This window comes from Lactuca virosa, chromosome 9 (assembly GCF_052849685.1).
Source record: "Lactuca virosa cultivar CGN04683 chromosome 9, Lactuca_virosa_CGN04683_v6, whole genome shotgun sequence".
Lineage (NCBI taxonomy): Eukaryota > Viridiplantae > Streptophyta > Magnoliopsida > Asterales > Asteraceae > Lactuca > Lactuca virosa.
Genome location: NC_136434.1, coordinates 53762911 through 53834999, shown reverse-complemented (window position 1 = coordinate 53834999; position 72089 = coordinate 53762911). Strand labels below are relative to the sequence as shown.

General features: G+C 35.6%; 3 protein-coding genes and 1 long non-coding RNA gene across 4 annotated transcripts; 2 read left to right on the top strand and 2 right to left on the bottom strand.

The window, feature by feature from the left end:
* Positions 1-52180: 52180 nt before the first annotated feature.
* LOC145136923 (cysteine protease XCP1-like) lies at positions 52181-53657 on the top strand. Its single transcript, XM_079071029.1, has 4 exons — positions 52181-52658; positions 52757-52992; positions 53070-53210; positions 53340-53657. Exons 1-4 carry the CDS (start codon positions 52196-52198, stop codon positions 53556-53558), a joined length of 1059 nt encoding a protein of 352 aa, XP_078927155.1. The 5' UTR covers positions 52181-52195; the 3' UTR covers positions 53559-53657.
* A 3-nt stretch (positions 53658-53660) lies between these two features.
* On the bottom strand, positions 53661-55661 carry LOC145136924 (uncharacterized). Its single transcript, XR_013720782.1, has 3 exons — positions 55509-55661; positions 54090-54242; positions 53661-54003 (listed from the first exon to the last, which is right to left on the bottom strand). It is a non-coding gene; the product is annotated as an uncharacterized LOC145136924 (long non-coding RNA).
* A 3679-nt stretch (positions 55662-59340) lies between these two features.
* LOC145139239 (uncharacterized) lies at positions 59341-61636 on the top strand. Its single transcript, XM_079073136.1, has 7 exons — positions 59341-59474; positions 59607-59702; positions 59831-59970; positions 60074-60249; positions 60327-60796; positions 60876-61315; positions 61401-61636. Exons 1-7 carry the CDS (start codon positions 59341-59343, stop codon positions 61634-61636), a joined length of 1692 nt encoding a protein of 563 aa, XP_078929262.1.
* Positions 61637-64281: 2645 nt separating this feature from the next.
* Positions 64282-65214, bottom strand: LOC145139238 (uncharacterized). Its single transcript, XM_079073135.1, has 2 exons — positions 65046-65214; positions 64282-64586 (listed from the first exon to the last, which is right to left on the bottom strand). The coding sequence occupies exons 1-2, from the start codon at positions 65212-65214 to the stop codon at positions 64282-64284; spliced, it is 474 nt and encodes a 157-aa protein (XP_078929261.1).
* Positions 65215-72089: the final 6875 nt, after the last annotated feature.

Sequence of the window (72089 nt, the reverse complement as noted above, 5' to 3'; positions counted from 1 at the left end):
TTCCGTTGTAGGCTCGATCATGTATGCTATGACTTGTACTCGTCCTGATGTGGCCTTCGTTTTGAGTATGGTCAACAGGTATCAGGGGAACCCTGGCAAGGCTCACTGGACTGCGGTAAAGAACATTCTCAAGTACCTGCGGAGGACTAAGGACTGGGTCCTTACCCTCAGTGGGAGTGATTACTTGAGAGTATTAGGGTATAGTGATGCTAGCTTCCAGACTGATAGGGATAATTTCCGCTCTCAGTCAGACTGGGTCTTTACCTTAAACGGAGGAGCAATTTCTTGGAAAAGTTCCAAGCAGGAGACAATGGCTGATTCAACTTGCAAATCAGAGTATATAGCGGCAAGCGAGGCAGCAAAGGAGGCTATATGGCTAAAGAACTTCATTGGAGACCTTGGAGTTGTACCAACTATAAAGGAGCCTATAGAGATTTTCTGTGATAATGAAAGCGCAGTTGCCTTAGCCAAGGAACCAAAGGATCACGGGAGATCCAGACACATCGACAGAAAATACCATTTCATCAGACATCGAATAGAAGAAGGACTCCTCGTGGCAAAGAGGGTATCATCGGATGAGAACCCAGCAGATCCCCTCACGAAGGGATTGAGTAGGGTTAAGCATCTCCAGCATGCGAGGCGCATAGCGCTGAAGGATGATATTAGTTTTAGTAATTAGTTAGCTTTGAAATGTGTAAAGTGTATTTGACATTTGATGATGAATAAAAGTTATTGTTTATTTATGAGTAAAGTGTTGCTATCTTTTGTCAATCATTTACTATCATTTCATTTTGCATGTTTTGACTTCCAGAATAATTATGTTATGGTATCTCATATTATTCAAATTCTCCACAGTCGGTCATATGTTGGAAGTAGATATAAATCAAGATTGTCATGAGTTGGTTGTACTTGTCTAAGATGTTGGACATAGCAAAGTGTTGCTACAACACTCATGAGTGCTCATAAGTTCTGAGTATTGGATTCAACCCACGCTCACTTGTATCATTTCATGGAATTTATCTCGAGTGATCGTGAGAAGGAAATATCATATAAGTCTTCAAACCTAGAGATATGAGTTGTTGCCTGTGAGTTGGTTATACATTGATTGTACGAAAACGCATTGGTAACTCGATGTTATAAAACGTGCCTTTGTATATAATTCAACAAGTAGTAGAACAAGCATATGAGTCGAAGTTTATCTGTTCCTTCTTGGATTAGAAGCAATATTTGGGCCCCTCGATGATTTTGTGTTGACCCATGTACCGGGCCCGGTCATAACTAAATTGATGTGTTCGCTTAAGTTCTATGTCAAACAAATCGGAAATCGGGAAACAAACTGCTGGACAATAAGTAAGACATTGTTCCATGTATTTGTCCGGCTGATATCTAGAACAGAGGATTATGTGATCACTTATCTTAAATGGCGTATCATAATCATCTCAGTTCCGTGAGACCTTGAAAGAGATACGATTGTTGATCGGTTCCTGAAGTCATACTTGCAGTTATAGTTATTAGACTTATCCAAGTGGGAGACTGTTGGATAGGGTGTCTAAGTCCATAAGTATTTCTGGTATGTACTTGACCCGGTTGGCATGGTCCATTTGGGTTGCATGACATTGCAATACTTGGATAGACCAAATGAGAGAAAGGACACTTAATGTTTATTAATATATTATAAGTTCTAATATATTAATAATATTATTTAATTAGTATTGATCAAGAATTAATTTGGAATTAATTAAGTGATCAAAAAGAGACTAATTAAATATATGTGGTTAATTGTGTAAATCATCTATTCTTGTATAGTGGGCTAATGATCCATGGTTTGTGTGGATTGGGCTAAAACCCATAAGGTGCTCCATGGATAGTCCATGGAGGTTACAAACCCATGGATCATGGAATATGGAAAGCCATGACAATTAGGTTTTACATGGTGTAACCCTACTTGTGTCACAACTATATAAAGACCCCTTGTCTAGCAAAATTGGCACTACTACAAGCAAGTAAAGAGGGCAAGCCGATTTTGAGGTGTTAGTGAACTTCTCTCAAGGTTATTCCAAGTATTGTGGTGTTGTGTGAGAAATTTGAGGCATCACACTTGAGGTGCTAGGCTCACAGGGTTCTTAAGGAATCCAAACAACAAAAGGTATGTTCTTCTTCTAGCATTTATGTTTAAAAGTTCCCCATGCTATGCTAGACAGGTGAAGAACCTTGTAAAAGCAAATTTTCATGTATCTTAGTAAAACATAGATCCAAGGTTTCTAGGGTTGCATGTACACCTTAGGAGTGTTAGAATGCTCAAAACCCTTCACCCTGGAGACTATCAGCGGTCCTAGTGGGCAAACAACATGCCCGGTGGATTAACAACACACCTCACGGGTTATTAGCAACCCTGGGGACTACCAACAGTCCCATAGACTCACATCAGTCTAGGAGTTATCACCAACTCGGTTTACATTTAGCACCATGCCAAAAAGTCAATACTCAATGTCAAAATCAACAACCAATAACTTCAACCATTGAGCCTCACGTCGTGACCAACCCTTGGTCATGTCGTGAGAACTCACTCAACCCGATTCCAACTCAACTCGTTCCAACTCAACCAACTCGGTCATGGACAACCCGCTTAGTACGCATCACAACGTAAACCCTCCTTGGTCACGTTGTGAGCATAACAAAACAACCCATATGTGAATTCCTTCCTTGGTCACGTCGTGACACCCTCTGTGTCACGTCGTGACTTCAGTCTGAAACCTACACTTAATGATTTGAGTCCTTAATCCATTAAGTCTCCAACTCCAACTTTTCCAGGAGCTTAAAGGGACACCAAAGGTCCATAAAAATAATTACTTTATGGACATGCATGCTCCATGCATGCCCTCTATCCATTCTAGGCCAAAAGTGAAGACATAACACCAAAACTCACAAGCATGGATCCAAAACCCAACCAACTTCTATATCTGAACCTTATAATACTGAAGGGGCCCTTAGAATCCATAAAGTTGCTAACTTTATGGATGCCTTACAATCAAGTTTGCTCAAACAGGAAGAAAATGGGACAAAACCTAGATCTAGAAATATAGAAGCATAAAGGTTGAAACTTGGACACTTACAAAGGTCCAGAATAAGAACATGATGATGATGATGTTTCCTTGCTACATCCACAACTAGAACACCTTCTTCTCATTCTTCGTCTCCTTCTTCAAGCTCCCAAATGCACCAAAAGGCCAAGAACCACCAAAAGAGATTAGTGTAAGGGTTTTATTGACATTTGAGGGTAATGGAGGCTGATAATGAACCCTAGCAACATCCCACTCGACACTTTCTAAAATACAGGAGCCCTACAATTCAGAAACACGCACTCTTCCACTGTCGAACTGCCACTGACACCACGATAGATGAAACATGAATGCACATACTCATGAAATTAAATATTAATCCAAGAACCTTCTCCAACTTGCAACCCAACATGACACACTCCCCAAGAGAGAACACAACACCCCTCAGACCAACTGTGTTTCTTCTAAAACATTACCTTACCCACAAGGTGACGTACCAACAATTCGAACAAAGCGATGAACGCCAAACGCTATTAGACACATTCTTATATTGACCACAATCAAGATCCCACGCGTTTAATAAACTGAACATATCCAACTTATGTGCAAAAGATCAATAAAACCTTTAATTTTCGGAAGAAATTCCAAAATGAACCAGAATTGGTTCCAAAATCCTGTTTGAATCACTCCCACTACCAACCCAAATGATGCGACTTGCTAAACTGAATCTTGTGCAACAACGATCATGCCTGAAAACTGAATACATTGCCCTGATGTCCGATCTTCCAATAACTAAGACCAACCGTCATCTCAAGCCACATGAAGCACTAGTTACACCACCAAGAAATTGAGAGGAAACCTCCACAGGGACTAAGATGCAAACTTTACTGAACTTGACTAAGGGTTGACTGATCAGTTGCACCCTTAGCTAATACAGCTTGAATCCTTTTAATAACCTCAACTTCTACTGATAAACGAAACAACGAACGATAAAAAATGAGTCGGGAACTAAACCCGATGACTCCACATATACTGAAAAATACCTCCGCGAAAATACTCTTATCGAACTCCGAAGCTACCCAACACATTAATAACTACTCATTCTTGGCCATAAACTCGAACAAAATCTAGCTCACATGAGCTGCAGATTCCTCTGACCCATCGCAACAAAACCATGAAATCGAAACGACCAATGATCCTCCAATCAGAATACCCAGTTCTCCCCCAATTAGGGTTTGAACCATCATCGGCTGACATCTACAACACCCAAGCCTCAGACCTATTTATCATGAACATACACAACTTGACTCTCTGAATGCATGAAACAACACAAGATGATCCTTCGGACAAGAAAACTCCGAATCTCAGATGGAGACATCAGAGATCTTTCCCCCACCATTGACAACTAAACTTAGCGAAAACGATCAGAACACCATTGGACAAACTAAGAACTTTCTGCATAAAGAACCTTACACTTAAAAAGTTGATCCACCACCTCATCTGTAACACCCAGGATTAGAAAGACCAAGAAAGGAAAGGAAAACCCTAAGTTAAAGGGGGGTCAACTCGTCGAGTCCATGAAGGAACTCGACGAGTCCGAGCGGGATCCGGGTCGAAGAGTAAGTGACCGACTCGACAAGTCGGAGAGTGGACTCGGCGAGTCCGGTCTGGATTGGGAAACCCTAAGTCCGGGGTTTTGTGCACTATATAAACATCTCATTCTCTCCCTTAGGGTTCTATATAGCCCCTCTCACCCAGAACACCAAACCCTAGCCACCATATCCGTTTTTGGAGCAAGATCTAGCCTTGGAGAAGTAATTTGTAAGCTTTGAAGAAGAAGAAGAAGGAGAAGGAGTTGGAAGGTCCAAGGAGAAGCGTCTTGGTCCATGATTAGCTTCTCAACCTCATCATTTTATCGTAATAAAGCTCTCACCTTGGCTATTGTACTCCTAGATCTAGTTTGCCCCCAAATGGATGGTTTTGAGCTCAAAAACCATAAATTCGTAATGATGAAGCAGTTGTATCGGTTCATATTGTAGATCTAGACATCCTTGAGCTCCGGGAGCTCAAGAAAGACATCTTTTGGTAGCCATGACCTTGTTCTAGCCCAATTAGTCTCCTTAATAGTTGAGTTGTAGTGTTTTGGCTTCATTGCATCATAGACACACATAAAGTTAGCAACTTTATGTGTTCAGATAGTCTTAGAAAACCAGATCTATTGTTTGGAGCAAAGGAGAAGCTCTGTGACTCGAAATTATGGGAATGTACGTATGGACTCGGCGAGTCTGGGAGATGACTCGGCGAGTCAGGCTAGAAATCAGACTTGAGTCGTGTAGTAACTCGGCGAGTCACATGGGTAGACTCGACGAGTTGTATGAAGATGGGCAGGAACTCGACGAGTTGGAAGAACAACTCGGCGAGTCTGTTGAAGATTGCCTTAGACTCGGCGAGTCTGTTCTTGGACTCGGCGAGTCTGGTCGCAGAACCTCAAACCTTTTCTGGTTAAGCCTCAAATCAAGTGAGTCAGGAGGTGACTTGGTGAGTTGAGCAGGATGAGACTCAGAGATCGTTGAACTCGACGAGTATTGGGGTGACTCGGCGAGTTGAGTCGCATTATGAGAGTTTCAGAATATAAGGACTCGACGAGTCAACGGGCTGACTCGGCGAGTAGAGTCAGTCTGGAGGGTTGACTTTGACCAGGACTTTGACTTTGACCAGAGTTGACTTAGTTTGACTGTTGAAGGGCAGTTTGGGACTAAGTGTTATACTTGGTATTAGTAGATTGGGGAGTCATTGGAGTAGCAGTGCGGGAGTTGTCAGATAGAAGTCAGCAGCGTATCAGCAAGAACTCCAGCAGTGCAGGTGAGTTTCCTTCAGTAGGAACGGGTCTACGGCCACAATGCCGGTCCGTTTAGTTAGCAGTAGTTCCGGACTTCGGTCCGATGCAGTAGGTAGTATGTTTGATGCCTTCGTGGCTCAGACATGATTTATGTGTTATGTGTTCCGGGCTACGGCCCGATGCAGTATGCAGTATATGTGTTCATGCTAGTTGATATGTTTATTCTATGCTATGTTGAGTTAGTTCCGGACTTCGGTCCGATGCAGGGGGCAAGGCCCCAGTTAGTTCGGACTTCGGTCCGATGCAGGGGACAAGGTCCCAGTCAGTTCCGGACTTCGGTCCGATGCAGGGGGCAAGGCCCCAGTTAGTCCGGACTTCGGTCCGATGCAGGGGACTAGGTCCCAGTCAGTTCCAGACTTCGGTCCGATGCAGGGGGCAAGGCCCCAGTTAGTCCGGACTTCAGTCCGATGCAGGGGACAAGGTCCCAGTCAGTTCCGGACTTCGGTCTGATGCAGGGGGCAAGGCCCCAGTTAGTCCGGACCTCGGTCCGATGCAGTGGGCAAGGCCCAGTATGTGCTTTATATGTTTGTATGGTATGTGGTAGTTTGGGGGAGCTCACTAAGCTTCGTGCTTACGGTTTCAGTTTTTGGTTTCAGGTACTCAGTTTTCAAAGGAGGAGCTCAGAGAGGTTGCAGTGCACACACCATAGTCAGTTAGCCTGGGATGTTTTACTCTGATAATAAGTTTATGATTTGAATTAATACTATGAAATTATGTTACGACTTATGAAACGGTTTTTATAAATATGGTTTTAGTAATGTTTTAAAAGAAATTTTTAGTCGTGAAAATTGGGTCGTTACATCATCCCCCTCTTGAAACTTCAAGAATCCCTTACAGATGCTCTAAACACGGCCCTGAAAAGCTCAAAATATCTATAGATCCCTCTCCTGTCCTAAAACAAGAACCACTCAATGCCCCCGGATACGACTGGCCTTTTAGAATCTGCGATACATATTCCACTAATGATATGGCCTTCACCCTTGCCATCAAACCACAAGAACAATTAAGTCTCGAACACCCCTTTGATACGACATAGAGATGATTTACCATGAATCAAACTTCACCTTCTTACAACAGAACCGATGAGGAGATCACCACCTCCTATCTTAGCCATCGACTGATCCACATTCGATCTCTCCTCTCTCGAGCATAGGAGGCATGAAAAACATAACCCTGATACAAAAACTGACATCCCTTTCCATCGGCTGACCACCCAGCCTCAGGCTACAATCCTCGAGTCGATCATCACATTGGCTTCCTTTTTGAGTCCCACAAATTAGACTCGCACTACTTCGAGCAAGGACCTCGAGGTCTTTCAATCATCTAACTCTCACAAGTCTGCACCAACTAGACCCACACTTCCACGGATACTAAGGCCCATACTATTACCAACATCATTCTGAACAATCATAGTCGAGAGGCCGACGGTGACGGGAACAACTCCAATTACGCTAGTGCTATACCACACTATCTACCCTCCCTTAGCTCCTTAGAAACCTTTTTGACCCCTCCGGATTCCCGTACGGATCATGTGCTTTCAGTAGTATGTGCCCTACTACCTTCCACACGTATCCGTACGAGTCTTGAGAATTTCCACAAAGTCCCTAAGTCTCTAAACCAGACCAATATCAATATCAGATACCTGTTTGTACTCAAATAGTACAAAACAGTTTGAAAACCATTTTATATTAATATAAATAATATATATATATATATATATATATATATATATATATATATATATATGTGTGTGTGTATATATATATATATATATATATATATATATATATATATATATATATAATTGTGATTAATTAGACCTTCGAATAAATAACTTTACCCCAAGCCCACAACCAAACAAGGAACATGAAATGGGGTCAAATTACATATTCTAAATCTTCTGAATCCTAATTATATAATTTATGCATATATAAATATATATAATTTTAATAATGATAACAATTTAAATACATTAAAAACATTTTTAGATAATAACACAAATTTTATTGTGTTTCACTTGTATTCTCCCCCTAAAACAGTTAAAAATCATAAAAATGTAGGGGTATGAACTCACCTTTTGTGAGTGATTCGATTGAAAGTTCGATTTAGGATGTTATTTCCACGAGTGAAGTCCCGTAGCAAAACCGAATCCTAATTAGCATTTTATGCAATATATATGTATACAATTAGTATATATACACATAGGAATGATAAGGAATTGGACTAATTTGTAAGTTTAACGTACAAATAAGAGTGTTAGAAGCAAAATGGAAGGCTGCAAGGGATTTATGGTTGAGTGTTCTTGATGAATGAAGGAGATTCAAGGGTTTAAGGTTGGTGTTCTTGAGTTTACGGCTGGTGTTCTTGATGAAATGAAGAACACTTGGTGATTTAAGCAAGGTCCTATGAAGATTCAAGTGGTTTTTGTATGTTCTTGAGAGGGGAGGCTTCGCATGCTCTTGAGGAGAGAGGATGGAGTTTTCGGCTGAAGTTGAGAGAAAAAGGGTAGTTTTCGGCTGATATGTGAAGAAATGAGAGAAATTTTTGGTGTTCATTAATATATAGGTGCGAGTTCTCGGCTGTAAACACAGCCCGAGGCGAGGATTCACGGCTGTGAACTCTTTCCGAGGAGATAAGCCTTCTAGAAACCGCCTCACAGTTTACGGTTCGGATGGTTTGCGGCCGTAAGCCGTTTGCGGATCCTTCGGTTTGCGGTCTGAAAAAAATAAAGGAGATGCGAGGGTTTTCAGCTGATGCGAGAATCCTTGATTCTTCTTGGTTTTTCACTTCTTATTTATATAACACTTTACCAAGTGTTTAAATGTATCAAATTTATAAATTTTAACGTTGTTAAAATAACAAATCACTAAGTTTGACTTTTATTTGAAGGGTTTGACTTGAGTTGACTTTTTTTGACTTTTACAAAGTAGAAAATAATGGGATGTTACAGTATGGTGAGAAAACTCACCTCTGTCTGCTGAATCCGAAAGCCGCTCTCCTAACAGTCTGTAACCACCCGTGCTGAACAATAATATCATTAACCCAAAGTTAGGGTTGAATATATTCCAGTTAAAGAACCCAAGCCCAAGTCCTTTCATAATGGCCCAAAACTCTCCCATTGCTAATGGGCCCAAAGTCCATGTCCAAAATCACTAATAGACCTCATGGCCCAATAAAGCCCAACCAAAGCAACCATGGCCCAAAACATATAAATTGGCCCACTAATTCAAAACATGACCAGGCCCAACGGGCTTACAAGACCAAAACAAGTCCAAGCCCATCTGAGTATGTACGCCCTGCGTACCTGTAACACCCTCAAAAATCATGCCAATTTGAAACTTTTTAAAACATTTAAAAACCGATAATTATTATAATTTTTTTTTTCAAAATAGTTTCGTGTCAGACTATCCCAGAATCAAATCATAAAAATATGAGGAGGTGCACGATCACGACTTTGCCTTCCCGCGATCATTAGAAGTACCTGAAACAAAATCAACAACTGTAAGCCCGAAGCTTAGTGAGTTCCCCCAAAATACCAATACCAGACAAACCATAATCATATGATAACAAACAACATGCATAATGAGCCATCAGTCTGAATGGACCGCCTCACAGGCCATCAGTCTATCTGGACCGCTCTACGAGCCATCGGCACGTCTGGACCACCTCTCAGGGCCTTCAGCCTATGCGGACCGCTCGCCGGGCCTTCGGCCTGACTAGTACGCCCTAACCGGGTCTGCAGTCAATTCGGTCCTCCCTGGATATCTTGGAACAAGCACGAAGCATGACCGCGTCAACCCAAACCCCAATCAAACAATCATGTGCACATAAATATCATACGCTAGCTAGCATGTACAGATAGTCATACAGATCTAACAGATCACTAACATAACATAATTCTATAACCAAGATACCTATCTAACAGATCACTAACATAGCAACCATCTTATAACCAGGATACTGATCTAACAGGTCACTAACATAACAACCATCCTATAACCAGGATACAAATTATAAAGGGCCAGGCTTGGTGCCCTAGACCCTATTGATATAGTGAGAAGAACTCACCTCACGAGTAGCTCGGGATGATAATGTTAACTCTCCAAATACAGCTCCAAACTCAATCACCTACACCCACCAGTGATCCACTTCCATAAATTTCCAATTTACTAAAACACCCCCAGAAGTCAAACTGGTCAACCCTTGGTCAAAGTCAAAGTCAATTGGTCAAGGTCAACAGTCCACGTTGACCCAACTCGTCAGGTGTAGCCCACTGACTCGTCGATTTCTTCCAGAACTCGAGAAATCGTGAAAACCCTATTTGACTCGCAGAGTTTCCAGACAACTCGTCGAGTCCATGCAGTGTCCAAATATCAGGAAAACCCTAACTAACTTGTCGAGTCATCTCACTGACTCGCCGAGTCCATGCAGAAACCAAAAACGGCCAATCTTCATCTGACTCGTCGAGTTGACCATGCAACTCGTCGAGTCCCTTCAGTCTATTTCTCATTCAGACATTTTTAAGCTACCCCAAAGCTCCAAATTGTAGATCTAGCCTCCTAGGGCATAGTTATCACGTAAAGTTGCAAACTTTACGTGCATGCAAGGTCTTAAAGGCCAAACCGAACCTAAGGAAGAAGTTTTTGGTAAGGAGAAGGCCATAACTTGCTAAATACTAGAACTTTATGACTACAAGGGGCTAGAGGAGTCCAGATCTGAAGTTACAACTTCAGATCATGCCCAAAACCAGAGATAACTCTATAACCAACAAGAAATAGCCCTAAACCTTTGCATAAAGAGATCTAGCTAGAGAGAAGTCAAGGTAACGACTTGTTACCTTCAAGATGATGCTAAGATGAAGTAGAAATCAGATCCACAAGCTACTCCTTGCTTCAAACTCCTTAGACTTCAAGCTTTCTTCACAAAATCCACCTTCCAAGCTTCTTAACACACAAAAATAGAGAGTAGGCGCGATTAGGGTTTTCTGAGCTCAAGGGGGGCGGTAAGGGAGGCTAATGACCCTATAAAAAGGGTGTAAAACCCTGGAAATTAGGGTTTCATTTTCCAGCTCCTACTCGTTGAGTTGGGGTCCTGCAACTTGTCGAGTAGACCTCTTAAATCATGCGGCCTGAACCACTTCTACAAGACGAGTTGGGGCATCCAACTCGTAGAGTAGGTCTATGAATGTGAATATAAGCTTTAATTTTTATGCCTGGGAGTCAGGGTGTTACAATTCTCCCCCACTTGAACTAGACTTATTCCTCGAAGTGCGCTGCGGTGAACAACTCCGAATAATTCTCCCGCGTCTCTGCCTCTGACTCCCAAGTCCACTCGGATCCCCTCCGATGCTCCCATTGTACTTTTACCAAAGGTACTTCCTTGTTTCGTAGAACCTTCACTTTCCTCTCCAGAATAGCCACTGGTCTCTCCACGTAATTCAGGCGCTCATCGACCTGAATATCATCTAACGACACCACTGCCTCCTCATCCAGAATGCACTTCTGTAACTGTGAAACATGGAAAGTGCTATGAATCTGACTAAGTTCCTCCGGGAGATCCAGCCTATATGTCACTTTGCCTACCCTGGAAATGATCCTGAATGGCCCTATGTATCGGGGACCCAACTTCCCCCTCTTCCTGAAGCGAATCACACCCTTCCAGTGTGAGACCTTCAGGAGTACCATGTCACCGACCTGAAACTCCAACTTAGAACGACATCGGTCGGTGTAACTCTTTTGCCGACTCTTGGCGGTTTGTCTGATCTATTGAATCATCTCGGTGGTCTGTAGGACTACCTCGGTCCGAATCATCACCTTGTGACCAACCTCGCCCCAACATACTGGGGTGCGACATCTCCGTCCACACAATAACTCATATGGTGGAGTACCAATACTAGAATGAAAGTTGTTGTTGTAGGAGAAATCTGCAAGGGGTAGGTAGGAGTCCCAGCTCCCACCGAAGTCAATAACATAGGCTCTCAGCATATAATCGAGAGTGTGTATGGTCCGTTCACTCCGGCCGTCTGTCTGCGGATGGTAGGATGTACTGAAATGCAATCGCGTGCCCAGTTCCTCGTGGAACTTCTGCCAGAAACGGGAAGTGAAACGAACATCACAGTATGAAACGATAGATACCAGAACCCCATGGCGAGTGACAATCTCGCGTATATACACATAGGCCAGCTTCTCGGCCGATGAGCTCTCCCGAATGGGCAGAACTAGTTGTCAGAACTAGACATCTATAAGGGAGAAATTCAAATTGAATTTCTATAAAGGAGAACTAGACATCTATAAGGAAGACCATAGTTGTCAGAACTAGACATCTATAAGGGAGAAGTTCAAGTTAGTTGATTTAAGTCCTTAACATAACACCCAAATGAAATATTAAGGCTGGGACCCAACATAATATTTTACAATTCGGAAGAGGGATGCCGTAATCCAATTGTAAAATATTTGAAGGTAGATAAATGATGATTTACCAATTTTCACCATGAAAAACGAAAATGAACTTTAGGTTTTAAAAGAATTGAAATTCCTAGAACCTTTGAGATTCATTGAACTTTTCAATGGCGTGTTTAATCTTGATTGTGCCCTTCAGGTTTGTGACTGGGATAGCGAGGATCAAAAACAAGGTGTGAATAACCATTCAAATTAGCTTGGTACTCTCGATGTCATTTATCACCTAGTCAATGTGTCGGTTAACCACACATGCTCCATTGATCTATGAAAAACATCGAGCTACCCTTTTCCACCCATGTTAGTCCAAGTTAGTGTGCCGCTTAACCACACACACTCCACTAATGACTTGGCAAGGTGCAAAGTGCAATTTCATGGATTAGCACCAAATTCACATTTTTCCTCAGTAACTAAGATTGGGAATTTATAAGTGTTTAGTTACTTGGTATTTTCATTATACTTTTGATGAGAATTAATGTCCTATCCTACCCGTTCGGCTAACGACCCTCCACCAGTCAAGGAAGCGGTAGGTGAGAGTGGACACCCATTAAACCACCATTTTATAGGCAGTAACCTTATACGCCCCTTATAGACCGGCTACATGAATGAGACCTACTAACGGGAAGAATGACTTGTCGTATACATATATTAAACTTTTAATATTATAATTATATAAGGGTGTATTTTAAACTTTTAAAATACTAGATGGTTTAATCTATTAATAAATTATACTCTTAATTTAATTAAACTTAAACCATGTCATTATGCAATTATTAATCTCTTTTAATTAAACACTTTAATTAATTTAATAAAGTCCATAAGGTGCAATTTGAACTACTCAAATACTTCAAGGTTCTAAATATAAATTAAAAACTATTTAATTAATTTTTTAATTTATGAACCCAAGAGTTACACTTTTTAATTACAAGAGTTTCATAATTTGAGACTTTTCAAATACCAAAACTTGAGGGCAAGTTTTGTAACTCTTGAAAAACCTTTGATTTCCACAACTTATGAGTTAATGTGCTTTTTAAGAAAAACTTTTCATGTTCCATAACTTGAGGACAAGTTATGGAGGACTTTAAAACCATTTAAGATCAATTTTACCAAGCTAATTTATCATATAATTTTTATGACCTAGTTAAACTCATAAGTCAAGACAATTTATATCAACAATTTACAAGAAATTAGCCTATTATATAAACTAATACAAATCTTGAAATTTTGACAATTATCTTTTGATTGGATGAGTATAATCATTACCATACCAACAAAATCAAATCTTATGAACTAAAACATTTTGTGGTAATCATCCTAATCCAAAACAGGCCAAAAATCCCAAAAAACTGTTGACTGATCATCCAACTCGCCGAGCCCAACTATGGACTCGTCGAGTTCAAGGCAAAAAAACAACCTACTCGTCGAGTCCAATCATGTACTCGTCGAGTAGGTGTTGTCAAAAGAGTTTTCCAACTTTGAAAAATAAGCCATGCATCAAATATAATAGAAAACAACCCATGGCTCTGATACCACTGTTGGGTTTTGGTATACTACAACATCCTATGGTGCACATACAAGCCTAAATGCTTTGGATCTATGTTTTCTCTAATTATAAATGCAATATTGTTTCCAAAGCATTAAGCCTACAACTAGCATACAATTGACATAAACAACATAGAATTGAGTTATGGAATTATCTCTTTTTTGTAGCTTGTAGTTTTGGCCTTTAAGAACTTAGCACCTCAAATGTGATGCCTCAAATGGTTCACAAACACCATGAACAAAGGAGGACTTGAGAGAGAGGCTACTTAGCACACAAAATCGTTTATCACTCTTCTTAGAATGCATGGGGCCCATTTTGGGGACTATGGGTTCCTTTTATAGTGTGGCAAAGTCTAGGGTTACATCCATGCAAACCCTAATTCACATGACCCTTCATATTACTTAGGCTCCATGGGTTAAACCTCCATGGACTATCCATGGACTATCATATTGGTTTAGCCCATCCTAAATAACCATGGATCATTGGCCCACACTATGAGAATCACTGATTTACTTAATCAGTCCTCGTATATTTAATTAGTCTCTTTTGATCACTAAATTAATTCCAAATTAGTTCTTGATCAATACTAATTAAATAATATGATTTCATATTAATATATTAGAACTTATAATATATTAATAAATCACAAATAACATCTTCTCAAAAGTCCATCCTATCAAATTGCTTTGGTGAAGGAAACCCAAATGGACCATGCTAGTCTCGGGTCAAGTACATATCAATTATAGTTATGGGCTTAGACACCTAATCTAACACTTACTGCGTGAGTAGATAAGTATGTCATCTATGAATACTATCACGAATTTATCTAAGTAAGGACGGCACACCCTGTTAATTAAGTCCATAAACATTGCGGGCGCATTAGTTAATCCGAAGGGCATCACTACAAACTCGTAGTGACCATAACGAGTTCGGAAGGCTGTTTTAGGAACATCTTCCTCTAGAACTCGTAACTGATGATACCCGGATCTTAAATCAATCTTTTAAAAGTAGCTTTCTCCTTGAAGTTGGTCGAATAAGTCGTCTATCCATGGTAGAGGGTATCGGTTCTTAATGGTTAGTGTGTTTAGCTCGCGGTAGTCGATGCACATACGGAACGATCCATCCTTCTTCTTCACGAACAAGATCAGTGCTCCCCAGGGTGAGAAGCTCTGCCTGATGAATCCCTTGCTAGACGGTAAGGCGATTTGCCTACTGGGGTAGCTCCAGGAATTAAGTCGATTCTGAACTAGACTTGGCGTTCTGGTGGTACTCTAGGGAGATATTCGGGAAAGATTTCGGGAAAATCATGGACTTCATGAATGCTCTTTATGTCTTTCACTTCCCGACTCCTTTCTACCACGTGGGCTAAGAACGCATGGTATTCCTTTTGTAAGCACTTCTGGGCTTGGATGCACGAGATGAATCGAAGGTTCGCGCCTGGTTTATCGCCATAGACGACTTGGGTTTCACTATTAGGTAGACTAACACGAATGAATTTCTTATAGCATAGAATGTCAGCACGATGGGAACTCAACCAATCCATGCCGATGATAACGTCGAAATTTTTATCGACACCGGCATAAGGTCGATTTGGAAAGAATAGCTATCTAAAGTGAGGGTGCATCCTATATATATATCGCTAGCACTCTCGGTCTTGTCGTTAGCCATTTCTACGATACATTTTTCTTTTAGTGTTTGTGGTTGTTGATTGAGTAAGTGTTTAAATTTGTGGCTCACAAAACTCATCTCCGCTCCACTATCAAATAGTATGCATGCATAAGACTTATTGAGAAGAAACGTACCCGTGACCACCGTGGGATCAGCCATAGCTTCTTCATGACCTATAGCCAAGACTCTCCCTACTCCACCAGCATTCCCTTCTTTCGGGCAGTTCCTCTTGAAGTGCCTAATTTCGCCGCACCCGTAGCAGGTCTGGCTTACTCCAATACCAGGAACCTGGGTGATTGGTTTTGCTGGTGCTTTACAGAAACGGACAGTGTGCCCCTTCCTATTGCAGTTAACACAGTGCATCTCCCGGAAGGGTCCGTGCTGATGGAAATTGCACTTGCTGCATTTCGGCAGATTTCCAGCATACTTCTTTGTTGGCGTAGGGGCATCAGGGGTTTTTGCAGAATGAACAACCACGATCTATTGTTTCTTGGCGGAGTCTTGTACCGGTTGTTTCTTCTTTTTGTCCCAAAACTTCCTTTTGTTGTCGTTCACTTTGGCTTGTTCGGGGATATGGGTTGCTACTTGTGGACGGACTCCATGGTCAATGAGTCTGTGTGCCAAGCGTTTGGCACTATCGAATGTAGTGGGGTTTGAAGACAATATATTCCCCTGGAAAGGAGGTAACAGTCCCCAAATATACCTTTCAATCTTCTTACTTTCCGTGGGAACCATCCCAGGACATAGAGCTGCCAGGTTACTAAACCTAGTAGTGTAGGCGACTATGTTAGAACCTATCATGGTAAGGCTCCAAATTTCATGCTCTGGTTTATGTACTTCGCCTCTCGGGCAGTACTCTCCCAACATCAGTTCTTTTAGTTTTTCCCAGCCCAGTGAGTTAGCCATTAAGAGTGTAAGTGACTTGACATGGCTATTTCACCATGTGAGAGCCCTATCAAAGAAAGTGCAGGCAACAAACTTCACTTTGCTTTATTCATGGCAGGAGCAGATCTCGAAGATTGACTCCGTTTTCTCGAACCATTGCGATAGAGCAATGATTCCTCCACTCCCATTAAAGGTCCTGGGTTTGCAGTTACTGAAGTCCTTGTATGAACACTCCCTAGGGTGTCCATGGCTATCCCCGTGATGTGAGTTGGTACCAGTTCCACCACCACCTGTGCCACTAGCGTTGATTTGGTTCAGGGCTGATGCCACAGCAGCGCTTACTACAACTTGGAAAACTACAGGGTCGAATTGCAGTGGCGGTGTCGGAGTTTGAATTATTGGAGGATTGTTGTTGCCACTCCTAATTGATTTCCGTGGAGGCATCTTTTAGCTATAAAGTTTTTAAAGATAAAAATGATGGTAAGAATTCAATAGCGGTTAAAAATCAGAAGACCTTGAACCAAATTCACACTGGTTCAATACATATTCTGCAAAGAGTTTGAGATAGAGTCTAACTCAAGTAATAACCTGTAAAGTAACATCAAGAATTTGATAGTGATTTTTTCTCCAAAGAAAAGAGGATGCTTGTCAATTTCATTGGTATATTAGATGTATAGAGTTCGGAAAATTTGACCTTGAAGTAGGTCTACAACATACCAACTTAACGAGAAAACTTTGACAGCATACCGACCTACCGAAAATGAACTTTCGAGGTCTAACTATAAACATGAAAAATAGCACTAGTGTATGTACATAGACTTAATCTATATCCAAAAGAGTGAGTAAAGTATTCCCTACTCACGAGGAGTGTTGGTGTTCTTCATACTAGTTTCAGCCCTGGATTCAGCCAACTGGCGTTCTGTTTCAAACACATGCCTTTATAATGTTACTTGGCGTTCTCAAAGTTTTCTAACCTCGGCTCTATTTGCTGTTAGTTCCCTCTGCAGGATCTCAGTGTGATTCTGAGTTATCTCTTGGTCTTCGTTCAGGTGGCGGAGGCGGACAGTGTTGACTACCATGGTGGCACCAACCTCTACAACTTGGTGGATGGCTGCTCTTGCTTGCTTATCACTATGAGCTACTCGACGCGCTAGCACAGGGAGGGCTCTGTCAGCTGAGCCTCCTTCATCAAGGTTGTAGAAGCTTCGGTCCCCATTATAGGTAAGGTGTTGACCTTGTTCATGACTCCACCTCTCTAAGTTTACTGCCCACTGAGGTGTCGGGCCTTGGAAGTTCTGTCGGGGATTGGTATTTTGGTCAACTTAAGGTGGATCATAGACTTCCGGTTCCGAGTCAGAGTCTTCCTAAATATCCTCTTTATCTTCTTCCTCGAAGTCTTCTTCTATTGGAGCCACAGGTTCGTCTTCTGGTTCCTCTTCGAACCATCCTCCGTTTCCCTGATTGGGAAAGTACAGTTGTCTCAGTAGATTAAATCTAGCCATGATATTTATGCGAGAATAGAGGTGTAAGAGGTATTAATAAATATATAATTGGTGTTATCGTGCTATAAATACTCCTATAGTATTTAAATTTATGTTAAGTTCTAGTGCTCCTTTGTAGTGAGAGTTGGTAAGTTTTTAGACTTGTTACAACACCACAACCATTCCTAGGCATATGCTAATCACCTCTCGAATAGATATAGTTGATAAGGCTATATCAATCTCAGACCTGATTATATATATCCCAATGTCTACTCATGTTGTTCAACAATCATAATACTTTTGTTTTGTTCTAGCTATAATACTGATCTAGTATGTATGCATGTATGTTAGTATACTTTTTTTATAAAATACTTAGATTTTAAAAGCAAACTTTTAGTCAGAGCGCTTCAGCCCCATAGAATTTATAGTTGTATATCTTTTTATGGTTTGATATACTTGGTTCACTATACACAATGCTCTGATACCAATCTGTCACACCCCCAAACCGGAACGGCGGAAACGTTCGGGGCGGAGGACGTCATGTATAGTATCATAACAATTGCATAATAGTAAAACAAGCTACAACATCCATTGCATTTAAAATAGTTAATACATGTGTGTTCTGTGTGTTGTTTACAAAACACCAAAAATGTATAGAAAAATAAAAGCAGAGTCTTGAATAAGCTTCGTATTCTAAAAAACCGGGATGCGTGTACCTGACTACTGGTTTCCTGAGAATACAATTTATTTTGAAAAGAGAGTATCAACATTTAAGTTGGTGAGTTCATAATATTTTAATATTTGAAGATGCATTTGTTCCCTGAAAATGTTAGTATGTTCTCCAGAAAATCCCATATTTTCTACAATAAATGAAAAGTAGTCTTAGGCCTTAAGACCAAAATGTTTTTGTACTCTGAAATAGTGTAAGTGTATGTTGTCCATAAATGTATATTTCCTTTGATAGAAAATAGTTTACTGCACTTTTATGAACTCTATAGTGTATTAGTACTGCAAAATAATGATAGGTAGTCCTATTACTTAGAATAAAACCACTGAAGTAATGTTTTTTTTGTAAACCAAAATGATTAATTAATGTTTAATGTGAGTGGGATTATAACCATACTGAACTAAATAGTGGCCTACACGAAGTTCTTTAGGTATCAGAATGTTATGACATTTGTCACCCGTAGACCTGCCGGTCCAACTGTAGCTGACAGTCAAGGTGCAGGATTGTCAGTCCCGTATAGATCTATACACAAATTCACGCTCTCCCTCCAGGAGACTCTGGTTATAAGTAGGATTTTCTGCATGTATGCTAGAAGGTACCATGAATAGTGGCTCACATAATGAATTAACCTGCTTACTTATAGTGTGTATATGTTTCCTTGTTTTTGTAAATGAGTAGTGTACTTTGTAATAAAAAGTAATAGTGCTTATGTATTGATTCTTATAATGTAGCATTGAACTAGAAAATAGTGTGATTTGATCTCACAACTATACCTATTATAGTTTACTAGTTATGATGTTTGTATTCAAATGATTGAGGAAAAGACCCTTTTTGCTCAGCATATACAAAAGAGTTAATGATGTCATTGAAACAAGTTTAATACTCATATATATATATATATATATATATATATATATATATATATATATCATGTATAATTATGATTTAACCGACAGTCGGACTGGTGTTCCTACGCTAAGCCCACAACCAAAAAAAAGAACAGGAGTTAAGGCATTAACAACAGTCCTAAGTCCGTTAAAGCCTAATTATACATAAATATACATATGAATATGATTTTGATAAAAATATCAATCTAAATAGTTGAAAATAGTTTAAAAAAGGGTTTTGACAAGTTTCATAAAAGTAATTGTTTTCTTTTCATTGTTTTCATTTGTACTTATGTCCTAACACAATTTCATTGTGTTTTGCTTGTATTCTCCCCCTAAAAGCATTGTAAAACGGTAAAATATAGGGGTATGAAATCACCTTATGTGAGTGTTCGAGTAATGATACTGTGTAATAGAGTAAATTCCACAAGTTAAATCTCGTAACAAAACCGAGTCCTAATAGCATTTCATGCAATATATATGTATATAATTAGTGAAAATAGTGATAAAACATGTTATGGAATAGCCTAAGATGTAAGAATCACTTACAAATAGAAGGATTATAAGTGAACCGTGAAAACTGTTAGGAGTTTTCGGTCAGCTTGGCGTTTTCGGTCAGCTGAAAGGGTGAAGTGTTATTGGTGAAACCAAGAAGATCAAGGTGCTTTCGGTTTGAAGATAAGGATATTGGATGATGATTTTCAAAGATATGAAGAACACTTGAAGAAATCGGTATGATCCTATGAAGATTCAAGTGGTTTCTGGATGATAGTTGAGAGAGAATGGTGAGTTTTCGATTGTGACCTTGAGAGGGAAAAAGAGGTGTTTTCGGCTAGCAAGAGTAAGAATGAAGTATTGATTTCGGTATACTAGTGTATATGGACGAAATCATGATGGGACACTTACGTTGGGAAAGACAAAACTCTTAAAATCTCGTGCCAATGGATAGAATTTAGGGGTTCTCGGTCTGGAACTCTTCCCGAGAAGTAGTTTTCGGCCTAGAATAGTTTGCTGTCCGAAGAGTGTTAGCGGTCCGAGAAGTGTTTGCGGCCAAAAATGGTTTGCGGTCCGAGGTAAGTATGCTTTGCGAGGGTTTTCGGTGGGAAGGCTCCTATGCGAGACTTCTCCGATTGAGTGTTTTTAAATTCAAATTTTTACAAAATTTTTAATAAAAGGTTTATGCATATCAAGATTATTAATTTAACTTTCATAAATTAACAAAACATACAAATTTGACTTTTATTTGATATGCTTGACTAATAAAATAACGGGTTGTCACACAGAACATCTATGCTTACCCTTCAAGTTCAGTAGTTCAACTTTTGCAGATAATTTTGTGAAATCAGGAAATACTTGGTAAAGTGGCTTCTGTGCGTCTACTAGCAGTTGTTGAAACTTGACATGGTCGTGGTCTTCAAAATTATCTATAACCATTTCTTTTGTATGTGGGCCATCCGTTGGATTTACTAAAGCAAAATCAGGGTTGTCACCAAACTCATTTCTTGAATTAACAGGCTTTGGGGCACTTGTTGATGGATCATCCTTTTCACCATGTTTATTCCAGTTTGTGTAGTCTTCGTGAATTCCTTTTCTGAATAAATGGAGCTTCAATTCATCCAACGTAAATTCTAAGCGGTTTACACATATTTTACAAGGACATGGCATTTTAATACGTCGACCATCAACTCCTGATTCGATGTTCCTTATCTCGTCGATGTTGTGTATTGCATAATCGATAAAAGTTGATGCTCCTTTGAAATAAGGTTCATTGGTCCTCCTCATTCCCATCCAAGACTTGTCCATTGTTAGAGTACAATTGAACTGAAAGAAAGGTTGAAACTAGGGTTTGAATCAAGCGATTACCTTAATCTCTTTGTTGTGTTTTAGATTCGCGACAATAAAACCATTGTCAATAATTAGTCTAATTCACTTTAATTAATTAATAATGTGTGTTTTAAAAGGAATAAAATATAAATTGGGTCTAACATTGTTAACCGGTCTCGTTTAATTTCTAGGCATGTTTTTTGAGTTTGTGTTTTGACAATAATACACTTATAAATAAGCTATGAAACATCATAACTATAAGGGTAACTTGGTCATTAAAATAAGCCTACACTTATAGGTGCCATTATACCGAAAGACGTCGCCATGTCATATTAGTTCTCCGATCATCTTCTCTTTGTATTTGGTCCCAAGAAATTAAAACAGTTCTAATAATTTTCCTAAAAACACTATAATCCGACAATCTTCTTCCCAACCAGATAATGCAAATCGATGGTTGCATCCACCTCAAGAACAATGACAACAAGATCACAAACAAGAAGATCGCTTGAAGAACTACGAAAGGATGCTATTACCAATATAATGGTGCTTGTGGGGAGGAACTCATCTATTGATGTCATCAAATACAGGAGGGTGTAAGCTTGTGGGGAGGAACTCTCTCACCTTGATCGACACGTGGAAAATCATCTTCATAAGTAAAGATTTTTCCAAAGGAATGAGGAAGACCATAGTTGTCGGAACTAGACATCTACAAAAGGGAAAAAATTCAAGAGAGTTGATTTAAATCCTTAATATAACACCTGTTGAGTCTAGGAGTTGCGTCATTGGGCTTGTTACCTCGGCCCATTGTTATCACGGTTCTGGGCCTATCCAGTTATGTTTATGACATTAGGGTTTACTATATAAGATGCATGCATGCATCGTTCTCTGGACGCTTAATAATTATTATTCCTTTCATTGTACTGTAACCCTAACACATCTCTACAGTTGAAGTTCTTTATCGAGCTCTTTTGAGGTGGAGCATATTAATCATCCAGCTCTTGTTTGATTCGTTCTGTGTTCTTTGCTTTTATTGTGTTTGTCTAAATCTGTTACGAATCTAAACGATATTATAGAATTTATTTCTTATCAATTAGTATCAGAGCAGGAGACTGTGTAATTCATACACATCTCTTCTGTTGGAAGAATCTCTTTAGGGTTTCCGCTTTTGTTGAAATTATTGGAGCCGTCATCTCAATATTGACGTTGTTCCATGCATCTCTTCTGTTGGAAGAATCTCTGGGAGGCTATCACCTTAGGTCTGTTTGCTCACTCTGGAACAAATAAAATCATCAAAACTCAAAAGGAGTACAATCAGCTGATGATCGACATGGAGAAAGTTCCTCAAGACGAGAAGGACAAAATGATGAGCAACAATAAAGCTATGAGGATGATCAGATTTGCCTTGCAATCGGATACTTTTCACCTGGTTAATTCATGCACAACGGCAAAACAAATCTGGGATAGGCTTAAGGAGCTGTATTCCACAGATGAGGACCTAGAGCATTCAATACAAACTCTTTTGCTCTCTGAGTTCGGTGACTTCAAGCAAAAGCCAGAAGAAAAACTCATTCAGGCGTTCGATCGTTTCAATAATCTTCTCAGCAAGATGATCGAGCATGGAATTGGCAGAGAAGTAATCGAGCAGAAGGTCACTTTCATGAATGGCCTAAGACCCGAATGGATGGCTGTGGTTTCGGCTATGAAAGATCATGAACAGTTCAAAACCTATTCGTTGGCGAAGCTTGTGGGAATACTCAAGTCACATGAAAATATAGTGACTAAGGAAACAAAGGTGGTGTCTGGTATGGGATCTTCGACTCTTCTCTCAAAGGGGAAGAACATGGTTGAAGAAGAAGAAGAGTTGGATCTCTCTGAATGTGATCTGACAAATGATGAATATGCATTAATGGTCTCTAATCCCAAGAAGTTTGCTTGCAAAAAGTTTCCTACCTCCAAGAACCAAAACTGGAAAAGGAGCTACAATTCCGAAAAGGCGAATGAGGAGGTTAAAAACGCTCCTCAGCAAGAAGAAGCGAAGAAGGAGAACAAGCTTGTAGGTGACTCGGGATATGACTGCAATTTCTGCCATGGCAAAAAACACTTTGCTAAATATTGCATGTTGAGGAAGCTAGCTGAGAAGAAGGATGGAGAAGATGATGAAGCATACCATTCACGCAAGCTGGAGGAAATAAAGAAGAAGAAAACCTCTAATAATTCAATGAATGCTTTAATTGTGCAGGAGAATATAGTTGATGATGAGTTTGGAGGAGTAGAGATTTGGTCTACCGACTCTGAGGACGAAGAAGTTTGCAAGCCCTCGCATGGCAGAGCTTTTGTGGCGAAGGAAGATAATGTTGAGTTTGTTGGAAGGTGCTTAATGGTGACTGCTGGTGTATCACAAATGAGAGGCTACACAACAGATGACGGGTCTGATGAGGCGAAGGAAAGAGAAGACAGATGCTTCGCTGCCAAACCGATGGGCGAGCAGATCAATGAATGTGATCAGTTGATCAACAAGGTACAATCTATCATCGAATCACTGAAAATACCAGTTAATAACTATGAAAAGGAATTAAACGAATTAAAATTCAATTTTTCTAGTTTAAGTGGTAGTCTAAAACAAAATCGCCTAGCAAATTCTAACCTAACTGATCAAATCAGCAGGGTGTCTTCAAAGAGTGAGGAAAGAAGGATGTGGATAGAGCAGAAGGAAGTGGAGTTAGTTAGGGCAAAAGACGAAATAATTTATTTACAACGTGATAATTTGAAGCTTTTGAAACAAAGAAATATTTTTTGCTTGATTGCTAAACGCTTATATACTTATATTACTCAATTGCATCTAGATTGTGAGATAGGCAAAAAGATTCACAAAATGATTTTGCCCTTCCTTGAATTAAAGGAGGACGAAGTCGATGTCGATGGTTATAAATGTGAATCTATTGTCTCTTCGGATGAGATTTATGATGCCTACAGATTCGGTCTGGACAAAATTGAGTCCTTTATCAAGTCCAAAGACCATAAGAACATGCTTAAAAACCTATTGGACGAAAATGATAAATTAAAAATCAAGACCGAAACCATGCAGAAATTTGACTCGTTGAGTACCAAGTTGAGTTTAGAAAACAAGATAAATGTGGAAAACACTTCTGAATTTGACGAGGGCAATGATATGAGTGAAATATTTGTAGAGGATGTAGTTGACTGTTCAGAATTTGTCAAAAGCGAATCAACCAAAAGTCTTATATCTGAAAATTCAGTTGAGTTCGCTCGGATATCCCAAGACAAAGTCAAAGTTCTGAATGAGAAGGTTGTGGTATATCAAAAGGTACAAACAGTACCAAATCAGGTGTACACCATAATAGGAGTTACTCGGAAACACACCGCCGAACTTACAGCCTTAGTAAACGAAGACAACACAGGCGGTTGTGATGATTATTTTTGGTCTGCTCCAATTGACAATGCAGACGAAACTGTCGGTTTATCGGAAAGAACCTCATGGAGAGTCAATGGCAGATAAATGGCAGAACCACTCAACAAGCCGACAAGCTTTGATGTACCAAGCACAAGTGGTACTAAAGAAATTCAAAGAGAGCCTGTAAAGGCAGCAAACGAAACCTCTTCATTGAAGAGCGAAACTCATGCAGAAAGACCGAAGCCAAAAGCAAACATTCACAAATATCAAAAGCAGTTGGCTGAACAAAAATGCCAGCGGAACAGAAGATATAAAAAGAATCTCAATGAGCGAAAGCAGTTTTGGCAGTCTCAAAACTCCAATTATGTTTGCAAAGAAAAGGTGTCTAATTCAAAAGCGAAAGTAAGCTCATAGACAAACTCAGGTCAATGCTCACACTACAACTCTTGTAGTCAAAAGAACCGAAAGAGCAGTTTCGGTCCTAAATTCCATCTTCCTCCACATCAACCGAAGCCGAATCCAGTCAAGGATGTTAAAGGGAAGGGAAAGTTAGTCTCGGACTCTGAAGAACAAGCAAAGAAGACGTCTGCTAACCCTAGGAAACAAAAGAAAGTTTTTGTTAAGAATCAAAATAAAATTCCACAATCTGATTCAAACAAAACGAAAACTAACAAAATTAAGGTTTTCACCATCAAAAGGAAAGACGAAACGACTTTAATAAAACGAACATATTTGGTTGATCTTTCTATTGCTATTCCCTATTCTGTAAAAGGCTCACGTGAACCCAAGCAACTTTGGGTTCCTAAATCTGCTTAATTTTTGCAGGTTATCAGTGACGAGCAGTTTGACGACGAATGGTATATTGATAGTGGCTGCTCGCGTCACATGACAGGGAGACAGGAAGAGCTGAGGGAGTTTCGGGCTCTAAAAGATGGTGGATGTATCAACTATGGAAACAACTCATATGGCACTATAAAAGGCTATGGAATGATAAAAAAAACATAGATTTTTCCATTCGAAAGGTGGCCTACGTGGAAGGATTGCAACACAATCTCATAAGTATCTCGCATTTGGTTGTAGGGACTGGCCTGAAGGTCTCATTTGATGATGAAGGATCCGAGATCATTGAAAAGAAAACTAAGACAGTTCTGTTGAAGTCCCAGCGCAAAGGCGAAATGTATCCATTAAATCTAAACCCAATACGAGGGAAGCCTGTTGTATGTCTTCTAACGAAAGCTCATTCTGATGAAAGCTGGCTATGGCATCGAAGACTCTCGCACCTTAACTTCAAAGACATCAATAAGCTGGTTCTTGGTGATCATGTGCGAGGACTGCCACTTCTAAAGTTTGACAAGGAACATTTGTGTGCTGCATGAGAAATGGAAAAGCAAAGCTGGTAGAGTCATCCCACACGTGTTAACACAAAGATCATCGAACCTCTTAATCTTCTACACATCGATCTATGTGGTCCATCGGCCATAGAAAGTATCGGTGGTAGTAAGTACATTCTTGTTATTGTCGATGATTTTTCACGTTTCACTTGGGTTTTCTTTCCTAAACAGAAATCAGAGGCAACTCCACAACTCAAAAACTTCATAAAACAGGTGGAAGTAAAGCTAAGAAATGTAGTGACAAATGTCTGAAGTGACAATGGGTTAGAATTCAAAAACAACAACTTTAAAGAATTTCTGGCCGAAAATGGAGTAACTCACAACTTCTTCGCACCCTATACTCCGCAGCAGAATGGTGTCGTTGAAAGACGAAATTGTTTGTTGTGTGAAGCCGCCCGAACCTTGCTTAGCTTCGCTTCTCTACCTCTGTACTTCTGGGCTGATGCGATTTCTGCCGCTTGCTATTCCCAGAATCGAACCTTTCTCAATAAGCGATTTTCTATCACACCGTATGAAATTTTGAATAATCGCAAGCCTAATGTTAAATTCTTCCATGCCTTCGGTTCCAGGTGCTTCATCTTTAACTCTAAAGAGAACCGAAGCAAGTTTGATGTGAAGGCAGACAAAGGGATTTTTCTTGGCTACTCTCTTACCTCCAAGGCATATAGGGTTTTGAATAAAAGATCAAAGAAAATAGAAGAAACCTATTATGTCACATTTGTTGACAATTACGTGAAGAAAATTCAATCTAGCGAAAGTCCAATGGAGGAGATCTTTCCACAAACAGGTCTAGTCACGGCTCCTATATCAAATCTGTTTGAAGAGTACATGTTGATCTTTGATGAACCGGAGAATGCAATTCTCTCTGAAGCGAAATCGGCTGATAACAAGGTAGAATACCTGAAGGAGATAATCAACGAAGCTGCAAAAGCCATGGAAAGCGAACCTCAAGATCCTAGCGAACCAAAAGGTCCAAGCTAACCTACAAATGACCGCACCACTTTCCAGGGGGAGGGTTCCTCTACATCAAAGTGACCTGATTTGCCTTTCCAAGGGGAGAACCCATCTCCAACAATGAACCATGAAAGTACAATCGAGGGGGAGAATTCTGAACCAGATGTTGAAATTGTTTCATCATTCGAGAGGGAGAATGGTAATACGAATGATGACGACATTCAGTCAGAATTTGAAGAAGAAGTCAATGCCGAATTGGATCCTGCATATGATCCTAACTACCCTCCTCTCACAAAATGGGCAAAAGATCATCCGAAAACTCAAGTAATTGGTGAATCATCTAAGGGAGTTCTTACACACTCTCAACTGAAAGCGAAGCAAACAACTCTATTCTCTCAAGTGGAATTCTGCATGTTTAATTCGTTTCTCTCCAAGATTGAGCCGAAAACAGTTAGCACCGCACTTGATCACTCTGATTAGGTACAGGCTATGCAAGACGAACTTAATGAGTTTGAGCGAAACCGAGTCTGGAGATTGATTCCTACACCAAAGGATGCATATGTGGTTGGATTAAAATGGGTATTCCGGAACAAGATTGACAAAGAAGGGAACGTGATACGCAACAAGGAAAGACTAGTGGTTAAAGGATATTCTCAGGAAGAAGGTATATATTATGAAGAAACCTTCGCTCCAGTAGCAAGGTTGGAATCAGTTCGGATCTTTCTGGCATACGTTGCTCACAAGAATTTTGAAGTTTTTCAAATGGACGTCAAGTGTGCATTCTTGAATGGAGAACTAGAAGAGACTGTATATGTGGAGCAACCACCGGGTTTCTTGAACGAGAAGTATACTGATCATTGCTATATTCTGGACAAAGAGGTTTATGGTCTAAAGCAAGCTCCTAGAGCCTGGTACGAAACATTAACTCGCTTTCTTAAAATGTCAAAATTCAAACAAGGTTCGGTTGACCCAACCTTCTTTCGCAAGAAAGAGGGTAACCATTTAATGATCGACCAAATCTATGTCGATGACATCATCTTCGGTTCTACAAATCCTAGCTTAACGGTTGATGGAGACTAAATTTGAGATGAGCTCAATGGGTCCGATTAACTTTTTCCTTGGACTGAACATAAGACAGGGACCAGAAGGCATATTCATTAATCAGGAGGCTTACACGAAGACTCTACTGGCGAAGTTCGGTATGATGGGAGATTCTAAAGTAAAGGTTCCAATGGCATTCGGAACGAAGCTAACACCATCTCTGGAGAAACCAGCTGCTTATATGACCCTCTATCGTCAAATGATAGGGTCTCTAATGTATCTAACAGCTAGTAGACCAGATATTATGTTTTCTTTTTGTTATTGTGCCAGGTTCCAAGCTAATCCACGTGAACCTCATACGGTGGCTGGGAAAAATATCTTCAGATATTTGAAGCGAACCTCGTCTTTGGTACCTGCGAAATCAGGCTTCTTTGTTCAAGCATTCTCTGATGCCGATCTTGGAGGATGTGGTCTGGACCGAAAGAGCACAACTGGAGGGTGTCAATTCCTTGATGGAAAACTCGTTAGCTGGCAATCCAAGAAACAAACGTGCGTGTCTCTTTCTACGGCCGAAGCTGAATACATCGCCGCAGCGTCTTGCACTTCACAGGTCATATGGATACAAAGTCAACTTAGAGACTATGGCCTAAACATAAAGAAAATTCCACTCTATTGTGACTCAGAAAGCGCTATTCGGATATGTCACAACCCAGTGCAACACTAAAAAACAAAACATATAGCACTGAGATACCACTTCATCAAGGATCACGTAGAAGATGATAACGTTGAGATCCACTTTGTTCGATCCGCTGATCAATTAGCTGACATATTCACGAAAACCTTACCAGAAGCAAGTTTTAATAAAATACTTCAAGGCTTAGGAATGATGGAAGCTGAATCAGTACCGAAACCACTTTCGCCTCATTAAAATTGGTCAAGCGAAATAGAGAGAATGCTCGGTCTATTTCGGTTCAAGATTTTTCGGGAACTGAAATGAACCGAACGCTCGGTCCATTTCGCTTCATTACTTCTAAGGTGAAATTTTGGTTGTATATATTGTACACTATGTATATCTTTTCTCAAATTCATTTTATGGTTTTCATTTCTTTTCATAAAATCCAAAAATATTTTCTTTTCTGTTTTTATTTCTTTTCAGAAAAATCATAAAATCCAAAAATATTTTCTTTTCTGTTTTTATTTCCTTTCAATCATAAAAACCAAAAATATTTTCTTTTCTGTTTTTATTATTATTTTTCAGAAAAATTAAAATGATCAAAAATATTTTATTTTGTGTTTAGTTTTATTTCTTTTCTTTTTCAAAATAAAATCAAAATGCCAAAAATATCACACTGAAAGGAATCATGGACGACTTCCAATGATGAAGCTGGGACATGTATAAATCTCTTTATCTTTGTACTAGCTAAGTGTCCCTAGAAGCATGTTGTTGCATGTTGTCCTAAGCCTCGACGACTCTAAGTGAAGCCTTACTGATTCAATATATACAAATTGTTTCTTCCCAATAAGGCTGCTAAAATCACTCAAGTCATGAGCTACCTTACTCTTCTCATATTGAGTTAAGAGTTTTCTGCTCGGTCCTTACTATATAGCATAGGTACTTTCGGTTCTTTAACCACCTTCACCCTTTTCTCCATCACATTTCGGTTCATAATCGTAACCCTTGAGACTCTCAGAATTTACCACTGAGGTTTATGGTTACACAACATTTGTGTTTATGATCATAGTTTCGTTTCACCACATACTATGTGAAACCCAAAATCCAACACCCACAATGAATTGACAGTGAACAATCACACATTCTAGTTTTCACCCAAGTATTAACGAAACCACTCTAGTGGGAGGTACCAAGAAATCTCTTTTTTATTTTTTGAGCGATCTTTATGAAATTGTCTAACACCAAGACTTTTCTGCCCAACAGATCCAGTTTATTTTTGTTTTTGAGATTTCTACAATATCACCAACTCACTGAAAATTGATCAAACCTACTTGTTTTATAGGCTACACCGGTCTCACAAGTACTTCATCCAACTTTCGGTCTTATATCAAGTTCCGTAGTTTGATTGAAGCAAAAGCCACCCTGATAACCCTATACTGAAAAGATGCCTTTCAGTGCTTCTTAATAACCATTTGATCGTATTTTTAACGGGAAACCACACAGACACTTCTAAGTCTCTCTTGACTTTGAAGGAAGAGATTCGTGCCCGGGATCCACAGTTTTGTGCCTTAATTGACATCACTTATATCCCATAAATACTTTGTTTTATTTCTTTTTCTTTGGCACACTCTTGCACGAAGATCTTTATGATTTTCCACAAGTCTTAATCATGGTACTAATGGCTATTTCTCAGATCTATAGTTTCGGTTCAATATGTTATGATGTTAGACTATGTTTGGGAGCGAAGGCTAGTCAATACCAATGAAAGCGAAAGGGTGAGTCCATATTTCGAAGGGAATTTGAATAGTTTTAAAATTAAAGAGGCGGTGAATGGATGAGACGTTAAAAGGCGCGTGAATTTGAACCGTTTCCTTTTCTCACGCCGCCTGACACGATTGACACACTTTTCGGGGTAACAGTTGTCAAATCACGCCTTTTTAGGCGTCGCTTCAGAAAATCGTGCAATCATCATTTTTCTGTCTCATGGTAATCGTATAAAGGGTTTTCTCACCTCACTTTTACCTCTTTACCACTTACAAAATCCTCTCGAGCATTAAATGGCGATTTCTCTCTACTGTTCATCTTCTTCACTTCAAGCTTCAACAATGGCTGACTCATCCTCTATTCAAGAACAAAGCGCACAATCCTCGCTTCTCACCATCAAGCCGAATGAAAACCTGATCATCGAACTCTCTTATTTTCAGTATGATCCTTACATGCTTCAGGTGGTTGAATGCCTCAAATATTCACCACTCGTGGTTGCCCTCACCAAGGTTGAATCTGTTCCGATGTCTCTCATGTCTCAAATTTATTCATCGGCTTCATACGACAAAGCTAAGGAAAGGATTTTTTTGAGATTTTTTATCAGAAGACTTCGATTTCAAAGGTTAGCTTTTGCTCATTGCTAAGGCTAATCATCAACGACTCCATGATCAACCCAGACTCGATTAGCACGACTCATCTTTTCACCATGTTTTACGATATGGGGTACACCGAAGCGCTTACAACAGTGACAAAATTCAAGAAGTCATTCCTTCCTCCACAATGGAATGGTCTATTTACTCTTCTTTTCAAGGGCTTATTAGAGAGGGTTGCAGGGTCTGACGGGGCAAGCAAAGCATTTATGACTCTCCTCTATGGTCTTTACTATGGGATCAACATGGACTATGGGTCTATTCTCTGGACTCAACTGGTACAAAGCCTAAACTCAGCTTCTCGTTATTCTGAAATCTCATGTGGCAGGTTTTGGACCTTAGTTACTCAATGGGCAATGGCGAAATTCCACATTCCAGTAATGACAGACTTTTTGATGTCATCAATCGCCACTTTTCACACGACAAAGATTATTGTTGCCGATCCAACCAAATTTATGTTCAATGGTTCAATTCCTGAGACTATGTACAACTGTGTTTTTGGGGAAAGAAAGCTCATTAGTGAATACAAGAAGCTTCCTCCAACGGGACCGAGGCAGCTACCCCTGAAATGAAAAGATCGTTGGATGCCGCTGATAAACCAACGAAACAAGGGAAGAAAGTTGATCAACGAAAAATCGAGAAGGAAGGACCATCATTTAAAGCTGCAACGCCTAAAAAGTGAAAGTCAGAACAAGCAGCTACTTCTGCTCCTAAGAAACGAAAGATCAAGAAGAAGGCACCCAAGCCAAAGGCTCAGTCTTCAAGTGATTCAGACTATGTTCCCTCTGACCAACAACCCAAACGAGAGTCAAGCGATAGTGAACATTCTCAAGATGAGAGCTCGCCCCGAGGAGCTTTGCCTCCACCTTCACCGACTCATCAGGTTAACCGAAACTCACCTCATTCCTCTCCTACTCGCTCTCTTCCTATCACAATTTCTCCATGCCCTCCTCCATTCTCTTCTACAACTGCAACTTCTATACCAATACCAACCCCCTTATTCACCAAAATTACCACCACCACCACTACTACAACCGAACATCAAGTTCGTGTCAACGTATCTGATACGGGGGCACCTAGTTTAGGGACCGAAACCCCGATTACCTCTAAACCTCTAGCTCCACCATCTCAAAAGAATCTGACACCATTCTTGGTGGGGAGGATGTTGACTTTGATTCCTTCTATTATAGCCCCTACAAAGTTCAGAGTGATGATGATGATGATGCACCTGTAATGAAACGACATTTAAAGGATCTTAACGAGAAACTTGACAAGCTGATTTCCTCTTCATCTTCCACTCCACGCGAGACTTACTCAGAAACTGCTATCAAAGCTATGTTGGCAACTTTTGTCAAGGAGCATGGCCCCTCTATTTCCAAAGCTACCAAATCCATTGAAGCTTCCACCTCCTCTTGCCAGAAAGCCACCATCACTGTTGAAGAATCAACAAACGAATGCAAGAAAGCGACCGAAAACGTCGAAAAACTAATTTCTGATGCTAATCTCTTTCTAGTTTCGCTTCAGGCAGCTGCTCAAAAGAACGTCGCAACTGTTAATGCCACTGTTGAGAATCTCAGCAAATTGCTTCAAGCTGAGAAGAAGCATTTTGAAGAAGTACGCCAAAGCCTTAAGTCTGACAACATCGAGCTTCAAACATCAGTCACTGCCCGTCTTGATAAACTCCAAGCTGCTCTTGCCTTGGAAAACAAAGTCATGGATGTACTCGCCCTAAAAACCACACAGATTAAGACTCAGTCCATGAATCTCAATCAAGCGACCAAGGAAATTGATGATCTCAAGTCTAAGAGAGCAGTTATCAAAAGTTGTGTTGGTGATGTGCACTCTCTTCTGTCCAATCTTCTAGAGGCACATGATTCGGTTCTTACTCTTACCGTCCAACGTCACTTGGCTGAGAAGCTGAGACCTTCTCTTGACATGTTGAGCGGTATAGAAGGTGTTCCGGAGACTGGTGTCCCACCGAAACAAGGGGGAGAAGCATGTCAGGGTCAACCCCCACAACCTCCAACAAGCAAACCTATTCAAATCTCTTTGCAACCGAAAGTCACCGCTGAACCGAAGGTTAATGAAGATTTGGATTCTAGTGCTAAGGACAAAAGAAAAAGATAATCGGTGATAGTGATGAGGAAGAATCTGAAAAAGACACTCTCAAAAGAAAGCAACGTGACCGAGAGCTTGATGAAAATCTTCGCATCGCAAGAGAAGAAGAAGAGAGGGAAAGAAAACGAAAAGAAGCTCACGATGCATTGGATTGTAGAAAAACTCAATTTCCTTTGTGGTCATTGGAGAAACTCTTAAAAGAAGCAATCGAGTCTCCTAGCACTCATTGGCTTGAACCGGTCGTCTCGTTTGATCGTGAGAATTTGAGAGACTCTCAGTTCGACATGCCTATCACCCGAATGGCATTTGTATTTCATTTCTTTGAGCCAATCGCCGTTGTTCCTTCTCCTGACCCGAAGATTGACCGAGAATTAATTGACTACTATCTCGCATTCTCTCAACCTCAATACTTGACCTGGAGCACACAAAAGATCACAACGGTCAAGGTATTGAAACCAACTTCAGCGGGGAATTTTATAAATGTGAAGTTCAGGGTGACCCGAGGCTCTGACAAATTGGTTCATATGATCTCTCTTGCTGATCTGCCGAACTTAAACCCACACAACTGGATCCTCCTGAACAACATTTTGCTAACTGATCAACAGCACTACGATCCTATCATCGTTCACATCAAGCGAATGTTAGTTTCTTACATTCATGAGGTTGCCAAAATGGATCAAGAGATCACCTCTGCCTTAAGGAAGAAGCCTACAATCAAACCAATTGGAAAGGGAAGCGATGTTAACAAGATGCAGATGGGTAGGATTGACCCGAAGTATCACACAGTCATGTTCACCAGAGCCGAAGGCCAAAAGTGCTTGTTCGCTCTTGATGACAAACACCTGTTCTCCACTTCTTATCTGGAGCACATTCTTGACATCATTCATAGGTGTAGGGTAAACAGTGATGCTGATAAGAAAAAAATTTCGGATATGCTTCGGTGGTATATTGACTTCCGTCAAACTCTTCTCGCCATCATACCGAAATTATTCAAGACTGTGAAGAAATCTACTCTCACTCAACCAAAATAATCTCTCGCCTCAATTGACGCAAAGGGGGAGATTGTTGAGTCTAAGAGTTGCGTCATTGGGCTTGTTACCTCGGCCCATTGTTATCACGGTTCTGGGCCTATCCAGCCGTGTTCATGATATTAGGGTTTACTATATAAGATGAATGCATCGTTCTCTGTACGCTTGATAATTATTATTCCTTTCATTGTACTATAACCCTAGCACACCTCTACAGTTGAAGTTCTTTATCGAGCTCTTCTGAGGTGGAGCATATTAATCATTCAGCTCTTCTTTGATTCGTTCTGTGTTCTTTGCTTTTGTTGTGTTTGTCTAAATCTGTTACGAATCTAAACGATCTTAGAGAATTTATTTCTCATCAACACCCAAACGAAATATTAAGGCTAGGACCCAACACAATAATTTAGAATTCAGAAGAAGGATGTCGTAATCCAATTGCAAATTATTTGAAGGTAGGTAACTGACGATTTACCAATTCCATCATGAAAACGAAATTTAAAATGAATTAGGTTTTAAATGAAATTCATATCTTTTGAGATTCAATGAACTTTTCAATGGCATGTTTAATCTCGATTATGCCCTTCAAATTTATGACTGGGATACCGAGGATCACAAATAAGGTATGAATAACCATGCAAATTAGCTTGGTACTCTTGATGTCATTTATCACCCAATCAATGTGCCGGTTAACCATACACGCTCCATTGATAAACGATAATTTACAAGAAACCCATTGCCAACAATATTAGTCCCATATTAGTGTGCCGGTTAACCACACACACTCCACTAATGACCAATAATGTGCAATGTGCAATTTCATGGGTTAGCAACAAATTCACATTTTTCCTAAAGTAACTAAGATCGGGAATTTTAAAAAAACGTTCAGTTACTTTATAATTCATTATACTTTTAATGAGAGTTTAAATTCAAATCCTACTCGTTCGGCTAACGACCCTCCACTAGTTAAGGGTGTGGTGGGTAAGAGTGGATACCCAATGACGGTCATTTTACAAGCCGCCTCCTTAAACACCCCTTATAGACCAGTTTTGTGAACGAGGTTTACTAACGGTAAGACTGACTTTTCTTATACACACACACACACACACACACACATATATATATATATATATATATATATATATATATATATATATATATAATATTTTAGACTTTTAATTTTATATAGTATAATGGTGTATTTTAAACTTTTAAAATACTAAGTGGTTTATTCATTTAATAAATTAAAGTTTTAATTCAATTAAATTTAAACCATATTATGGATTTATCAATTCTCCTTTAATTAAACACTTAATTAATCTTATTAATGAAATCCATGAGGTGTATTTTTAAACTATTCAAAATACTGAGGTTCTAAAATTTAAGATTTCAAAATTAAAACTATCTAATTAAATTTTAAATTATGAAACCAAAGGGTGTATTTTAAAAACTTTTTCAAAATGCTAGGTTAAATTTAAATTAGGAATATAATCTTATCATAATCAACAAATTCAACCAAATCTTTCAATTTTGATAAGGATATCATGATATCTATCAGAAATTTTGATTTTAGGCTTTAAAAACAAATTATGGCAGTTATCATAATCAAAACCTGATCTGAAAATTGAAAAAATAGGCAACAGACGAGTCAACTCGTCGCGTTGGGCAAGCAACTCTTCGAGTTCCAGCATCAGACAACGGAATTCGATTTTCTTGTTCTTTCGATAGTTCACTATTGCATCAATTCAGTTGAAAAACATCCTAGGCACGGATACCACTGTTGGGTTATGAGCATATCAACATTCCTATGTGATCATGCAACTATAATTGCTTTGGATCTAAGTTTTTCTCTATTGAACATGCAAATTGAATACCAAATCAATAACGCTAGAACTAGCATACAATTTTCGAAATTCATGTATATAAAAGGGTTAGAAGATTACCTCACTTGTTATATGGTAATAACAAGACAATCCTTGAAGATCCTTGACTCTTGAAAGCTTAGTGCCCTAAGTGTTGCACCTCTAATAGAGTCACAAACACCCAATGCAAAGGATGAGAAGGAGAGACAAGGAAATCGGCCAGGGTTTCAATTTATAGTGCATAAGCTGATTCTCTTAGGGTTTAGAGGGTTTATATACAGCTAGGTTGCTTAGTCTTGAAGCTGGACTCGAATAAGGAAACACTAATTCTTACCTTAAGCCCAAAGCAACCCATGGACCTTCTCTTAGAGCCCTTAGACGAACTCTTATGGGGTTACCCATAAATTTCGCCCACTCCAATCTATGAAGTCCTAAGCCCAGTTTCACAACTATCAATGATTTGCAAAACAACCCCTCCATTATTAATCAGTTCCTTTAACCCCAAAACTAATATCAAATTAAATTATGATTAATTACCAATTCTATAATATGATTTCCAAATAATATATTAATCTTATAATATATTAATAAAATCATTTTGAGTACCCATTTATTATTTCACATAATAAACTCTACTCTCTCTCCACTTGTCATCCTGTCAAGTTGCATGAGTGAAGGCAACCCAAAAGGACCATGCTACTGTCAAATAAAGTACATACCAATTATAGTTATGGGCTTAGACACCTAATTCAACACTAACGTCACTAAAAATACACTTTTTATGACTTCTGAATCCATTGGTCTCTCATTTTATGCCTTTCGCCACTCTTTTTAAGTGGATACGACCACTAACTCGCTAATATGACAGTAGGTACTTGTTGGGTTTTAGCTCAAAATTTGTTTCATAAACTAGAAAATATGGCAAACGGAAGATTTTAAATTTAGAACATAACATAAACATTTTATACCCACCAAGGATCTTCTTGCAAGTTGTAGAAAGATTTAAACACCAACCAAAGAAAGGATGAAGAAGTAACAACCTTTGTAGTACTTTGGGTCCTCTTGGGAGGCTTGGAAGTTGATGAAGAATGTGGAACCTTTGAGACGCCAACAATGACTCAACTTGATGTAGATGCTAGTCCATAAACTCTTAACTCTTAAGCTTGAAGTTCATAACCAATATGAACTTCAAGAGAGCATAAGATGCAAGTAATCTTTCGGCCACTAGCATTGAATCCAACCAATTCAAGAATGCAAGCCTCAAATTTATATTGTATTAAAGTGAAGTCCTTGACCATTAGGTCCTTCCACTTTAGACAAGTATGTTCCCATGTCATAAGAGTGTCTAACCATGCTTTCTTAGGGTGGTTTCTTTTCATTAAACTAATGCAAAACCCATCCCCTCTCTAGCCTCATAAAGTTTCGGCCACAAGAGTATCAAAAAAAACAAGTTCAAATTTTATAAAACCAGATTATAAAATATAAACTCTAACTTTTAGGTAAAATACAAAAACATTTATCTATTCCAAAAAGTTGTACATGGCTTATTAATTCATACCATATGAAATAATATGTTACTTGCTAATGAAAATTATTATTTCCAAGAAATAAATAATTTCCGATTAATTATAAGAGTTTATTGAATATTTATTAAAATCAATTTCTAATAAATAATCAATTATATCAAGTTGTTGTTAGTGTGACCCTTAGGATCATATGTTAAATAGCAATATCACTTTAATATGATTCTTGAGCATATTAGATCTTTCAATCTCCCACTTGCGCAAGACTCATATTAGACTGATATAGACATCAGTGAACGTCTAGCAACATTTCACTGCCCCCATCAACATACGACTTTGTGCCATTATATCAACGCCCAATTCCCAAAAAGCTCAAAGCTACAATTGGTGTATAAGGTAAGTTTATCAGTTATCCCTTTGCTACAGACATCATGTTGAACATGAGATACGGATCGCGATCAATCTCATTAATTATTCAACTTTTGGTAAGGCGCCTTAAATGTCTAACTCTCAACACATAAGAGGAACAAATCCCATCTTGAATACATAATCCTTTTGCATAGTTCACACCATACTTGAAAATGACTTGTATAACTGCCCGGTTAAGGAACAACATTTGACCATATCAAATCATAGTACTCCCTACACTTAAGTCTCACTATGTATCTCAGGTGTTAAGGATATAAAGATAATACATATTAATCAATTCTCATTCATGATAGCGATCCATGAGATGATCTTGATGCAGGTCAGTTCAATACTAGTTCTCTAACAAGTACCTATTAAACTTGGTTACAACCACTTGCCTACTTTCATCTAGTGAGAGTCAACCAATCCAATTCATATTAGTTTTACTTTATATACGCTCCCACAATTATAACCGACTGTGAACTTTTAGAATAATAACATTATCATGGATTAAACATGTTAATATAGAACACAACAAGTATTAATGTGATTACTATATCCCAATATATCATAACATTATCTAATAGTTGTTATAATATTTCAATATCCAAATACTAAATCCAAATCAAAAACCCATTTCTAGAATAATAAAGTCTTATAGCTGAAGTGTGACCATTCATACTTAGCTCAAAAGAATGACTTTATCAATGGATCTGACAAAATTTAATTTATGTGAATTCTGTGAATACTATCATCTCCATACTTAACTTTACTCTAAGTATAGTTAAATTTCTTGGAGAATATGATTGGTGTTCTTTCATGACATAGAGTCTCTTAGCTTGATTAAGTATACTCTTGAAGTCACAAAAATTTCTATGTGATCCTTGAATGGCAGAGATCAACGTAGTTTTTCAATTATTCTCATTCATCCAATCATATTTGTATTCAACTTCTAAAGTAGTGTATTTGTATTATGTAGTATATTGTATCATTATGTTTTGCTTGGACCTCATTCCAACAAGACTTACCCTTCATTCCATAAGGAAGTCAAAAATCCAATTATAATTCATAATTATTATATATGTTTAGAAATTAACATCTTGTGTAGCTCTTTCCATAAAGATCCTTTTCTAAACTGATTGTCTCGTATACTTTTTCTTAGTTCTTCTAAAGTACTCTTGGAATGCTCTCTTAGTCATCTAGTAACTTATACTATGTCCTATGCATAATATGGCGTAAATGATGAATTCATTTGCCAAGCAAATGGAATATAAATCATTTCATCTAGTTCAAACCTATGAGCTAGGTACTTTTGAGGCTAGCTCAAAATGGTGTCCTATGACAATCCCAAGAATTCTCCAAAAGAATCTTGTGTCTTGATCCCTTTTAAGATATTGCCAATACATGCATAAAGACATAAAACTTTTAACATTCATTTTATCTATCTTTTATAGATTTCACATTCCAAGAATGTATCTTCTTCTTCCTAAGTCTTTCATTTTAGAAACACTTTCGGAGTCAAGGTGAAAATGACCTTGCTTAGTCAGAATGTGATTTCAAATTATTAAGTATGTCTCATTCATACAAGATTAGGAATTCTACTATGCTCCCACTAGTTCTTAGTAAACACACATGTTCTATTCATTTTGATATAAAAACATACCTTGTGGTTTTATATAAAATGATGATTGTAACATTGAGATGTTTGCTTTATATCCACAAGTGGATCTTAAGCTCTACACATTTTGTTAGGATAACATGAATTAAGAAAACCTCCAGGCTAATCTATATAGATATCTTCCAGTAGATGTCTATTAGAAAAAGCGGTCTTTCTTGAAATCTATTTACTATATCTCATATTAAGAATATGAATTTATAGTAAATAATATCCTTGTTGATCTGATCATAACAACTTGTGAAAAAGGTTTGATCACAGTGAATGTCATGAGTATGATGAGGACCATAGTCAATGAGACGAGTATGAGAAAATCCTTTTACTACAAGTCTTGCTTTAAATGTGTATAGTTATCCATGTAATTTATTCTGTCTAGAAGAATTATTTACTCCTTATAGCCTTGCTATAGGGGAAAATTTTAATCAAGCCCATACTTGATTCTCGTACATGGATTACATCTCATGTTCATGACTCTAAGTCATTTATCAAATTCAAGATTTGACATAACATCTTGGTATTTGATGGATTCTCTAGAAACCATCAATAAGAGCTCATATATGAGAGATTCCACATTTCTCAAGTCATAGATGAATTCTACCATTAATGCGCACAATTTGTGTTTGTGAATGGCTGTTATTCAAGTTTAACAATCCTTGTTAAAACTAGTTTCAACTAGTTACTACATAAGGTTATGGTTCTTGATATGCTTCAAGTTCCATGTACCTCCCACTCGTTTTGTCATTAGAAGCTTGCTTTCTACTAACTTAGCTTTCACAAGAATAAGAGAATTTATTCTTGGCGGGTTTGCATATAATAATCTAAGCCACATTTAGAGTTATATAATATTAAATGATTGGCTCAGAATTGTATCATTGTCTTCACTTTAAGGGGTATCTTTATTTGAACTATCCTTAATATATATATATATATATATATATATATATATATATATATATATATATATATATATATACCAAAAGAAATTCAAACTATTTAAATTAATTATCCCTTTAAAATCCTTGATCATTTAAAATTTCCAATTTGCTAATTAAGAATAAGATTTCAAATTAGCAAGCCAACATTATCTACGATAATCTTAGTACCTTTTGAATTTTCAAAAAATTCCATAGGGATTTCAAAAGTATCCGAATCCAAACTTATTTGGCTTATCAATAAATCCTAGATAATGCCTTAGCTTAAATCAAACCTTGTGTAGTTAATTTCCAAAAATATTTTAAACCATTTTAATTTCATTACACTCCAAAATTTCGATTTGATAACCTAGTCATCATTAAAATTTCGAATTTTTCACAACAACATTACGAATAAAATTTAATTCAAGCTTTATGTAGTGCAAATATCATTTAAGCATCGACTCTGATACCACTAATAAGTTTTCTATATACTTCCCTAGATTTTCACTTGGCAACGGAAACATGTATATTAATCTAAGACAAGCAAACAACTAAAAGCTACAAGGGTCTTTAACCTAAATAATAAGAACAACTATAAGAGGGACCAGAAAGCACTAATCTTTAGCAAAATCACTTTTCTTGAAGAACCTCTAATGATTCACACCTTTAGATCAATAAAGATTAACTCTTAGATCAATAGAGATTGATTGATGAATTAATTAAGAGAGAAGAGCAACTCTTAGCCTATCAAGTAGATGAGAGTAAGAATAAATATGAGGTGCCAGAGATGGGTATTTATAGTTTCTGGTTGCTTGGAAAGAAACTTGAATTGAATTGGTATTTATATATATATATATATATATATATATATATATATATATATATCATAACATTCTAATTCTATTTGGATCATTGAGGGCAACCCAAAAAGGACCATGTTATTAATGGAAAGTCTTAGCAATTGGGTATGATATTGGACACTATTCTAACGGTTGCGTGACCGTAATGTTGACCAACTTCTCCAATTGGTTAGCGGTGGATGTGGAGATGACTATAAGATTTTGCATCTGATCATGGAGGACATTGTTGGAGATATCAAATGGGGAACTGAATTTGGCTTTTGAAGGCATGGAAATGAATCAATGAAAGCACCAAATTGATATGTGTTGATTTTGAGATGAAAAATATCCTAAGAATAAAGACAAGAAAGATGGAGAAATTTTTTGGGGTTTTTTTTCATATACTTCCATGATAGATTACAATCTAATAAATATGCCTAAGTTTGCTAGAAACTAGGAACTAGTGGTTGGCCATGGACCTTATGGATGCAACCAAACGTGATGCTAAATTCATGCAAATTAGACTAGAATAAAGAAAGTCTAGGGACTGTTTAGTAACCTCTTAATTGACAAATTAAGAGGCAATGTCTGAATTTTTAAGATTCAGAGTGTTTGGTAGGGTATGAAAAAAAAACCTCTTAATTTTCTTAAAACCACTTAAAATTTCAGATGTAATAGTACACCTGAATATAAAAAGTATGTGTGTGCCCATCTTAATATGTCATCCATTTTTTTCCTATCGACTCCATCGATCATCATTCCTTTTTCCTACCTCTCGATACCGTCTGCAACAATCGACTCCGCTGGTGCTCCCTCCGTCATTGACGAAGCCGCCGGCAGCCTCCACCAGCGACTCCGACTTATGTTGCAGCTACATCAATTTCGTTTTTACCCCTGTGCTCCCTCACCTCTTTCTATTTCTCACAACTCCTATTCCCTCCCACCCTAATCTGACAATTGATAACCTATTTCACCTTCCGGTCACTGTCTCCGCCAACGACTCACAACCCTAACCGCACGATCGTATGAGCGCAATCCCTTCACCTAATAGGATGATCGACCAGCACCACCATTTTCGCATATCGAATCAGGTGGTGTGTTTGGAATTTTAGGGTTTTCAATCCATCTCGCTTTGTATCAGATGCCCCTGAAAATCAACTATCAGATGCCTATATGTAGTTGTATTTATTTCTTTTTTTCCTATGAAAATGGAGTTTAAGAAATTATGGCAGTTTTGCAATAGTTTTTCTGAAATAAGCTACCCTTTCTTTTTATAGATGTTGTTTTGTTGATGTTGAAATCATATGTGGTTTCTCTTTGAGTTGAATCAAATGCACACAAAAATATGATCTAACAATGTTTTCTACAAATAAGATGCTATTTTTTATGTTGAAATCTCTTAATGTTATGATGTTTGAAATGCTTAAAATGTTGAAATCATATGTGCTTTGTTTTTTGCTTGAATACTTTTTTAATGTGCTTCAAAATCTAATATGCTTGAAAAACCGATGTGCTTGAAAATCTGATATGAAATCAGATATATAGTTGAAAATCTGATATGAAGTCAGATTATAGTTGAAAACTTGATATAAAATTCTGGTATATGATGATAAATCTTGAAAAACTGATCTAATTTGTTGAAAATATGCATTTTTTTGCTTAAATGTTGCTGAAAATATGCATTTGTTTTGCTTAAATGTTGCTTAAAGACATGGGAAAAAAGAAGGATATTTATCTTTGATTTCGATTGTATTTAATTTTGATTTATGTTCAATTTGGGATTTAATTGGTGTTTATATATATATATATATATATATATATATATATATATATATATATATATATATATATATATATATAGGGCTAGGTTATTTTGTTTCTTACATTTATTGTGTGCTAGAATGCACCAATAGGAATTTAGTAAATTAAATAATTATTTAATTAAATAAATATAGATATTAAATGATTTCCATGATTATATGTATATTAAATGATATCCATAATTATAATTCTCTGAAACTAGTTAAATCTGTCATTAATGTCAGCAATAACATTCTTTCAGAATGAATTCGCATCTAGGTTTTTATATATGAGTTCGTATTTCGTTTCAGAACTCACTCACTTAAAATACAATAAAGTTGCATGGAATATGAAGAACGAGAGTGTATTCTACTAGAACACACTCTCATTCTGCTGAAATACACTCTCATTCTTCTAGATATGAATTCATTCTGAAAGAATATTATTGTTGACATTAATGACGAATTTAATTAGTTTCCATAAAAATGAGTTATAAGTATGGATAACATTTAATATACGTATAATTAATACTAAATTCCTATTGGTGCATTCTAGCACACAATAGATGTGAGAAACATTTGAACCTATATATATATATATATATATATATATATATATATATATATATATATATATATAGTGAGAGAGAGAGAGAGAGCTAGGTTCAAATGTTTCTAGCAACTATTGTGTGCATGAATGCACCAATAGGAATTTAGGAATAATTAAATAAATAAAATTGTTATAAGGGTAATTATGTAACTTTAGCATAATACTTAAAATAAAATCCCTTAATTCATGGAAATTACCATAAAAATCTCTTTGACCAATTATTTAACCCTAGCCTCTCATATGATACGTATTCTATTTCTGCCTCCTCCCATTTTCTTTTCTTATTGACGAATGAAGAAGAAGCGGTGGATCAGAAGCTGCAAATATGTTTCCCCATTCCGTTGACAAGATGAAGATGTTATTCTCGACGACTCCATCTCCAATCAAAGCTAGCTTCTATCTCCAATAGTTGGTCAAAGATATTTCTACAATTTAATTTACTAGACTTGCAATTCTATTCCATAGAAAACAGGTTTTTTTCTTCGTTCTTCCAACTAGCCAATTTCTACAATTTCAACTTTTAGTTTTAGATTTTTATAATGGTGTTGAAATATATTGTTGTTCATATGAATTTGATGTTGATGGTTCTGAATTGGATTTTTTTTCATTCATGATTCATAGAAAATGTGGTGATTTAGGGAGCGCCCTTAAAGTGTTTGATGAAATGCCAAAGAGAAATATGGGAGCCTCAGATTGTATTCATGGTTAGCGATGGAATGTTTATTGTTGTGCATCTCATCTCCTAAGGTAAACAAAATCAAAACAGTGAATTATGTTATTCTATCATACTTTAAATTTAGAATTACTCTCATTTTCTTTCAATATTGAAAGAGAGGGAATCACTTTTCGATTATGAAATATATCAGGTGCTGGAAATCACTTAAGTATATTCTGTAGAATAATTATTGGGTGTTTATTCTTATCTTCAATTTTTTCATTATGTAAGAATAATTATTTCATTCTTTAAGAATATTTTGTAGAGAGTATTATCATCTTGGAAATCACATATGAATGATTCTGCCAGAATTGTATTTCCGGTATAATCACATAAGAATGATTATGCAAGGGTTGTATTGCAATTGGCTGATGTTTTAACATGATTTTTGTTTCTTATGTTTTTTAGATGTTTCAAGTTTTGCCAAGGGATCACTTACCATCCTCGAGTTTATCTCCTTTTGCAGCTCCTTCTATAAAATCATTCTCATGCAATACAATTCTGACACAATGTCAATCTCACAAAATGTCAATCTCATAGAATGCTAGATATTTTGAAGTAGCTTAGATGTCAAACATACACAAAACATCTAGGAACGAAACAAGAAAGTGAATGATGATTCTTTCAAGAATGCCGATATTTTTTTTGCAAGAGATTTCAAGAATGAATGTAATTTATGTTCATAGTTGTATTCTTTAAGAATGAATGTAATTATTTATTCTAAACTATTAAACTTCGTCTTATATAACATTTGTATTCATTAAAAATTATTGATCTTGATAATATGTGTTTATAATATTATGTTCATAGTTGTATACCATTCTGACAGAATTACAGAATATATTTTAACAAAATGACATTCTGATAGAATAAAATCGGTATATGCTTAGAAATTATGTTCGAAATTGAATTAATTTGAAAAAAATCAGATTTTTTAAATCAAAATCATTAATTATCCCATAAATCTCGATTTTTCCTTTTTTAAATTTATCTTAATTGACTAAAATGCCCTTATGCTGAAATTTGTGTGATTATATGGTACATGCTACCCTATTGTAATATCATAGACCCTCAGATCATGACCTTTGATTCTATTCCATCCGGTGGTCCAGGTCTGTGCATTCTGGCACACAATAGTTAGTAAAACAAAATAACCTAACCCTATATATATATATATATATATATATATATATATATATATATATATATATATATATATAGGGAAAAGTTCAATAGAGAACCATAACTATTGGTTCTTTAAGGAACCAAATCTTTTTTTTCAATTTCTAGAGCTTATTCTTTATCGAAAAAAAAATCTAAAAATATCTAAATTCATATATTAACATTGTGAATGTGAAAAATATTTTTCGGATTCACCGTGTGAATCCGGATTCACGTTGTGAATTTTCAAAGATTCACATTGTGAATTTGACGTAAAAAAAATCGAATTTTATATCATTGGAAAAAGGATAAAAAGTTATGAATTTCTGTATTTTTAGTTTTTTTTTTTGATAAAAAATAAGTTCTAAAAGTTGAAAAAAAGATTGGTTTCTTGGTTAATTATGATTCTCTATTGAACCTCACCCTCTATATATATATATATATATATATATATATAAAAGATTAGGTTACGTGGAAAATAACTAACTAGGGCATCAAATTAGGAACCAATAAGCAATTGACACATGTTCATTTATTTATCCATACCTAATGTATACTAAAAGTCATTTAAATTACAAAAATCATCCTTATGGTTTGATTAAAATTATATATTTAGTCAATGTGTTTTTTTTTTAATTATTTTTTAGTCCATAACTATTAATTTTGTTTTTCTATATTGATTAATTTATTAAAACAATGAAACCAAGAACCAAAAATTGACTCTCTTTTCCGCATCAGATTTTGCCTTGAAATCCATTCCAAATTAAATTTCATTCTAACAAATTTAGACGTAATCCATTCTCTACGGCTAATTTCCATTGAACCACAATTAAATCCAATCTGATGTTCATTAGATTAATCAACCACCATCCATATATCAAATTAACTATCATCGATTAATCAACCACCATTGATATATCAAATCAACTATTATCGATTAATCGGCAACCATTAAAGCATCAATATATCAAATCTCAAGAATTGGAACAAAATTTCATGTTCATCGGTAGATCTTCATCTATAGTCCCAAAAATCACAAAATTCTCATTAAGAAGCAAATTGGTCAAAAAGAATATCACAATTAAATTGATTTAATATCAATAGCACATGAGTAAAGAACAGATCGAGATCCAGAAAACCAAAATGGTATCTTAAAATTCATTTGTCAACTGAGGATTTAGAAAATATTTAGGAAGAGAAAATAATCACATATGATGAACAATTGAGAGCAGCGTTTCTTCAAATTAATTGATCGACGAACCAGGAGTATAAATTTTCTTTGGCGGTCAATTTCAAATTTCATGAAAGGAAGGGAATTTTTTGGCTGGAGGGAAAATCGAAGCGAGCCCCAAATATTTCGATGGAGGAGTTATCTTGTATATATTAGTGGCACATTGATTATAATATGTTGAAAATGTAATTTAAACCAAATTATAAGGACGATTTTTGTAAATCACTCAAAAGTGATGTTTTGTCCTGAAAAAACAGAAGAGTAAAATAGTCATTTTTATAATTCAGCACAACAATTCATAAATTCCAACCTAACATCATGTTAGAAATTCAAATCTTAAAAATTCAGACCATCTTAAAAATTCAGACCTCTTAAAAATTCAGATCCTACCAAAACCACGTACCAATTCTTCTAATTTTCTTCTTTGACTCTTCATTAATCCACCAATTTAGTAGGCTTCCTTGTTACTGGTTTGGGCCTGGCATACTTATAACTGGGTTATTATGTGTTGGGTTGGTGTAATCCTCAAATGGGCTCGTATCAGTTAACCAGAAACTGATAGCGGGTATCTGCTAAACCGTAGTTGTAATTTTTATTTGTTATATGAGTGTTTGACAAAAATAATTAAAAGTTTTTGAAATGTGTAAATTTACATAAAATGACAATTGTTTAAAAACAAAAATATATAAATATATTTCTAAGGACAATTCTGGAAATTGATTAAAAAAAACTAAAAAACTTTTTCTTAAAATAGCTTTTAGTTTTGAAACTTTTTGCTTAAGCTAAAAGATATACTCATATTCTCAACGAAACTTTTTATTCCGAAACGCTCGCTACCAAGTACGTCCATGATATTTTGGTGTGTGTGTCACTGCATTGATAGTCTTTCCTAATGCCCTCTTATTTCTCATGGCTAGGCATTCTAAAAGCTACAGATATGAGAGAACACATGTACATTTGTTAAAAAAACACTGTAATTATAATTATAATTATAATTATATATATATATATATATATATATATATATATATATATATATCATTACTATATATAAAAACCTTAATTTTCTGTTGCCTTCTAAATCAAAATCGCACCCTTCTATAGACTCCAAGTCATCTATTTTTGGACAGACACAATGTTCCATAATTTCGATTAACGCTCTTCTTTCTCCCTCTTCCAAACTATCCGACACACATGTTCAACACTTTGGAGAATCGTTACCTTGATGTTTCAGCCATTTGAAACCGCCCCATTCCACCGTTTCCCTCCGCCGAAACCCATCATCCCCGTCTAATAAATCCCAAACCTTTATTCTAACCCATGGAGGGTGAAAATCGAGAGCTACAGAGAGTGAAGCCTGGTCAACCAGTTTATTTTTCGGGGACCGGTCCCCGTTTTCTCTATTTAATCCCCATCGATCGCCTGAATCCTTTTTATTCAATCGATACCATCACCACGACCCATTTCCCGATTAATCATCGTTAGCATCATCATTCGTCAAATCGATCTAAATGCTTAAGTTTCTTCTTCTCAATTTCAATCGCCAACACCAATATCTATGCCTATTGGATTTGAATTTCTGGTGGAAGAGAACAACAAGCGTCAGTGGTGTCGATCAGTGGCTTTGAGTATATCGTTGAATCAATTTACAGCGATGAAGACTTTCAAAGTCGCTCCTTATGGTGCCTATTTTCGATTCGGGTATGTATAATTACACATTAATATCTACAGAACCCTAATTTGATTTTAATTTTAATTTCGACTTTTGTTATTGTTGTTTAGGATTAATCCAAGATTGGATGTTAAAACCCTAAATTATCTGATGGATATCAAATTGTGAATACCAATGTAGAGAACTCTGATTCAGGCTTACTACTTTCTACAGTTAACACCAAGCAAGCATCCTTGGTTGCACTACCAGGAAAAGATTCCTACAAATAAGGGAACATAAACATGCTACTATAACTCTGGAAATCTTTCTCCTTTGCAAGTACTAAGTGGACAAGTTTATATTGAAAATTTTAAGCATTAATGTCATAATAACATTTTTACTGATTTCACAGGCTTCAAGGAAGGTTGTTTGTTATCGTTGGTTTGTTTCCTTTTCTTTTCCCTGTGTGACCTAATTCACATTAGTTTCATGAACTTTCTCTATTTGATTTTTACAAAATCCTGAATATGATACAATAAACATAATTGGGACATGTTGTGATGTCGGACCATAAAGGCAAAAATCTATCTTTTTTGAAAATGATTCAGGCTTATCCCAACATTTATGGTCCTTCACAGGATCTCCCATATGGGAACCACAGACGATGCCACACCATTATTTTGTATGTTTCTAGGTTACAAGCTGTCCACATCAGTAAAAGAAAATGTAAATTGGCTGCTATTGTGATTAGATAGTGAGTTAGGTTGCCTATATTGGTTAAAACAGGTAAATATGTTGCTATTTTTATTGGTTTCAGATTGCAAGTTGTCCATATTGGTAAAGAATGTGAGTTGGTACCTATATAAGTATAAACAGGTAAATGTGTTGTTATTTGTTTGTTTTCACGTTACAAATTGTCTATAATTGACTAATGGCCACCACTTTGACTCCTTTACCAATATGGGAAATTTTATACCGTTATTTTTGAAGAATGACAATTTTTTGTCCGTAGAGGTTGAAAAGGGAAACATGCTTTATATGAGATTCAAGGGGAAAATTCAATCTATTTACAGTTTATGCCCTTTTCTTTTCAAAAATGATCAATTTTGGAAACTATTTGTATTTATATTTCCATAATTATGAAAAACCACCCATTCATGTAAATGATATGATTTCTACTTTTCAAAAACTGATATGTGTATGTTAATGTCAAAAAAAAAAAAAAAAGCTTCTAGATATCAGTAAAAGATAGGGATTTCTTGCTTAAGTTTGGTTATTAAGTAAATTAATCTTTACAAAATTTGCCATTTTCTTGATTATTCACTTAATAATTACTGTTTCATTCTTTCTTTCACATGAAACTGATTTACAGAAGGGTCATGTTAATTGGACTGATGCAACTAATAGTACTTTTTGTTTTTTAAGAAAAATATTATTTCCCATGAAACTCAATCTTACTGTATTCAATGCAAAATGATATATTATGCATGTTTTTTGTTATAAAAATGCAAAATTAATGTCAAACTCAATGATGCTCTTAAACAATCATTTGAGAAAAAATCGACATTACATACCTTATAAAACACCATAAAGTATATGTATATTGTTAGCTCTAATATACTTTAAGATATTTTATAAGTTCTTTGATGCCAAAGTTTTCTATTATGTTTTTTACGCAACATATTTGTGTTAATGCAATGAAAAAGAATGGTTGGTGTTTGCTTTTCTATAACAAAATGCATACTAATTTTGCAATGAATAAACTTTGTATTATAGCTTGTATATCTATAAATCGAGCAAAACATATTTTCCAAATTAATTCATTTTCTCATGATTCTTAACAGGCGAAGATGCTCAAGTTAACAAACCTAGAGTTCATCTTTTCTGCTTAGATGGCTGGTCAAGACTCTAAATGATTCAAGCAATATATTGTAGCATTGTACTTTAACCTTTTTCGTTTTTAACATAACATACTTTAGACACCTTAAAAAATATATACAAATTACCTTTTTTTGGGTCGTGCTTAGCACGGACCTCAAAGTTTTCTAGTATATATATATATATATATATATATATATATATATATATATATATATATATATATATATATATATTAAAGGCCATGGGACGTTTGAACATGAGCCATTCCCACTTCATTTTTACCTTTTCATATTCTTGCCATTAAACTTTCAGTTTACTTCTTTACAACTATTTTTATTTTTTATTTTTTATCATTTTTGTGCCCTTTATTTTTTTTTTCTGAAAAGATTCATTTATTACTTTTCTCATATGTTCATAATCTTGCCATTTCATTTTTACTTTTTTATACTGTTGCCACTAAACTTTCACTTTTATTTCTTTACAACCCCTTTTCTTTATTCTTTGTCATTTTCGTCTTTAATCCATTTACAGTTTAGTCTCCAATTTTCCAACATTATTCTATTTTAATACTTTTTTTTATCTTCTATTATCAACCTGACTTTTTAAAATTTAGACGTTCGCCACATGTTTTCTAAAAAGTTGTTAAATTCAACATTTTTTCTTTATTCTTTGTCATTTTCATTTACGATAGCCCTTTAACTTTTTTCTAAAATGAATGATCCGTGCTACGTCACGGATCTTTTCCCAGGTATTATGAATATGATGATAAGTTACACGTTTCTTAAAAATACATATCAATGGTCATGTTGTACACGTGTACATGAAAAAAAAAATATTAAATTTAGTTTTTGATTTAGAGTTATTTTTTAAATATTATTTTTTTTTGAAAGAAAATTTTGAACAAAATATTTAAATTAATAAATTAAATTAAATATATTAATATATGTTAGTATGTTGAAGTTTTATCATTAAAATCATTTGTGGATCTTTAAATCCTCCTTTTGAATCCAAAATGATCCTATTGACTACCCATTTGTACTCTTAAAAATCGACTATAAACGTTCGGCAGTCTAAATATGTTCCATCTTTTAGAAAAAAAAAAAAAAAAAAAAAACATATCAAATTATCTCACTGGGGCTTACCCTCTCACTCTATCAATTTCTTAACAAAAACTTGAAACTAACAGTTCAACACGTGTCAAATGCGATATGAAAATATGATAAGTTCCAATAAGAATGCACAAATCACTCACCAACCACGAACGATGATTAATAAATTGTTTGGATCAAGTTCATGCTTCTAAGTGTTCCCTAAGGAGACATGCTTGTATGAAAAGATTACCAAAAAGAACCAAACTTAAAGAAATCATATAATATATATTTTTTCAAACATCTTAACTTCAAAGCAACATAAACCCATGCCTATATATACCCTCCTCCATTCATATATCCTCCACAACACAACACAAACATGGCAATCCTCATTTCCTCCAAACAATCCTCCCTTTTCATCATATTCATCTCAATCTTAGTCTATTCAACTCTCTCCCACGAGTTTTCAATCCTAGGATACGCTCCAGAGGATTTAGCCTCCATTCATAAAGTCATCAATCTTTTCGAATCATGGGTTGCTAAACACAGTAAACTCTACGAAAGTCTAGACGAAAAGCTACATAGATTCGAGATCTTCATGGACAACCTTAAACACATTGATGACACAAACAAGAAAGTCAACAATTACTGGCTTGGACTCAACGAGTTTGTTGACATGACACATGAAGAATTCAAGAACAAGTTCTTAGGGCTCACCCCTGAGTTGAAACAAACCGAGTCCAATGAAGAATTTATGTATAAAGATTTCGTCGATATGCCAAAATCGGTGGATTGGAGAAAAAAAGGAGCCGTGTCTCCGGTGAAGAACCAAGGTCAATGTGGTAAGTTGTAGTTAGTAAGTACAAGTTATAAAGCTTGGAGTACAAGTGAGAGTTGTTTAATGTTTGTTTTGAAATGTGTATTCCATATTCATATACAGGTAGTTGTTGGGCGTTTTCAACTGTGGCTGCGGTGGAAGGTATAAACCAAATCGTGACAGGAAATTTAACCGTGTTATCAGAACAGGAACTGATTGATTGTGACACGAGCTTCAACAATGGCTGTAATGGAGGTCTCATGGACTATGCATTTGCTTATATTATGAGGAATGGTGGGCTTCATAAAGAAGAAGAGTATCCTTATATCATGAGTGAAGGCACATGCGATGACAAAAAGGTTAAACTTTTTTTTTTAACCCTATGAAAATTTATAAAATTCTAAATTCTAAAAGATATATTTATTTATTCTTATAGGATGTATCAGAAAAGGTGACGATTAGTGGGTATCACGATGTGCCTCGCAACAACGAAGATAGTTTCTTGAAGGCACTTGCAAACCAACCAATCAGTGTCGCAATTGAAGCCTCTGGTCGTGATTTCCAGTTTTACAGTGGGGTAAGACTTGAGAGACGTTTTGTTTTGACTTAATCTGAACAGAATGACTTAATAAGTTAAAATGTTTCTGGTTGTTTCTTTTTTACTTAATCCGAATAGAATGACTTAATAAGTTAAAATGTTGTGTAGGGTGTGTTTGACGGGCATTGTGGGACCGAATTGGATCATGGAGTAGCAGCCGTTGGATACGGGACAACCAAGGGACTGGATTATGTGATAGTGAGAAACTCATGGGGACCAAAATGGGGTGAAAAAGGGTACATAAGAATGAAGAGAAAAACCGGGAAGTCCGAAGGGATGTGTGGGCTCTACATGATGGCTTCCTACCCTACGAAAACAAAAAACTGATAAATGTCCTAAAACTTGTCATGTTTCCGTTTCTTGATTTGTAAACTTTTACGAGATTTCTAAATAAAAACGTCGCAACATAACAAAAGTTACACATAATCATAATAAATCGGGCTCTTTAATACTTTTAAAAAAAATGAACCCAAGAAAGTCAAATGGACAAGCTAGATGGGAATAGGGGGGACAGGGGTACCCGAGTTGTTGGGTGTGATGTGTTTCATGATAACCACTTCGAGTATTCCGGTGTTTCGGAAGGAGGGAACGGTCAACCGTGGGTCAACACGACCAGGTAGGTTAAATATAATGTTGAAGTTTCCGGAAGGTGGTAGTTGTTGGAGTTTTGGTTTGTATTTGTTGTTGGAATGTTTGTTGATAAATTCGCTTTCTTGGATAACTCCTTCGATTTCGACCCGCCCGTCATTACGGATATCCAGCTTTACATTGCCTGCAATGAAATTATAGTTCTTTTGTTTTTGGGTATTTGAAATAAGGAGTTATTAGTGTAGGGGCAATTTAGTAATTAGAACTTACACTGAGGTTTACAGACACCGGGTAAGGAGACGCGAAAGATGTATGCATGTTTGCTTTCGCCTATGTCAACCAGGCCAAGAGGTGGTGCATATTTTGCAGCCTTAGCTGTACCCGTTAGATTGACTGGTGACTTTGACTCCATTGACTTTGTTTCTGGAGTTTTAAAACTTACTAAATCATTAAGGCTGCATTAATAGTTTAAAGGAGGAATACGTTTTAGTGCAAAAATGCATGCATGTATATCGTGCGTGTGTTTGCATGTATATATGTATACAGTGTACACTTACCACATACATATATTATATATAAAACTAAAAGTGTCATACATCATCACACAAAAATACTTCTTATAACAGAAAATAGCAAAAGGAACAATCAGCGTGTATGTTGATTGTGTAGAAATAAAATGTCAAGTACAAGTCAAATATGTCTATATGTCTCCTCTTTGCATTCTCGTCTCTTCAATTTCTTTATTCGGAAGTGTCACAAAACTAACTCATATCAGTGGAGAAATTCATAGATCTATCATCTAATATGACTTTTTTTCAGACATTTTAGGTATCCCCTTTACAAGGATAATCATAAACATATACCTTCATAATCTAGGAATTTTTAATTTGGTAATCTAAACTTGAATATCACTGCTTTTAGAAATCCTTATTTTAACCTATGCATTCCCCGTATATTATGATAAACTAACAAATATCCACTTATCTCTGTATTGAGTGTATTCCACCATTTAGTTATTTCAGATATTACAATTAAAAAAATATACTGATGTATCGAGTATGCTGGCGCACTCTGTTTTTATGAGATAGTTTAAAGTAAAACGTGTATTTTAAAACATTGAGGTGTTGTTTGTGGACCAGAAGTATGCAATCTGCTGCAAAAAAAAAAAAAAAAAAAAAAAAAAAAAAAAAACTGTTTGTTTTTGAAGAGGTACAATGGCTGTAGTCTTTTTCAAGCACCAAAAATCAGCTTCAAACATAAAAATTCAGCATAAACATAAAAAATCAGCATAAATATCAAAAAACAGCTTCAAAGATGCAAAAATTAGCCCTAATCAGATTCAAAAGCAGCTTCAACATCAAAAATCAGAGACATAGAAGAAAACAACAATAATCACCCCTAATCAGATTCTTATATAAATGCTAAGCAACAATAGTCATTCAGCTCTAATAAGCAACAATAATCAGCCCTAATCAGTTTCATATGTATATGCTAAGCAACAATAATCAGCCCTAATAAGCAAAAATAATCAGCCCTAATAAACAAAAATAATCAGCCCTAATCATATCCAGGAGTGGAGAGAAAATAGACAAGAGAATAGTGACGACTTCAGCACTAATCAGCTATAGTTAGAGCTATATTCAAAAGTGGAGAAAAAATAGAGAAGAGAAGAAAGACCGAGATGTGTACCTCAAGCGGGTGGCGTTAACAGCGAGAAAGAAGGGGGAGGCGTCGGCGTCGGCTCTGGAGGCCGGAGGCGGAGGTGGCCGGCGTGAAGATGACCAGGGGTGGAGCGTGAGTTAGGTTTTAGACAGTGAACCTCTTCAAGCTTATTTTTATTTTATTTTTTTCACTTTAAAGACCTTGAGTTGAGCAGACATTTTTATCTCTTCAGTCACAAAACAAACACTTTTTTTTTTTTTTTTTTTTCAGAAGAGAAATTAAATATCCTCCTACTTTTTGTTTCTATATATCCTTCTATCCATTGAAATTGTGACATGTATAACATTTAATGCTTATTTAATGATATTTTAGGATACTCATATGACACATGTCATCATTTAAATTGATAGGAGAATTGGTAGGGTTAAAAGGTAGGAGGATATTTAATTTCTCTTTTCAGAAATATCATATACGGTCAAAAAAATACACTTTATAGTTTTATGCGACAGTTTTTTTTTTTCTGTTTTAATTTTTAAATAAATTATTTTTCTACTACTTTATTTTAACTTATTTATTAAAGAAAAAGCCTCTTTAAGATTGTCAGATTGTTGTTAACAATCTCTTTTTGTAAAAATTGTTCTTAAATGCTACTAACTTAGTAACTTGTATAAATAGGTTGTATAAAAAAAATTGTTCTTAAATGCTACTAACTTAGTAACTTGTATAAATAGGTTGGAGAAATAGGAACAAGTTTTGTAAAAATCCTATAGGAATTTCTTTATTGCGTTGTCTTATATTTTTTTATATATATGTTGGATTCAACAATTCTTTAAAATAGCCTATGAAGATAGAGGGTTGACTCCAATATATATATATATATATATATATATATATGTGTGTGTGTCGATGTGATATACACTAACATCACTCCCACAGATTAAGAGTTAGATGTCGTTTGTTTTTTCGAAACGAAAATGACTGAACGTTTGCGGATCATCTCTGCAACCCTCTGTAGCAGAAGAGGGGGACCAAACGGCTGCAACATATAATAAAAAGTATGTTTGTTTTTTAATCTCTACAGAATGTTGCAGTAAGTTAAAGTAAAGTGTGAAGAGGTTTGAAACAGATGATCAAGTGTTGCGCCCGCAGCACACGCACAACAGTTTTTAAGTCAGAAGTCTTCTGAAAAACACACAGCTGCGAAGGGCCAAGTGTTGCGCGTGTGTGGCGCGGCGCAATAATAAGTGGTCAGAAGTGATTTTTTTTTAAAAAAACAAACAACACCTTAATGTTTATAGGCAATGATGTATTAAGCCATCACGATGTTAGACAACAACTATGATACCATGCAAAATATATGTTGAATCTTTGGTTAAGTATTTTACCTTCTAAAATAGTCCTTACCGAGAAAGAGTATATATATATATATATATATATATATATATATATATATATATATATATATATATATATATATATATATATATATATATATATACTGGATGTGTGCCCGTGCAATGCAGCGGCGATAAACAACTCTTTTTGCGAATATTTTTTTTTACCGGGAAATAATCATTTAATTTTATTATTATTTATTATATATAAAAAATTACCACTTTTAAATAAAATATTTATGTTTACACTTTATATTTATATTGTCTGTTTATACATTTGATGTAAATTAATTAACATTGGTGTCTACTTTAAGATATATAAAATAATTTATATACATGAATTTAATATTTTAAAATTGTCATTTTGTCCCAAATTATTTTTTTAATAATCTTCCTTAATTAAAGGCTTCAAATTTTTGGCAACTATTAATGATTTATTTATGTATAACTGATTTGTACTAAAAGCCTTGTAACTTATACCTCTGAAAATTCAAGATATAACTAAAAGCTTTGTGAGAAACTGCGAACTCATAATCAACTCATCATTTTCGACACCAAAAACACCAATATCTAGGCTAAAAAAAACATTTGACGATTTTTTTTCTTTTTAGTTTTTTGTATGACTGGTGATGAGCACAATGAGCAGTTGTACGGACTACTGATGAACACAATCAACAGTCATATAGAGTGCTGATTGTGCTCATCAGCAGCCGTATAACTGCTAATTGTGCATATATGCAAATTTCACAAATAAATAAAAAAAATTGTCAAATCTTTTTTTTTTAATCTAGATATGGCTTAGACGTACCATTTGGAGAAGATTGATATTTTTGGTGTTGAAAAATGATGAGTTGATTATGAGTTTGCAAGTTCTTATAAATCTTTTGGTTCGAACAATAATTCAGCATATATATATATATATATATATATATATATATATATATATATATATATATATATATATATACTGTGTGTGTGACGATTCACTTGAAATTCATAAAAAATTAAAGATCTTGAGATTCAACCTCAGTCATATATTTCTTATTTGCCGCTCTAACGTTCAAGCGTACCGGCAATAGTGGGGTATGCCTAATCATAAATGATTACATGACAGAGAGGTATAATCATATATGATTATGCATGTTTATACGTATATACCTAATTATTAATGGTTATACATATATGTTTGTTCACAGATTGAGTAATCATATATGATTATGACAGTTGGTGACAGAAAAGGTGGTAGTGGCAGAGGTGACGGTGGTATAAGTGGCGGAGATGGCAGTGGTGAGGTCGGCCGGTGACAAAGGTGGTGGTAGTGGTGGTGGTGGTGGCAGTTGTGGTGGTGGGGATGGTGGCGGAGGAGAAAGGAACGGACGACGCTATATAATCATTTATGATTATAACTGACCCGTCGCGCTGGTACGCCGGAGGGTTAGAGCGGCAGATATGAAATATATGACTAAGGTTGAATCTCACGATCTCTATTTTATTTTGAATTTCAATGAACCTAAGAAACAAAAGAAGGTGTCGCACATATTTTGGATATACTAATAGATTTTATGTTAAATAATGTATATTAAAATTAACATTAAAAAGTTTATATAATATGTTTAAAGGGAAAATGACGTATAGGCCCTATAATGTTTCTAGGGTTGACCCATTTAGCCACTTAACTTATTTTGTGGCTTAATAAGGGACCAAATTACTCTTTGTCGGGTCGATTAAGTCCTTATTTCAATTTTGAAGGGGTTAGCCGGTCATTTTAAGTCCACCTCCTTCTACTAACACCACATCGGATGCTGACTGTGACTTTCGTCTAATGCCATGTCATTAATTAGTCGCCTCCTTCTTAATGTCGGTATATGCTTTATAAAAGAGCCCTTTTACATCCACTGTTCAACACTTCATTGGTAAACCCTTTTTTGTGAGCTGCTTCTGAATCCTCAAGCATGGAACCCGTATTCTTACAAGTAGATGTCCACTTCTAAGGAATGTTCGCCAGAAACCCCATACGCTACACCGGTGGAATTATTCAGAGGTTTTCGGACATCGATTTCGTAGGAATGGACAAGGATGGGTGTGTTGCGTTCATCGAAAGGTTCACTGGGGAAAAGTGTGAGAAGCTCTAATTTGCAATGACCCCGATTATTACGACTTCATAGCAATTGCATATGAATGTGGTGTTATACTCCCTATGTATGTAGACCATTTTGGGAATAGTAACATACAGGAATGGTTGGATGAACACAAAGACGAGTTTGTTGGTAACGTTGAGGAAGAAGTACTTGATGGTGCAGGACTGGTTAAGGAAGTTGCACCAGGGCATCGGGATGTGGGTGACACAAACGATGAGGAAGAGAATTGCGACGATGATGACGACGAGGATGAGGATGTCGATGGCGATGAGGATGACCATCAGAAGCCTCATTTTTTTTATAAAGGGTAATGAGATTCAGGTAGAGATGGGTGAGAAAGCAGGTGCAGGTGAGTTTTTCGAAGAAGACATGGGTGACAATGAAGATGTTTATCCCGAATTGCCAAACATTTTCAATGATAAGCTCAATTGGAAGGAGCAGGATCCTGTTTTAGGTATGAGGTTTGAGAGTCCTAAGCAATTGAAACACATGCTTTGTAACTATGCTGTCGCGAATGGTTATCAATTATGTTTTGTTAAGAATGATACTAGACGATTACTTGTCAAATGTTGTGATGGCAAATGTACTTTTAGGCTTTGGGGTTCTTGGATGAGTGAAGATAAGTCTTTCCAGATAAAATCTCTTATCGGTGAGCATAATGTGCAAAGAATTTCAAATTCGGATCAATTGTAACTTACAAATGGATAGGGACCCACTTTAAGCACCAATTTTATAACAATCAAAAGATGAGCGTCTGAATGCTTAGAGAGGAGGTAAAAACCGATTTTGGGATTAATGTGAGTATGAGTCAGTGTAGGAGAGCCAAGAAGTATGCATTGACTCTAGTTGAAGGGACAATAGCTAAGAATTATGCAAGATTATGGTCATATGGTGAGGAGATTAGAAGATCAAATCCTGGATCCACAGTTAAAATTTGTGTTGATTCAATGCCTGATGGTAAGAATTATTTCAGCAAAATATACATATGTTTTGCTTCAGTAAAAGAGGGATAGGAGGATCATTAACCTAGATGGTTGTTTTCTGAAAACTTTTTGTCAAGGGGAGTTGGTTTGTGCTGTGGGTAGAGATGCTAACAATGGAATATTCCCGATTGCTTGGGTAGTTGTTTCTGTGGAAAACAAAGAGAATTGGAAATGGTTCTTAGAAACTCTTTCAGAAGATTTGCAATGTTGGAATGATGGTAATGGTTTGGTTCTAATTTCGGATCAACACAAGGTATGGTTCAAAACTACTGCATGTTCTAAATTTAGTTATTGCTATTCGAATTTCAAACATTAATGTGACTTATGTAGGGTTTGATTGAGGCAGTAAAGGAAGTATTTCCAGCAGCTGAACATAGGCAGTGTGCTAGACATATCTATGCGAATTTTAGAAAGAGATTTAGTGGATCCAAGTTTGAAAATCTGTTTTGGAAAGCGAGCAAGGCAACAACTGAAGCACAATTTAATGTAGTTATGAAAGAGATTGGAAAATTAAATCCGGAAGCATTTGTGCATCTTATGGATAGAGATCCAAAGACTTGGTCTTTGGCTTTTTTCAGAGTTCATAATTCTTGTGAGTCAGTAGAGAATGGTTTTTCAGAGAGTTTTAATAGTGTGATTTTGGATGCCCGGAAGAAACCAATAATAAGCATGTTAGAGGACATTTGTATATATGTGATTCAAAGGATGGTGACTATGAAACTAACGGGACAAGGATGGAATGGTTATTCTGTTTGTCCAAATATTAGAATACGGTTGAATATGCTCCAAACTGAGCAAAGGTTTGTACATTTATCCAATTACATTAGTACTTTACTCTTCACATCTCATGATATTTGCGGTTTTCATATATATATGTAGGCATTGGCCTGTCATTTCTTGTGGGGGGATGAAGTTTGAGGCAAGGAAAATGGACGAGGCGTTTACTGTGGATGTTGAAAAAAAGGAATGCAGCTGCAGGCTATGGCAACTTAATGGATATGGCTGCATACACTCAGTTGCCACCTTAGCCTACTTAAATTTGACACCTGATGGTCCATATGTAGATCCAATGTACTTGGCTGCATTATACCATAATACTTACAAACAGCCATTCCATGGGATGAATGGAAAAAATATGTGGCCTTCTACTGACTTGATACCCCATTTGCCTCCATTGAAAAGAAGTATGCCAGGTAGGCCAACCATAAAGAGAAGAAGAGATGCTTCTGAACGGATGGGAAAACATACCGTCTCCAAGGCAGGGAAGAAAGTTTCTTGTAGCATATGCAAGGAGAAAGGACACAACAAGGCTACTTGTAGTAAAGGTGTAGGGACATCCAACCAAAATGGAACAAAGAAACAAAAAACTATACCTACACAGGAGTCTGTAAAACGTTGACACAGGAGTAGGGGATGATGAGGTAATCGTAGATGCTACTGATGCTTTGGATAGGCCTGGAGATGAAGAGCGAATGGTGGGAGTTAATGGACGAGATGAAGGGGTGAATGTCAATGCTCGAGTTAAGCATGTTAAACCGCCTAAAATGCGAAAGAAGTCAGAACGAATCATTAAACTGAAGCTTGCAAAAAATGTGGGAGGTGAAGGTAGCAGTGTTGCAACGGCCATGGAGTTGGATTAAATAATTGTTTGTTATTTGTAGTGAATGTGTGTTGCAGTAAACAAATGATCTTTGTATGTTCTTTTATGGTGTACTATGTTGTTTTGTTGTGTGGTATTTTAGTCATTAGAAATTAAATTTACCATTTTTGGATGTGGGGGCATTTTAGTCATTACAAATTATATTGACCATTTTTGGATGTGGGGGCATTTGAGTCATTACAAATTAAATTTACCATTTTGGATGTGGGGGCATTTTAGTCATTAGAAATTAAATTGACCATTTTGGATGTGGGGGTAATTAAGTCATTACAAAGTAAATTGACCATTTTTAATGCAGGGGTAATTAAGTCATTGTAAAAAACAGGATACTTGTGACTTAATCCATTCAACATGAAAATGCCATCTTTAGAAAACTTGATTCCCTTTTTTTCCAAAAAAGGTTTGCAGATAAGCAGATATGGTTCAATCGTGTGCAAAGGTATTTTTTGTCCCTTTTCCCAAACTGCACCATTTGTGGTCCCTGTGTATGCGCATAAAGAAGGTATATTCATTTTGCTTTGGCTTGTGGTCCCGTCCCAGTCGATGAAACATATATAATACCCAAATGTTTCTTTCTTTCATGCACACATACAGATACAGGTGTAAGACAATTTTTTTTTTCAATAATAACATATTAAAACACATTTCAGCCATGGGTTTGTTTACATCGCTTTCTGCTATTCAATAACCTATTACAGAGATCATCGACAAAAAACTTCATCAAAAAATGATGACCATCAGCAGCCCAGGCAACACCACCACCAAATCTACACACCAACATCACAAACTAATACCAGCAACCCACACAAAATCTACTACTAATATTGACACTAAACAACATAAATAACACACCAAAACACAAACCCAGGACTGAAATGCTTCAACCTACACAACATTTTTTTACTTAAACACCAAATACGTCACCACAGACGCAGAAACAACACCAACAATCCCAACACAATACATCAGCTTCTTACGTTTGTTGTCCTTGAAGACCATCTTCACATATGCTCCTTGCAGAGAAACGAAATGATTTTTAAGATCAGCAACCATATTTGAGATATCCAACTGACCAGCGCGAACGTCATCGACCTCAAGGTTCATGGCATCTAAGTGTCGATTAACTGCCTGACGGAGCTCACGCAACTGGTCTTGGAAGTCCTTCCGTATAAGAGACAGTTTCATCTGGGTTTGCAGTAGATTGATGGCCATGTCTTCGTTGGTTACACCATTCGAATGATTCTCATCCATGTGAAGGCGGTAATTTGGAGACCAGCTGTGTTCTGCATGTCCGATCGAAGCCATTTTGGAGTAAACTTAGAGACGAGATTAGGGTAATGAAGTTTGCAGATGTGTCGTTTTAGGTCAAGGAAGTCTTGATTTTATATGGAGGCGCTTGAACAGTCGATCCTTGCTCCTTACGATTCGCCTTCAATACGACGTCGTTGCGGTTGTTCGACGCTTTAAATTCTTGCCATGTCATCGCTTACGTGTTAGGCTAGGTTTATGTGGCAACGTTAACCGGCTACAATAGGTAAAAAGGACTATATTGTTAGGGAGGACGGAGTCATTCTCTCCCAACCCACTGAACCCACTGCCACATCACTTTTTCTCTTTTGTTTTTCTTCATCTTTCCGAACCCACAACACACGGAAATCCTATCTTTTTGAACCCACTCAACCTACTCAATTAAAAAAAATACAAAACAATCAAATGTAAAATCTTAATTAGCAATAGAGTTATCGGTGGTACCACTCCCGCTTCAACGAGTGAGTTGATTGGTTTCACTAACCCACTTCGTCATCTCTCTCTACTTTCTCTTTCTTATTTTCTCTTGTACCATGTGTTTTAAAACTTGTACCTTAGTTGTTTTGTATTTTTTTTAATTGAATGGGTTGAGTGGGTTCAAAATGATAGGATTTCCGTGTGTTGTGGGTTCGGAAAGATGAAAAAAAATAAAAGAGAAAAAGAGATGTGGCAGTGGGTTCAGTGGGTTGGGAGGGAACGACTCCCTCCTCCCTTAAGTAACAAATACTTCGTTCCCTTATTAAGCCACAAAATAAGTTAAGTGGCTAAATGGGTCAACCCTATAAACATTATAGGGCCTATACGTCATTTTCCCTATGTTTAAATAAACAACCCAAAGATTGGATTATCAAAAGTTGATTTCAATAGTATACTATAAATTTATGCATGTTTAAACACATTATACCACGCTCCTAACTTATTAGATTGTGTTGAATATGAGTTATAACAACTCTTCACAATAACCATATTTTATCATCAGAGAAGCCGTTAGAAAGAAAAAGAAAACCTGTTCATGAAAACCATTTGAGAATTCTTGAATTTTTGCTGATATAGAGAAGGCGACCAGTCATCATGTGTGTGTGTGTGCGTCTGTGCAAGCGCATGCAAATGTATGTAAACATAGATTGGGGTGATTGCTAGTCCAAGAACATACTTAAAACACGAAAATCTGAAACTTAACATGATGTCCGAACCAAATAAGAAACAACATAAGATCGTTCTATTCCGATCACTTAAAACATATATATATATATATATATATATATATATATATATATATATTTATCTCACCTTATCATACCAACAAAGATTCAGATTTCACGCTAGCAATTCTGCAATCATCTGTTCAATTTCATCCTGATTATGAACAATTGGCGGAACAGGTATAGGCATAGCTTTCATAACTGTAATTTCAATTACAGTCTTTGAAGTAAACAAGATATCAGACGTCAACCAGTCAACAGGGCCAGGGAAGTAGAAGGACATGCCCCACGGCTCACTTGGGCATAACTTGATTCGCTTTGTTTTGCATCCAAGTGTATTTGCAAATATTGCAGCCGGCGTTATCCGCCCTTCAATTGTCACCTCACCATGAGTATTTACAATCCAATTAAATATTTCACCTGATAGCAATCATAAAATTAACCATTAGATATATATATATATATATATATATATATATATATATATATATATATATATATATATATGGATGTATTTTTCTATTTGCATTTATAATTTGTTTATATGATTGTAATAATTTGTCATATAGTGAATTTTTCTCTAAAGGATTGTGGTTTTCGCTGGTTTCAGAGTTTTCCACATATATTCTTGTGGTAAATTTTCTCAATGCGTTGTCATTGGGCGCGTTTTTGTGAATCTTCGGGACCATTTTCCTAATACGGTTTCACTTTTGCATTTACCGTTAAATAGTTTTTGTTGTTTTATCATCAACCTCAGAACTGTCACAATGCCTTTTCCAACATTGCAGTGTCCAATCCACATTGGAAGTGGAACTCTGATACGGTGTCTACTGAGAATGTAAAACTCTTTTTATTTGGTTTTGAGAAAGTACAACTTACCATTACAAAACTGCACCTGAGGCAATTCGATTTCAGCTAAGTAGAAGTGTTCACTAGCAGTGAACTCAAGTATGTTTGCAAGTGCACGGCCTCTAACACGTGCTGCAGCTCCATAGTATCTCACCTGAGGTTTTGGTTCTGGAAGAAATAATTCAAAATCCCTTTCCATCTTTAGGCCGAGCTAAGAAAGAGGAAATTTTATTAGTTTATCGGACGTAAAAGCTCCACACATATAATCTTACATATCGTGTCCTAAGCAAGGATCGCTAAAAGGAGGGCTTACGTCATGGTTTAATTTCTAGCTAATCTCATGAAAATGGAATCATTCATATTACAAAAAAGGCAAGTTTTTATAAAGTTTACATTACATAAATTATTCATAGGTGAAATAATTTGGAAGTAGTTTAGTATATATTTGTATTTTCCGTTCAAAAAAAAATTTTCCAGACATATACTCCTGTTACATGTATGCTTACAACACATATAAGTCATTTGTTATAGAAGGTAGGATTTTATGAGCTTTCTTCAACACTTTACTAACTTTACTATTCAGGAGAAAGTTATTATGTCAAGATCAAGATTCCATTTTATTTGATCCATCTGAATCTAACAAAGGTGTTGTTTGTAAATAATACTCATAAAGTTTACCCTTCCATGTTAAGATCAAGATTTCCTACTATTTGATCCATCTGAATCTAATAAAAACGCTTGTTTGTAAATAATACTCATAAAATTTAACCTTCCATGTTAAGATCAAGATTTCTTACTATTTGATCCATCTGATCTAATAAAGACACTTTTGTAAATAATACTCGGAAAATTTAACCTTCAATCACAGGGGATGAAAATCTTTGTAATTATCCAATTCAATTCCACAAATTGTTTTATTTAGTTCATAGAATAGCATTACATTACATGTTATTCCCCAACTGAATCTACAAACCCTCAATCTGCCAGTACTTTCCATAGTACATTGGCTGATGATACTTTTGATTCTATTAGCAGACACATATTTATCATAAGCACCGGTGTGAAACAGCATAAACAATAAAGCACAAAGAAATTAAGAGCTATAGAAGAATCTAAGCGTGTTTTGAGTGAGCCATATATGAAAAAACAATTTGCACAAAATTCGCCAAATAATTTCTAAAAATTATGGAAGCAAAATGCACATCAGCAATCGATGAGTTATGATACTATTTCTGATCGATCTCATTTTGAAATGCACATGGACTGTACGCAATAACATAAAAAGTTCAAATCAGGTAACAAATCAATTAAACAACAGGCAATAATCACATCCGATAGCAACTAAAGTAGTAAAGAATTAATCTAGTGAATGATTTGGGTGAAAAATCTCGGATATCGACTCAACGTTTCCGATTGAGCAAGTGATGAGAGTAACCGGTGGAATTTGTTTGCTGCTTTTTTCAATTTTATAGCAGCTTTGATGGTGATCTGCATTATACTCATCATCAAGCATAAGAGCTTTACATGACTGCCACGTTGCAGCTACTGCTTGTTCCGCCATCATGCGACCGTCGGATCTCCGTTTACTTTTCCCGGATGTGATGTAAGCCTTTTTACGTCATGGGTTCGTCTTCTTGTAGGAGAGCACACCTGGTTTTATAAGAAAAACGAGTTGACGATTGGTCAAACTTAGCCCTTATAGCTTTGCTTTATTTGATAAATAGACCTTACACTTTTAAGTATGGTTATAAACGGCTCAAAACTTCAGCAAAGAGAATCACACTTTTGAGAAGGATGGTTTTTTTTGGTAAAATAAAATATAAAATTAGTTTGTAAAGAGGACAAAGTAGATTGGGGAATTGTTTCGCGTTCACCGGAGTTCTTGTAGTGGTGGTTGTCGGAGGTTTTATGAAGTTGTAGGCAATGAGAGAAAGGTTGAGGGAAAGTAGAAGGGTGGGAGGGAAGGGTGGAAGATGATGAATGTGGGCCCATTTTAGTTTTAGTAAATTATACTCCTATGTAACAATAATAATAATGGAAAACTCCAATAAAGTCCTTACATATTGGCTTCATAATCGATTTAGTCCTTATATATTTTTTTTATTCAATTAAGTCTCAAATACCGGTAATTGTATTCAATTTAACCATTTGACCCAGTCAAAAGGTCATGTAACTTTCAAAAATTACATTTTTGGCCCAAATTTTAAAATTTATTACAAATTTGGTGCAAAATTTACACTTTTGGCCTAAATTTTAAATTTTGTTACAAATTTGGTCCAAACTTTACCCTTTTTGCCTAAATTTTAGAATTTTATTATGAATTCATCCTAACTTTAGTTTTTTTACAACCTTTTTTTCTCAAAGAATTGTTTCTAATATGTTTTTCTTTATAAAATCATATTTATACAAAAAAAATGTATTTTCACATAAAAATATTATATTTTCTATATAAAAGCTTTTTTAAAAAGTTTTTTGTATATGAAATATCTAGTTATAAAAATAGGTATTTATTAAGTATCTAGATATATACAAATCCGTTTTTATAAAAAAAAATGTATACAAAAACGTATTTTACAAAAAAAATGTATACAAACACCTATCACACACACATATATATATATATATATATATATATATATATATATATATATATATATATATATATATATATATATATATATATATACAAAAAAATGTAAACAAACACGATTTTAACAAAAAAATTAGATACACACCTGTTTGTGTGCATATATATATATATATATATATATATATATATATATATATATATATATATATTCATACAAATAGGTGTGTATCTAAATTTTTTGTTAAAATCATGTTTCTTTATATTTTTTTTTATAAAAACGTGTTTGAATAATTTTTTATATAATACGTGTTTGTATACATTTTATAAAATCGTGTTTGTATACATTTTATGAAAACGTGTTTGAATAATTTTTTATATAATACGTGTTTGTATATATTTTATAAAATTGTGTTTGTATACATTTTATAAAATGTATACAAACACGTATTATATAAAAAAATTATTCAAACACGTTTTTATAAAAAAAATGTAAACAAACACGATTTTATAAAAAAAATATAGATAAAATAGGTGTTTGTATATTTTTTTTGTAAAATATGTTTTTGTATACATTTTTTTTTATAAAAACGGATTTGTATATATTTATATACTTAATAAATACCTATTTTTATAACTAGATATTTCATATACAAAAAAGTTATTATATTGAAAATATAAGATTTTTATGTGAAAATACATTTTTTTTGTATAAATATGATTTTATAAAGAAAAAACATATTAGAAACAATTCTTTGAGAAAAAAAGTTGTAAAAAAAACTAAAGTTAGGATGAATTCATAATAAAATTCTAAAATTTGGGAAAAAGGGGTAAAGTTTGGACCAAATTTGTAACAAAATTTAAAATCTGGGCCAAAAGTGTAAATTTTGGACAAAATTTGTAATAAACTTTGAAATCTGGGCCAAAAATGTAATTTTTGAAAGTTGGATGACCCGTTGACCAGGTCAAAGGGTTAAATTGAATACGATTACCGGTATTTGGGACTTAATTGAATAAAAAAATATATAAGGACTAAATCGATTATGAGGCCAATATGTAGAGACTTTATTGCAGTTTTCCCTAATAATAATAATTTGATTAAAAAAACTATTAAGGACAACATAGTCTTTCTACATATCGTAGGGACCAAAAAAACAACAAAAACATACTTCGGGACTGTCTGAATTAAAAAAAAAAAAAAAGCAACAAAGACACTAATTAATCAAACCACAGCGACCATTCGTTTAATTTACTCTAAATTAAATGAAATGACCATAATTATTTAGTACAAACTCACGATCAATGTTCTGCTCTCTTTCTCTTATTTATCTCCTCCGTTTTTAGAAGACTTTAGCTTTTACCTTTTTGGAGCTCTCATCGATACAAGGCAATTGCAAAGGTTCCTAAGCTCTGAGTATTTAAGAGGTATTAAACTGCACAAGAAGATTCCATTGAAGATGACATCATCTTTTAATTCAAGGTAAAAAAACTCAACGATTTTATTTGAATTTTGTTTCTACTCATTAAAAAATTGAAAATTAAATGCCAAACAAGATCTCAGAACCTATTTTTAGTTTTATTTATGGTGATTTTGTTACTTTAATAGTATTACATCCGTCCCAAAATTATTGTTCACGTTTGACTTTTTAAGTTTTTTTTTTCAACTTTGATCTTAAATAATTTATTTTTTATATAATTTTTAATGCAAGATATATGAATAGATTGTTTTTTAAATGTATTTTCATTGTTATAAGTTTCATCAAAAATTATATAACACAAATAAAGTTATTTATGGTCAAAGTTGACATGAAAAAACTTCAAAAGTCAAACGTGAACAATAATTTTGGGACGGAGGTAGCAACTTTTTTCGCATACTGAATCGATTTTGGAAGCAAAACAAGAATTACAGAAAACTTTGATTATACTTTTAAAAACTTAAACATTTTAGCAAAAAAAACATAGTTTATAAAGCTTAATTTTTTTAAAATGAAATAAACATACCAAAAGTTTATAAAGACTTATAAAGCTTAAATTTGTTCATTCATCATTGAGTCTGTCATGCCTTCTTATTTTGCAATCTTTCATTAAGAACTTGGATGTGATTGGTTAAGGTGAGAAGGTTACATATATTTTTACGTCTTGAGACAGTTACACATAGTTGTTCATAGCACCTTCTACTGTCCGATATTAGTTCTTTGTCTTCATACCCGCGGGGGGGGGGGGGGGGGGGGGGGGACTGTGTAGCTGCATAGGGCCCAAATTATTTTTTTTGGGGACGTAATTTAAAAAAAAAATTGGTAGAAAGGTAAGAAGTTTTTTTTCTACATATTTTTTTGACGAACAAAACATATGAATCACTAGATGAATAAAAAATAACATGATCCACAAAAAAATTCTCAAAAAAACATCTTGATGATTCATTTATACAATGATTTTGTTGTTACTCACTAAAATTGTCATAAAAGTGAATTTTTTCTTAATTTACTTAAAAATGAATCATGAAGATGTTTTTTCGGGAATTTTTTCTTGTGAATCATCTAATGATTCATTATGTTTGTTCGCTTAAAAAATATGTAGAAAAAAAACTTTTTACCTTCCTACCAAAATTTTCCTTTTTATATATATATGAAGATGTTATATTAAGAACGTAAAAAGATTGAAAACGTAAGAATAATTGTGAACCAATCATTTTCTAAGGGGATTACATGAATTGTAACATTACATTAATGAAATAGTCATATTAATTAAATGAGTTTCCTCTAAAGTTTCAATCATTTATTTTAACTCCTTAGTAATTGTTTATTAATTTATGATATAAAATATTAAATTTAAATATAATTTCTTAAAATTTAACGATAATAATTATGATTACCTAAAATAATTAAATTAACCAATTTCCTTCTTGTTTTATTAATGAAAGATAAATTCAATTTTTAATAACTTTTTTCACGGTAAAAATCTATATTTTTTCTATTTTATCATTTAATCAGAATACTTTTTAATCATATATGAATAAAACAAATTAATTTAAATAATACGGTTTAATCCTAAATGAATAAATCATAACTGAAAGATAAAAAATTTCATTTATAAATGAATAAGCAACACTCCAACAATCATACATAAATATACCAACGAATGAATAATAAAAAATATAATAGTTTTTCTGTTTTTACTATATGAAATTTTTATGTTCGTAAATAAATTTGCTAAAGACCGGTTTCATACATTTATACAATTATAATCATAAATGAACATGTCAAGACCGGTTTCATACATTTATATAATTATAATCATAAATGAATATGTCAAGACTAGATTCATTCATTTATACATGATTATATTCAATAATGATTAAATCACTTCATATTAGAAAAAATTGCAAAATCCATCCTCATGCCGACCATTATTTTCTTTTTCTTGATCGATCGCTACCCTATTCTTCCATTTGAATCGATCGCAGCCATAAATAACATATAATCAAAATAAAATACACCCAAAAAATATAATTACATCTAAATTCCTATATTTATAACTATATTCATAAATAAGTATATACACCTAATTATAAATAAATAGATATTCTACCAAAATAACTTACGACTATAAAACAATGATAAAATTAATGATAACAGAGAGATATAGAAAGAATTAATGATGATTCCTAAAACAAACTACAACCAAGATTAACTCAAGTTAAGTAGAACTCATACTAATCATTGAGTGCTCCAATTTCAACTTATACAATCAAATTTGTTGATTAATGCTACCTGTTACAACACGTTGCTTTTGAAATCTAGATTTTAATCAGCAAGTTAGATGTTCGAAGGATAAAAAGCATTTTATTAACATTTCAATAAATCATATTTGAACTTACAAAAACAAATTAAAAATATTATTTGGAAATTTCGTTAAGTTGAACTCGGGAACGGGGTGTAAAGGTTAGACAAAAGAGGCATCCTCGCTAGCTGTTAACATTGAAACACCATTTTGGGTTTCATCCAAAAAATATTCCAGGACTCGAATAACCTTTTCTCCACTTTTGTAAATCTAATTTTGCGAGTCATACACGAACTGTTAACAATTTAACTAATATTTTACAATATGAGACGTAGGAGACATTTCCAAATAAATCTAAAATTAACAACTACCAACTGCAGAATTTCACTACTTCCTATTCAATTCCAAAGTGGAAAACAGAAAAGAAATTATTTCCAGATAAGCAAACTCGGAAATCGAACTTTGAACTACCAACAAGAGAATGAAACATGAAAAAACGATAAAAATTATCTTGATCGATTAGACATTTCCATGGAGTTTTTATTCAAATATATCTCTACTTAAGACAGCTCGCTATTCCATGTTTGGTTGAGACCGACGTATAGAAAAACCCCAATTTAAAGTTAGGGTTTCTGAAACATCCCAACAATACGGTCCAAAAATTTCATTTTTAATTATTAATAAAACCATAGTTATCAATTCATCAC

Bases quoted from the DNA above. Each gene is read 5' to 3' on its own strand.
- LOC145136923 (XM_079071029.1), top strand. From the start codon at position 52,196: ATGGCAATCCTCATTTCCTCCAAACAATCCTCCCTTTTCATCATATTC. The intron at 52,993-53,069 runs GTTAAACTTTTT...TTATTCTTATAG, and splicing joins GCACATGCGATGACAAAAAG to GATGTATCAGAAAAGGTGAC. The intron at 53,211-53,339 runs GTAAGACTTGAG...AATGTTGTGTAG, and splicing joins ATTTCCAGTTTTACAGTGGG to GGTGTGTTTGACGGGCATTG.
- LOC145139239 (XM_079073136.1), top strand. From the start codon at position 59,341: ATGGGTGAGAAAGCAGGTGCAGGTGAGTTTTTCGAAGAAGACATGGGT. The intron at 60,250-60,326 runs GTATGGTTCAAA...TGACTTATGTAG, and splicing joins TAATTTCGGATCAACACAAG to GGTTTGATTGAGGCAGTAAA. The intron at 61,316-61,400 runs GTAAAGGTGTAG...ACGTTGACACAG, and splicing joins ACACAACAAGGCTACTTGTA to GAGTAGGGGATGATGAGGTA.
- LOC145139238 (XM_079073135.1), bottom strand. From the start codon at position 65,214: ATGGAAAGGGATTTTGAATTATTTCTTCCAGAACCAAAACCTCAGGTG. The intron at 64,587-65,045 runs GTAAGTTGTACT...GATTGCTATCAG, and splicing joins TCAGGTGCAGTTTTGTAATG to GTGAAATATTTAATTGGATT.